Source organism: Danio aesculapii, chromosome 14 (assembly GCF_903798145.1).
Source record: "Danio aesculapii chromosome 14, fDanAes4.1, whole genome shotgun sequence".
In the NCBI taxonomy this organism is placed as follows: Eukaryota; Metazoa; Chordata; class Actinopteri; order Cypriniformes; family Danionidae; genus Danio; species Danio aesculapii.
The window spans coordinates 22,945,310-23,017,398 of NC_079448.1; the positions used below are offsets into that span (position 1 = coordinate 22,945,310).

Consider the following 72,089-nt stretch of genomic DNA (forward strand, 5'->3'; position numbering starts at 1 on the left):
AATCGGAAGTTCTAAAACGATCACAAAAACGAGCGCACTTCCACGTTGAAGAATATGTCAATTTGTCTTTTGCAGGTTGGAGTGGAGCAGAAGAAGACTCACAAGGGAAACAGTGGGGATATACTGGAAGACCAATAAAAGTACCAATAAGGTACTGCCTTAATTTTTAAGTTGAATCAAATTTACTTTATAAAACATTTAAAATGATATACTTTAATTTTTACAGACTAAGTGATGGTCAGGTATCTCTTTTAAGCATGTAGAGCTCTGTTAGTCATGTCTTTGTCTTTTACAGACTGCAGTGCAGCATGTGGAGACAAATAGGAATCACACACCTCAGCAATGACTGGACACTAGTAGTCAGGAATATCCTTCAAAGGCAGATGAATGTGTGCGTGGATGGATGTCCTTCCAAGAGGAAGGGAGTGGTGGTGGGCATAGATTGTTAGATAGATGTCTTGTCTGTTGCTGTTATTTACATTGTAGGCAATGGAACCACAACAGGCAGATGAGGGAGACTCAAAAGCGGAATGGTGAATATTTATCTGAAGAACATTGGAGAATTTTAGATTTTAGAGAATTGGAGATTTTAACCTAGGATTTCAGGAGTCTTTTAGGTATTCCCAAATTTGTCTCAGATGACAAAATCATGGCTGAAATATCACAGTGTGAGCAGGGTTTAAGTGATGGTCAGGTATTTCCTTCAGATAGACAGAGATAGATGGGGCGCCTTCCAAGCTACAGAAGTGGTGGTTGGTATAGATGGTTAATTAGGCCTTGTCTGTGTCAGGTTTTTCTTTTTTCAGATAATTGAGAGAGAACAGGCAGAAGAGGGAGACTCAGGGAGGGTTTTGTTGGGGCTGTCTTTGTCTATTGCAGATTGAAGTGGAGCAGTAGAGGGAGACTCACAAGGGAAACGGTGGAAATATACTGGAAGACCTGGAGCTGAGGAAGCAGGTAGAACTGCTTGAACAGACTGAACAATGGAGTTAGTTTACAAAGAAATGTATTAAGATTAATTAAAGACCTGATATCTTTCTCTTTGACAGATTGTTATGGAGCATGTGGAGAAACAGGGAAACACACATCAGTAATGACAAGTGCATCGTAATAAATTAGGTACACCCTTAACTTTTTAAGTTGAATCAAATTTACTTTATAAAACATTTAAAATGATATACTTTAATTTTTACAGATTAAGTGATGGTCGGGTATCTCCTTCAAGCATGTAGAGCTCTGTTAGTCATGTCTTTGTCTTTTACAGACTGCAGTGCAGCATGTGGAGAAAAATAGAAATCACACACCTCAGCAATGACTGGAAACTGAAGGTCAGGAATATCCTTTAAGGGCAGATGAATGTGTGCGTGGATGGATGTCCTTCCAAGAGGAAGGGGGTGGTGGTGGGCATAGATTGTTAGATAGATGTCTTGTCTGTGGCTGTAATTTACATTGTAGGTAATGGAACCACAACAGGCAGATGAGGGAGACTCACAAGCGGAATCTGAAGAACACTGGAGAACATTTGGTTTATTGCTGGAGATCAGTCAGCAAGTAGAGCTCTGTTAGTCGTGTTTTTGTCTTTTGCAGATGAGACTGGGGCATGTGGAGAAATGGGAATCACACCTCAGCAATGACTGCAAACTGATGGTCTGGTTAGGTATTTCTTGGATTGATGGATGGACGGATCACGGATGGATGGAGGGATGGATGGGTGGCTGGTCGGATTGTAAATAGATGTCCTTCTAAGAGGAAGGGGGTGGAGGTTGGCACAGACTGTTAGATAGATGTCTTCTTTTTGGCAGTTATTTAAATGGGCTATATGCACAGCTAGTGTTTTTCAGCCAATGATGAACTTCTGGTGAAAGCTTAATGTGACTATTTTCAATTTCAAAGGTTCCTTTTACAGCATCGGTGTTGTAATTTAATTCAAATATAATCAGCTAAATAGACTAAGCATCCATTTGGTTGTTAAAGCGTAAAAAGAGATAAAAGATTGCTTAAACGCAGGCACCGTCCCCTCAGCTGCAGGCGAGCACAGAAATTCCATTGAAAATACTGGGGTCAAATTAATGTCCATATTTTAAAGACATGGCACGGAAAAATTTTATTTATTGCAGTGCTTCTTGTTTGGTCTGATACCCACTTTATATCATATCTCAGCCAGGCAGTGAAGAATGCTGTTTATTAAAGAAATCAGATCTTAAACGTGGCGATTTTGTAGAGGATGACAATTAACCAGAAGCCCTGGGGCTGGCTGACTGAAATTAAAAGTCTGTGCATATACCCCATTGTAGTTAATGAACACACAACAGGCAGAAAAGGGAGACTCACAAGAGCAACAGGAGCAGGAGACTTACCAGGGGTGTCGCTAGACCCCATTTACGGGGGTACGTGCCCCAGTAAATTGGGCAATATAGTGAATAAAACAACATAGTGTAATCAAAAACAAACTGAAGCATGTGTGAAGAAAATCACTGCTGCTTGTGCTTCTGGTGTAAATCCCTTTTGTTTGACACGCACACTGAAAAAATTATGTGTCACTCATACATTGTGAAATCTGCATAACAACCTTTAATGCAGTGATGTCGGCAAAACTAATGTTTAAGTAAAATAATGATGATCATATTTTGACCAAACATCGCTCCTGTAAGATGATTTTTTGTATGAAGCACAAAGGAGAGATGATGAGACAGGGAAGTTAGACTTAACATTATTTCTCAGCCTCAGTCAGGTCTCAGACTAAAGATAATTCTTGACATTTTTGTTTTGTGTTTTCTAGAATTCTCATATGAAATTTAAATTCTAAAAAAAGATTTTTTATAAGATTTTATATCACTCCAGTTGTGTCTCTGAATACTTTTATAATAATAATACTAATAATAATAATACTTTGATTTATTTGTAATATAATTATAATTTTAATTTAGAATATTCATTCATTTATTTTCTTTTCGGCTTAGTCCCTTTATTAATCCGGGGTCGCAACAGCAAAATGAACCGCCAACTTATCCAGCACATTGTTTTACGCACCGGATGCCCTTCCATGCGCAACCCATCTCTGGGAAACATCCATACACATTCACTCACACTCATACACTACGGACAATTTAGCCTACCCAATTCACCTGTACCACATGTCCTTGGACTGTGGGGGAAACCTGAGCACCCGTAGGAAACCCACGTGAACACATGCAAACTCCACACAGAAAAGGCAGCTGACCCAGCCGAGGGCTCGAACCAGCGACCTTCTTGCTGTGAGGCAACAGCACTACCTACTGCGCCACTGCATCGCCATTTAGAATATTCATTATAGCTATTAATATATGGGTAAATACATTTTTTGGAGATGGGGAGGGGGATGGGGTGTGGTTGAGGTGGGCCCATGCCCCAGTAGAGCTTTATGTCTGGCAACAACCCTGAGACTCACAAGGGAAACAGTGGAGATACACTGGAAGACCTGGAGCTCAGCAAACAGGTAGGACTGCTTGAACAGACTGAACAATGGAGATAGTTTACAAAGAATTATTGTTATTATTAATTACTGTATTAAGATTAATTAAAGACCTGATATCTTTCTCTTTGACAGATTGGCATGGAGCATGTGGAGAAACAGGGAAACACACCTCAGTAATGACAAGTGCATCGTAATAAATTAGGTACTGCCTTAAATTTTTGGTGCTTCAAGTGGGTGGAGAACCTGGTCTTACTGTGACAGTAAAGGCCGGCTCACACTGTGCGATTTTTTATTTATTTATTTATTTTTTATAATCCTGAATGATTGTAGCTTGTCAGACTGCACCGCGAGACACTCCGTGTCTCAATAATAAAACCAGGAAAAAAAAACTGTTTTGACATTTCCCTACGATCATTTGAATTGTCGCATGGATTGCGTCATCAGATTCTGCGCTCCTATTGGTTCCTGGATTAACGTTCATCGCATCTGTTGTCACACTGCAGGAAAGTGTCTGTAATCATCTGACACTGCCAGAACTTCATCGGCGGGAAAATCTGATTGCAACAGGCTTTAAGCGGCTGTTAGCGATCAAAGACCACAGATTTTAGCCTAGGATTTCAGGAGTCTTTTAGGTATTCCCAAATTTGTCTCAAATGACAAAATCATGGCTGAAATATCACAGTGTGAGCAGGGTTTAAGTGATGGTCAGGTATTTCCTTCAGATAGACAGAGATAGATGGGGCGCCTTCCAAGCTACAGAAGTGGTGGTTGGTATAGATGGTTAATTAGGCCTTGCTGTGTCAGGTTTTTCTTTTTTCAGATAATAGAGAGAGAACAGGCAGAAGAGGGAGACTCACAAAAGCATCGGTGGAGAACAGCAGGCAGGGTTTTGTTGGGGCTGTCTTTGTCTTTTGCAGGTTGAAGTGGAGCAGTAGAGGGAGACTCACAAGGGAAACGGTGGAAATATACTGGAAGACCTGGAGCTGAGGGAGCAGGTAGAACTGCTTGAACTAACTGAACAATGGAGTTAGTTTACAAAGAAATGTATTAAGATTAATTAAAGACCTGATATCTTTCTCTTTGACAGATTGTTATGGAGCATGTGGAGAAACAGGGAAACACACATCAGTAATGACAAGTGCATTGTAATAAAATAGATACACCCTTAACTTTTTAAGTTGAATCAAATTTACTTTATAAAACATTTAAAATGATATACTTTAATTTTTACAGATTAAGTGATGGTCGGGTATCTCCTTCAAGCATGTAGAGCTCTGTTAGTCATGTCTTTGTCTTTTACAGACTGCAGTGCAGCATGTGGAGAAAAATAGGAATCACACACCTCAGCAATGACTGGAAACTGATGGTCAGGAATATCCTTTAAGGGCAGATGAATGTGTGCGTGGATGGATGTCCTTCCAAGAGGAAGGGGGTGGTGGTGGGCATAGATTGTTAGATAGATGTCTTGTCTGTGGCTGTAATTTACATTGTAGGTAATGGAACCACAACAGGCAGATGAGGGAGACTCACAAGCGGAATCCGAAGAACACTGGAGAACATTTGGTTTATTGCTGGAGATCAGTCAGCAAGTAGAGCTCTGTTAGTCGTGTTTTTGTCTTTTGCAGGTAAGACTGGGGCATGTGGAGAAATGGGAATCACACCTCAGCAATGACTGCAAACTGATGGTCTGGTTAGGTATTTCTTGAATGGATGGGTGGATGAACAAATGAAAAATAGATGTCCTTCCAAAAGGAAGGGGGTGGAGGTGGGCTTAGATAGTTAGCTAGATGTCTTGTCTGTGGCAGGTGTTTCTTTTTCAAGGACACACAACAGGCAGAAGAAGGAAACTCACAAGAGCTTCAGTGGAGATTTATCTGAAGAACACTGGAGAACAGCTTGTGCATTTCTGGAGTTCAGTAGGCATGTAGAGCTCTGTTAGTCGTGTCTTTGTCATTTACAGACTGCAGTGCAGCATGTGGAGACAAATAGGAATCACACACCTCAGCAATGACTGGACACTGATGGTTAGAGGTTAGGTATTTCCTGAATGGATGGATGGATGAATAATTAAATGAAAAATAGATGTCCTTCCAAAAGGAAGGAGGTGGAGGTGGGCATAGATTGTTAGATGACTTCTCTGTGGCGGTTATTTAAACTGTGCACTGTTAACCCTTGCATTAACCCTTGCTGTAGATTATGTGGAAAATAGCCCTATAATAGCCAGTGTTTTGCTGTAATAAATGGAAACAATATTTTACTGTAAAGCGAGTAGGATTTGTATGAAATTGTGTTGTGCAAAGAATAAATGACAGTAATTTACTTTATGTAGGCATTACAGGTAGTAACTGTGATAATAAATGGTCAATTACTGTTCAAACGTTACTGTCCCATCTACTCTGATGCTTTATGTGGCTATTTATAGAGACATGCGTTTATCTTAACACAGAAAACAATGGTTTAGGCAAACACACACATTCACAGGCTGTCTGTCTCATTCTAAACACAATTGTGTTGCCCTTAAAGGGAGCGAGGTGTTTGATTTGTTTACTTCTGAATGTGCTCCATTCTCAGTCTATCACTTCAGAGGCAGAGTCTGATATGTTTTAAGCCTTAAATAAGAATCTAAATTGAGGAAGTGTGTAAATGTGTTCAAAGACTTTTAAGGGTTTTTTAAAATATTATCTGTGTATTAAATCAAGTTGCTGTTATCTTGAACTGTGTACTTGAAAGCTACATTGTTAGCTAGTTAGCATCTCCTCAAAGCTTCTAACATCACTTTCATTTAAGTATATGTATTTATTGGACAACTAATCTTTATTGGCTTTACTATCATGTACAGATGTAAACAGTGTAATGTAGCTTTCTGGTAACTAAAGCAGTTTTTATACACATTAAAATCATTCAATTCCAATCTCCTCATTAAGGTAACTGCACAAAAATCCTAACAGGGAATCACAAAAGATGGTACATACTGTAGAGCCATCCACACGCAAACCTCCACTGTCAGGTCTCAGGTTGTAAATTTGTTGTTTTTCAGAGCTGTTTCCAACTGTGAATTCATATTAGGGACAATAGAAAAGTTTGTTGTCTTGAGCTTTTTTTAAGTAAATAAATAAATAAATAAAGATATTTGGATCCTTGCTGTTGTCTACTTTATTTTTGTTTTTGCATTTATATTAAGATTGATGTGTGCGCTTTTGTTTTCCATCTAGAGTATGGGTATGCTTTATATATATATGTATATATATAAATATATATATATATATATATATATATATATATATATATATATATATATACATACATACAGTTGAAGTCAGAATTATTAGCCCCCCGTTTAGTTTTAATAACTCATTTCTAATAACTGATTTATTTTATCTTTGCCATGATGACAGTAAATAATATTTCACTAGATATTTTTCAAGACACTTCTATACAGCTTAAAGTGACATTGAAAGACTTAACTAGGTTATTTAGGTTAACTAGGCAGGTTAGGGTAATTAGGCAAGTTATTGTATAACAATGTTTTTTTCTGTAGACTATCGAAAAAATATATAGCTAAAAGGGGCTAATAATTTTGACCTTAAAATGGATTTTAAAAAATTAAAAACTGCTTTTATTCTAGAAGAAGTAAAACAAATAAGACAAAATATTATCAGACATACTGTGAAAATTTCCTCACACCTCTCACAGACCTTTCTACAGGATGCTCTATATTAATATTTTTGTGGATATACGGTAGATTAGAGTATTAAAGACAAAACTGTAACTCATTCATTCATTTTCTTTTTGGCTTAGTCCTTTTATTAATCTGGGGTCACCACAGCGGAATGAACCGCCAACTTATCCAGCACATATTGTACGCAGCGGATGCCCTTTCAGCTGCAACTCATAACTGGGAAACACCCATACACTCTCATTCACACACGTACACTATGGACAATTTTAGCTTACCCAATTCACCTGTACCGCATGTCTTTGGACTTGTGGGGGAAACCGGAGCACCCGGAGGAAACCCACGGTAATGTGTGGATAACATGCAAACTCCACACAGAAACGCCAACTGACCCAGCCGAGGCTCAAACCAGTGACCTTCTTGCTGTGAGGCGACCTACTGATAACTATTCAAAACAAAAAAAATCTTAAGATCCCAGTTCCAAAATTAGTACTCCCAAATAGTACACGCCACTGCTACTTCACAGAATCACCCATAGTGGACAGGTCTCAGCTGAGATGCCCAACCAAGACAAACCACCTGATTTTGGACAGCTGAAGATTGGCCTGAAGTCCAGGCAGAAGATGTCACCTGAATGACCGGAAGAAACATTAAAATGACTGCTTATATGGAGTTACAGATTAACCAATGCAAGCTACTGTTAACTCTTCTCTGGAATAAATCTTGCAGACATTAAGAATGAAACATTTATAAATCAAATATTTATTAATTACCTAAAAAATATTTTAATTTAAAAAAACATTTTCAATGTCTATTGAAAGTCGACTGTCACTAAAGCACACTATTGAAATTGATGGATTATTTCATCAAACGTGTAATACTTACAGCCTCGGGTTAAATAAAAACCACTTAAAAGTTATTGGTCATCCTGAATTTAATTAATGCAAATTATTGAGAAAATTCCATGTTTAATGTTAGAAAATTGACTCAGAAGTATGAAAGATTTCAATTCATCATTGTGTTAAATGTGAAAAGAAGTAAGTAAACACTAAGAAAAATAACCTACGAGAAATTCATACAGATTTAAATGACACAAACGTGTGTAAATGACGACAGATTGATTTGGTGTGTAAGATATAACCGTTTATTTTAAAGAATAAAGTGTATTGTACTTTACTGCATTTTAAAATGAAAATAATCCTCGAAATAATAATCTAAAATTTCCAGTAGGTGGTAGTAAAGTCTAATGAGTGAGACGACTCATTCACACAACTGAAGCATTCAACAAAGTAAACCGCTGTCTGGACTGTTTGAAACGTGGATTCATTCAGAAAGCAGACACACACTAAAGATCTTTTGTGTGTTTAAAGGTAAAGTTTAATGCGATTTCCAGTGCTTTTTTCATCTTTAAATAAAAAAGAAAAATTTGACCTAATTTACAACATGTGCGTTCTCAAATCTCTGAGTGTCGATGACACGGACAGACCCCCTTCTTCATCCTCAATTTAAAGCGAAAGTTCTTCAAAAAATTTAAATTCTGTTATCATTTACACACCATTCAGTTGTTCCAAGCCTTTTTTTCCTCCGTTGAACACTAAAGAAGATATTTTGAAGAAAGCTGAAAACCTCTAACCAGTGACTTGCACAGTATTTGTATCTCATAGAAGTCAATGGTTATATGTTTTCAGCTTGCTTCAAAATATCTTCTTTTGTGTTCAGCAGATAAATGAAACTCAAACAGGCTTGAAACCACTTGAGGGCGACTCTGGGTGAGTAAATGATGACCCCTTTTTTATTTTGGGGTGAACTCTTCCTTTTGATAGCCTGTTGAAAAGTTAATTTGCCCAGATGGGAGAAAAACAAGAAAACACTGGGAAGTCTCCAACATATTTGATTGCAATTTAATTATTATTATTATTATATGCAATGTCCTTTTTTTATTCATATAATGTTGCTGAATAAAGCTGTGTCAAGTCTTTTGCAGCCCAAAACAATGGGTCTCATTTCCTAAATATATGTGTGATAAATTTAGTCTTTTCCATTAAGTACTATATTTATTCATCAGCTACAAGTCTTTATTTTTTATACTTCTTTAAAATATATAAATGGTTTATTGCATCCAACATATTCATTAGATAGTTGTTCTTTTTATTATACACTGGTACTTGGTTACTTATTATCTAATAAATAAGTTAAAATAGATATCTCAACAACATGTCTATATATAAGTCATATAAGAGGCACAAAAATATTTTTCGTAACAACAGAATTGCTCCTTTTTTTTTTTACAGTCTTGTAGTAGATACATTCACCGGTCACTTTATTAGGTGCACCTGTCCACTGCTCATTAACACAAATTTCTAATCAGCCAATCACTTGGCAGCAACTCAATTCATTTAGGCATGTAGACATGGTCAAGACGATCTACCACAGTTCAAACCGAGCATCAGAATGGGGGAGAAAGTTAATTTAAGTGACTTTGAACGTTGGCATGGTTGTTGGTGCCAGAAGGGCTGGTCTGAGTATTTCAGAAACTGCTGATCTACTGTGATTTTTACGCACAACCATCTCTAGGGTTTACAGAAAATGGTCTGAAAAAAGAAAATATCCAGTTAGCGGCAGTTCTGTGGGTGCAAGTGCCTTGTTGATGCTAGAGGTCAGAGGAAAATGGCCAGGCCAATGGGCCAGACTGGTTTTAGCTAAAAAGAAAGGCAACAGTAACTCAAATAACCACTCGTTACAACTGAGATATGCAGAAGAGCATTTCTGAATGCACAGCAGGTCCAACCTTGAGGCGTGTGAGCTACAGCAGCAGAAGACCAAACCGGGTGCCACTCCTGTCAGCTAAGAACAGGAAACTGAGGTTACACATCGCACAGGCTAACCAAATTTGGACAATAGGGTATATGCAGAGCTAGAGTTTCTTCCCATACTGATAAACTTCCGGTGATCGGTTAATGTGACTTTTTTCCAATTTTTGGCGGGGACAATGTAATTTAATGTAGTGCTTCTTGTACAATCTGAGACCCACTTTATATCAGATATCACTCAGCCAGTGGAGATCGCTGATTTTTAAAAAGAAAACAGACCTTAAATGCGCCGATTTTGTAATGGCATACAATTCACCGGAAGCGCTTAATCCAGGTTACTGACAAATTAAAAGTCCTTTCGCATATAAAGTTTTTTATTTTATTTTATGTTTTAAGTTTTTAGTTACTATACTCCTAAAACCATTCCACATAAATAAGTAGATTTTTATTTACAAAATTCTGTGCAGACATAGCAAAAAAAAAAGTCAACAGATTCTGTCTGGCCAATAAAATAGTCACTATAAAATAAGTGATGGTATTTCTATTCAAGTTAGAGAATTTATTTACTAGTATCTAATGAATAGCACGAAGTCTTTTCCAGCCCAAAATAATGGGTCTCATTTACTAAACATATGCATGCACAAATTTATGCATGAAATAATTTTTTTTGTGAGAAGTCCATGTGCGAAAAGAAAAAACGTACACAATTATGAATGAATGAGACCCAATGTTCTATCTCAAATATAAAACGCAGGAAAAAGAATCTGAGTGGAGACATTGGCTGTTTCTCAATTCCAAAAACGCAGAGAGCGGACATGCCAGGTCACCTGGCTCGGGAGCGAACTCGGAAGACCGCGTAAACAGAGAACGCATCCTGTGAGAAATGAGATGCTGCGTTCTTCCCTGGTTCTTGCTGATGGTCACATGACCTTCACATGTGTTTAACCAAAAATGATTTAAACATTACAGCATTCATACAGCGATTTATTGTTTTTTCACAATATATACTTTACATGAAGACTTTACAAATATAGGTTGCACAATACAAATAAAAAAGTTTATATGAATTTCAGCAAATAAACACCCTTAATGTGTTTATGCCTTTATTAAGATTTTCATGTTAATGTTTACTTTCACCGTGTCATTTAGGGAAACTCCTGAGATAAATAAGTGATATCTCTGAAAGTTATGAATAAATCTATGTAAAATGCTACGCTTCCCACCTCCAGTCGCAATGACTTCAGGGACTTCTCGAGCAAGTTTTGCACTCAAGTCTGCATCGGTGCATCCTTGATATCAAGACCACATACAGGAACTGTCCTCCGTTCTTGCAGTCTTGAGTTTTGGATCTGAATTTTGGCAGTTGATGATGACGTTACACGAGTATGCAGGATCGCTGTTGAACGCATATTGAGAAACAGCCATTTTGTCAGTTGCTCAGTAGTCAAGCATTTTTGCGCATCTATTTGGATAGTAAAGGTGCTCTATGTAACTTTTTGACTCTTCTAATGCATAAAACACCCTAATATGTTTGCAGATATTTAAGAAACATGCTAAGTGAACATACTTGTTTATCTGCAAAACAATGCTGAATTCAGATGTTCTGTTTTTCAAGCCGGAACTTTATATTTGTATTGGTTCTTTTAACCCACCCAATGCCAGTTTAGCCAATTATATTTCAGCACCCTGTGTTGCCTTGTTGGAAAACTGCGCATTTCATTCATACATTCATTCAGAAAGCATCTCAAAGCTTGTGTCCGTAACCGCAATGCGACCTCCGGTGGACAGTAGCAGACTCCAAATTGAGACACAGATTCAGAGTTCCACATTAGGATATTAATTAGCAAATAATAGAAATATTACAAACGTAAACATTAGGTGAGCAGGTTACATTGTAATCCCGAGTCCTACCAACAGGCTACTTGATGAGATACGCAGTGAGAAGCAATTTGACTGTTTGCACCAGACGAGACAGAAATTTAAATACAGCCATTCATAAGCACAGAATATGCACTCACTCATGAAATGGTAAGGTTTATAATCGAATTAATATATATTAAACCTCTTTAACATTATTAAATGTACATGCTGAGTTGGTTTGCTCTGAGTCACAGTTCCAAAGTTCAAATTCAAACGGTTTATTTTACTTTCAAGATCTGCTGCTGCTTTTAGTATGGCAATAAATGTCATGTAAAATGGCATTCAAACTCACATTATTAGCATTTAACACTGAATAAAGCACATGAGGTGTACCTGAGGTGATCATCGTTATCAGTTTGCTGCTGCAAGAAATAGAAGCCATTTCTAATATATCAATTCGAGGTGTTGGTTAGAACAACAAAAAAAAAAACTCCTGTTAATGTGGAAAACATTCCTTCGTGTGTCGTTGCTTTCATTTAGAACATGATTTAAATCAGCCTTGTTGGTCGTTTATCTGGCTACTTGCATTTGCGTTTGTTTTGATCCGGGAATGCAATACCTAGTTCAACCACTGGGAGTCAAACTTACATACTGCACCTTTAGTATAATACTCATAAATGTGCTGATCTTATTTGGGACATAGAAAATAGTTTTAGGGTAAGGGTTAGGTTTACAGTGTAAAAAAATGCTGGGTTACACAATCGATTTGTGTTGGGATAACATGAAGGAATTAAGTTAGCTTATTAGTTTTTACAAATTTAAGTGGACTGAACATAAAACAAGTACGTTATCCCCATTTTAAATAAGTAGTTTGAACAAACAGCAAACATCATTTTTTGAGTAGGAATTGTATATAGACTTTGAAAGGTATAAAAATCATTACATATATAAGGAAAATCCCCATAACACATGGAAACCCAACATGTGTGTGTGTGTGTGTGCTCTTTATCTATCAAAGGGTTGCATCACTGCAATTATGTGTGCCACGCTTTGTGCACGAACTACTATATGTGGACTCTGCCCTTGAGCATGCATTTGAGACTCTTGCCTTTGAATGCAGAGTTCATGTTGTGAAAGCCCATCTAAACCAATCTCTTGCTCTAAAGTATATCTGTGTATCATTGCACGTCTTTGACTTCATCACACAGCGAGCTTATCAATGGCCTCACTCCTCAAACCCTTTCAACAGACCTTGTTTGTCTGCCAAAATGATTTCGTCAATCGCAGTTGATGTAATTCTCCCAACCCTCACTTTCTTTGTTTGTGATTGATGTTTTAAAAGCAATCAGACAAGCTTGTTAACCGTTCTCCTACACAAGGACTGGTTATGGCATTTAGATTATTTTAGTCATTTACACAAAGTGCCAAATGAGGATACACCTCTTGAAATGTTTGTAGAAGCGTGTGACAAGTATGTGAAAACACAGCATGTGCTTTATAGCTTAAAAGCATGAAATGACTGCCGTATTTCATTCTGCACCTCTGCACATCCAAACACAGAGTTAATAGAACATCCTGTGTCAACCTGGTTTCACGTCATATGCCGGCTGGATCTATAATAGCATCTACTTTGGGGGTTTTTAGACATTGTGTTGACTATTTGACAAATACATGCCAACTAACTTTAATTATTGGTATTAATAGAGTATTAGTAGCAAGTTAGTAAAATAGGTTGATGCATTTTAGCTGGATTCATCTACTTATCAATACCTGTTTTCAAGACACTTTTTTTTCTGATTATCTTTTCCATTAAGTACAACTATTTATTCATTAAGTCTTTATTCTTACTTTTGTAAAATATATAAACGAGTTTATTGCATCCTACTTATTCATTAGATAGTAGTTATTTTTATTATACATTGGTACTTAGTTACTTACACTAAAAAAAAAATAACTGATTGGATGAACTCAATTTAATTGTAAAATGTATCCATCTGATACATGTTTATCACCAACTAAAAAAAACACAACTGTTTATGTTTATGTTTATATGAATGCAATTAAGTTGGTCAAACATGATTTTATCAAATAAATATTTGAATACATTTGTATTTTTATTTAACTTAAACTCAAAGGTATGATAATATTATGCATGTCTATTAATAATAATAATAATAATAATAATAATAATAATAATAATAATAATAATAATAATAATAACAATAATAATAATAATAATAGACTATTATGTGTCGAACATTTCAAAGTCTCTTAGTTTTATTTGAAGTTATCCTAAATGAACTAAAAGAGCCTTTTTAAGCATATTCCTTGAGTTACACATACAGTTGATTGAGACTGATCTCAGAACTCATTTTAGGACAGTTATTGCTCACTGAGCAAATCAACAAACTGCAGTTTTGCTAATTAAGCTGCCAACAGCCAAAGCATGGGTGCTTCTGCAAGGTGGTAATTTCAAAACTCAAAGCATCAAAAGCTTTAAACTAAGTGATGATTAAACTTTAACAAGTCTTTCTATTAACTTTAAACACCCATAATTATTTGTATTGTCAATATTTCACCCTCTTAATTTAATCCCAAGCAAGGCATGCTGGGAACTACAAAACCCAAGTAGTTAGACTAAAACAATTACTTCATGTTGTCCCAACAAAAAACTATTACATTAACTTAATGGTTTAAAAATTTAAGTGAACTGAGCATAAAACAAATAAACTACCCAAAGAAATGACATGAATTCTGTTGTTTCAGCTCATTTTAAACAGGTAGTTTGAACAAGCAGCAGAAATCATTTTTTGGGAGTATTATCTAATAAATAAGATAAACTAGAACATATACTCAATAACAGATCTGTATATAAGCCATACAAGAGGCACAAAAACATTTGTAACAGACCTTTTTACAGTCTTGTAGTAGATACAACATATGAGAGACTTGCATAGTTTACCAAACAATTGGATTTGCATCATAAACTTTAAATATATATTTTTTTATTTCATGTTTTAATTTACAGTATTCAATAATATCCCAAAGTCCTTTTGCATAAATTTACAGATTTAATTTTATTATTTATTTTATTATTATTATTTTATTTTATTTTTTTTTAGGGTTTTCACCTTTATTGGATAAGACAGAAGAGACTATTGACATAAAAGTTTGGGGAGCAGAGAAAGAGGGAAAGGATCAGCATAGGACCTCAATGCAAGAATCGAACTTGGGTCGCCATGAGCACCAGAATGCATGTGTTGACGCACTAAGCACCACACCATTGACATTGATAGATTAAAAAAAAAAACTTCTGCACAGAAATAGCAAAAAATATCAGCAGATTCTGTTTGGCCAATAAAAGAGTCGCTAATTAAAGTGCTGGTATCTCAATTCAACTTCTAGAATGTATTTACTTGTATCTAACGAAAAGCTGCAAGCAACTAATGAATTATTATGACTGGTATCAGTTAAATAAATACCAGTGGATAAGTGCTATTTAAAACAAAATACTGGCAACTTAAGTATAAGCACTAGTAGCTGATGAATAGGCTGAGTACGACTACATGGAAAAGATACTAGTATCTAAATGTAGGCAACTTCCAGAAAATAAAATAAGCCTACATTGTAAAAAAGAAAAATACTGGTTGCCTTACATTTTTAAGCTGAATCCAATAACCTTATAAGTCATTTGAACTTACATTACATTAAACTGACTTAAAACAGCTCATGTAACTTCTAAAATTAAGTTGGAGTATGATTAACTTAGTTTAATAAGCTACAATGTACTCAAAACATATGTTGTCATGACTAAGTGATCATAATTTTTTACAGTGTACTTGTGTGGCTTAAAAATTAATTGTTAACAAACTGTCTAGTCACTAATTACTAATAACCAGCGTTGGGGGTAACGCATTACAAGTAACGTTTAGACGTTTGTCTAAATCATCTGTCCTCATCTTGCTGGATTTATCAGCTGCTTTTGACACTGTAAACCACCAGATCCTGCTATCTACGCTTGAGTCACTGGGCGTCGCAGGCACTGTTATTCAATGGTTCAGTTCCTACCTCTCGGACAGGTCATTCAGGGTGTCGTGGAGGGAAGAAGTGTCCAACCTACAGCATCTAAACACTGGGGTACCTCAGGGCTCTGTTCTTGGGCCACTTCTCTTCTCTATCTACACGGCATCTTGAGGAACAGTCATCCAGAAACATGGTTTTTCCTACCACTGCTATGCTGATGACACCCAGCTATACCTCTCTTTTCACCCTGACGATCCCTCGGTTCCAGCTCGCATTTCAGCCTGCCTGTCAGACATTTCACACTGGATGAAAGATCATCATCTCCAGCTTAACCTCACGAAAACGGAAATGCTTGAAGTTTCTGCCAACCCGACTCTTCACCATAACTTTTCAATCCAGATGGACGGAGCAACCATCACTGCATCCAAAATGGTAAAAAGCCTTGGAGTAACAATTGATGACCAACTGAACTTCTCTGACCACATTTCTAGAACTGCTCGATCTTGCAGATTCGCACTCTACAACATCAGAAAGGTCCGACCCTTCCTATCTGAACATACAGCTCAACTTATTGTTCAAGCTCTTGTTCTCTCCAAACTGGACTATTGCAACTCTCTGCTAGCCGGGCTACCAGCTAGTTCTATCAAACCTCTTCAGCTGCTTCAGAACGCAGCAGCACGAGTGGTCTTTGATGAACCCAAAAGAGCACATGTCACTCCGCTACTCACCCGTTTGCACTGGCTGCCAGTTGCTGCCCGCATCAAATTCAAAGCTCTGATGTTTGCTTACAAAGTGACCGTTAGCTTGGCTCCTTCATATCTGCTCTCACTTCTGCAGATATATGTGCCCTCCAGAAACTTGCGTTAGGTGAATGAACGTCGCCTCGTTGTTCCATCCCAAAGAGGGAAGAAATCACTTTCCCGAACTCTCACATTCAATCTGTCCAGTTGGTGGAATGAACTCCCTAACTACATCAGAACAGTCACTTGCTGTCTTCAAGAAACGACTAAAAACGCAACTGTTTAGTCTCCACTTTTCTTCCTAATCTGCAACTGCCTCTCTGGCTATACCACGAACTGTGCCCTCTCTCTCTCTCCAAAAAAAAAAAAAAAAAAAAAAATTTTTTTACTAATGCTTTGCTTCTTAGACTTTACACACCTGAAACTTGTCTATAGCACTTGTTCACTGCTGCTCTTATAGTTGTGTAAATTGCTTCCTTGTCCTCATTTGTAAGTCGCTTTGGATAAAAGCGTCTGCTAAATGACTAAATGTAAATGTAAACGTGAGTTTATGTAATAACATTACTTTTTTAAGTTACGAGTAAAGTAACACATACTTTAAAAAGTAATTAAAAATATTTAAGTTACTTTTTTAAAAATGTAATTCGAATTACTTTTTAGATTAATTAATACGTTTTTAAAAATAGTTTGCTGAATTCAAATTTGTGTAATCAAGTTGAATCACGCTCAGTGAGAGAATGAGCTTCCCGCGTGAACAAACAGAAGCCAAAATGGCAGAGCCTTCTAATAGAGCCTTCAGAGTAATTCTAAACTACATTTCTGTGATGGAAGTGTTCTCGTTATTTTGAACACATGGAGGAAAAAGGGATTGTCTCAATGGACATTGATTTTACTGAACTAATAAGACAAAAATACAAAAGTAGCAAACACATTTTAACTTTCATTAATCTGTATATATGGCATCTATAGCATCAGGAAGTTCTCTGAAGGTAACATTATTCTTTTTTAATATATTATTTTAGGTAAATGAAGGTGTTGGTTACACAGTGTGTCGTAAATGCAGAGCTCCTTAAAGAAAAATATCCTGCAAGTTCTGAAAGAGATCAAGCCTCAGGCAGGTATGAAAAAGTAACTCGAAAGTAACTCAAAAGTAGTGTAACATCACTTTCCATAAAAAGTAACTATTTACTTTTTTGGGGAGTAACTCAATATTGTAATGTTTTATTGTCTAAAGTAACTTTCCCCAACACGGCTAATAACTAATTAATTGATTACTTAATACAGTCAGTCTGTTAGAGGACCAACTAAACGTGTTAGCACACAATTTATGATTATTTAATGTCGGCTAGCTGACAAGTATAGCAAAGGTACTTGCAGAATGCTAAAATGACCATCAAAATAAAGTGTCGGCTTAAATTAATGTGTGCTTTCTTATACTATGCACGACTTAGTCTATGCAACATTACACTGCAGTAAGGAACTGTTGTACTAGATGGATCAAAACAAAATGAAACTTCCACGCAATGTTTGCAACGTGAACATACTCGTGAAGCAAAACTAAACAAACCTGAAAGTCAACTGTTATCTCAGATCTCGTTTTCCAACTACCTCACAACTGAGACATTGTTTTTACACACAAAAAGAATAAGTGTGAAAGTTTTCAATATTTGCACTTCATTCAGGGATGGATTATGGAACTTCTGGAGTTAAAAAGCTACTTTCAAAGTCCACAAAGGCAGATTGTGTCTAACACCCGTTCACCGACCCAGCCAATGGCGTTACCGGAGGCTGATCACGCCCGTTCACATCACGTCTGTCCAGCCTCTCCTCTCAGCCCAAATAAATAGCGACTGTTCGAATCGTTCAGTCCCGATTCACTAAAATCCATCGGCGTCATTGAGGAGAGGCCACTGCATACATTTTTAATACCGTGTGCTACTCACCATCAAACCACTAAAGTAAGGATATTCAACTTTTAAACTATTCACATTTGTTTTATCATTGCGTATATTATATACATGTTAGTATTAATTCCATTTTGAAACGTGAACGTGCAAGTGAATTCAGCAAATGTGCAGATGTGTTGTGCAATGTAATATCGAAAACATTAAGGTGCTGCTTTTTAATGCATGCTTGAAATTCCAAAGGTTTATTTTATGTCAGGGCTGTCGGATTGTCTGTTTAATAGCGCAAAATTAGTCCAAAATGTAGGATGTTGTGCAATTAATCTACACCGCATTCGCATTTAGATGGAATGTGAAAAGGGAGGCAATTTACTTTCATAATCATTTGTACAGTCAGTGTGTAAAACCGTTTGTGTTAACATTGCACGGACGTGTGTGACTTTATGGGTAAAAAAATGCACAGAAAACTGCAAATCTGCAAGATGACTGAACCCTGGACTTGTTTGTTCAGTAGGAGGAGTCAGCGTGTTTCTCCGGACTAAAGTTCAGTAGATATGGCAAATATTTACAGGCAGGAGTGTATAACCCAGTGAGCTGAATAATTGAAGTTCTGTTAATGACATGTTTTGGTGTTTTTGCTGAAGTTTTGACTTTTTCCTCAGCATGACGCACCAGTTTCCAGCTCTCTCTGCGGAGCAGAAGAAGGAGCTTGCCACAATTGCCCAGCGCATTGTGGCTCCTGGAAAAGGCATCTTGGCTGCAGATGAATCCACAGGTAAATGTACTGCACTGGATAAGAGTATTAGTTTATGTCATAAGATCATTAATAATAGGGGCCGGGCTGTGACAAAAATGTCATATCACATAAGTTATCAATGCATATCCGGCTAATAATAGCCTATGTATAACAACATGACACCATTTCTGTAACCGAAATCAATTAAGGTATAGTTTAGATAGCATATATACTAAATGATCTATTATTGCATAGTTGAAATCAGATCTATTTTTTTTTTCTTTTTTTCTCTGCAATTTCTGCTTAACAGATTTTTTTTCCAACTCATTTCTAAACATGATAGTTTTAATGACTCATTTCTAATGACTGATTTATTTTATCTTTGCCATGATGACAGTAAATAATATTTCACTAGATATTTTTCAAGACACTTTTATACAGCTTAAAGTGACATTTAAAGACTTAACCGGGTTAATTAGGTTAACTAGGCAGGTTTGGGTAATTAGGCAAGTTATTGTATAACGATGGTTTGTTCTGTATAATTGAAAAAATTATATTGCTTAAAGGGGCTAATGATTTTGACCTTAAAATGGCTTATGAAAAATTTAAAACCGCTTTTATTCTAGCCAAAATAAAACAAATAAAACTTTCTCCAGAAGAAAAAATATTATCAGACATACTGTGAAAAATGTATTGCTCTGTTAAACATCATTTGGGAAATATTAAAAAAATAAAATAAAAAAATAAAATTCAAAGGGGGTCTAATAATTCTGACTTCAACTGTAAGTTATCATTCCATATAAACTAAATAATCTATTACCACATAAGTTATCATCGAATATCCTGATAATAATAGCCTATATATCATGATATGGTACTATTTCTGCAGATTTAGTCAATTAATGTATAGTTTAGATATATATTGACATGTAGGACTATTTCTTTTTTTACTTTTTAAGGTATACTCTCACAAATATACCCGTAAAAATAATAATATTTCTCATTTATTTATAACTTCAGGACAAATGTTTGATTAAAAATGTTAAAATATGAAATAAATATTAATAAAATACATTACTGCTTACAGGTCCAATATAAAAACAGAATTGCTAAATAAAATGCAAAATGTAAACATAGTACTTTAAAGACTGCAACTTTTCACGATGCTGTTATTCACCCAGTAATGGTGTGTAATATTGCGCTCATATGAATCATGACACCATAAAATAAACGATAGAGCATAACGTGAAACCATACAATTGTTTTGTCCATATCTCGCCATATTGCACAGCCCTATATGAAAGTGCCTAGATGAACACTTACATTACATGGTTACTATTAACACTAAAGTTATTCTTTCTTGATAAAGTGAGAATGAATTATATTTATGTTCTAGGTACCATGGCAAAGCGTTTCCAGAAGATAAATGTGGAGAACACTGAAGAGAATCGCCGTAGCTTTCGCGACCTCCTCTTCTCCGTAGATGATTCCATCTCTGAAAGCATTGGTGGGGTCATCTTTTTCCATGAAACACTGTACCAGAAATCAGACAAAGGAGTTCTCTTTCCAAAGGTCATCAAGGAAAAGGGCATCGTAGTTGGCATCAAGGTGAGGTTTCAATGCATTTATGTTCATGCATTTATATTTACTTCTAGTCCTAAAGATGGTTTAGTAAGCAATGGAGGAGTCGTGTTCTGTAGAAGCCTCCTATCTGTCTTTATACAAACATAAGCTCCTCTTTCTAGCTTTGGCAGGTAATGTTATTAATGAAAGTGTTTTCTTTGTCTTTGCATAAAGGTGGACAAAGGAACAGCAGGACTGGCTGGTACAGATGGAGAGACTACCACACAGGGTAACCTTTTTACTTAAACTGCATCTTAAGCTCAAAGTTTACTTCGTTTGCACAGTCAAAGTCCTTAAATGGACAAAAGTCATTAAAAGATTCATGTTTTTGGCTAAAAACATTGGCTTTTTACACTGTTTTACACACAAAAAAATGCTGGGTTGCATGCAATCGATTTGTGTTGGGGCAACATGAAAGAATTAAGTTAACTTATTAGTTTTTTATAGATTTAAGTGAATTGAACATTAAAAAATTAAGTTGTCCCCCCCAAAAAACCCAAAGAATTGTGTTGTTTAGGCTCATTTTACATAGTTTAAACAACTGTTTTTCAACATAGTTTTGAGTCCTCCACTGCCCTGCATAGCTTAGCTCCAACCAAAGTAGGACTTAGCTACAGCTACAACAGCTTAGCTACAACCAAAGTACCTTCATAGCTTAGCTTCCAACCAGTTTGGAAGTAACTAGTAGTTCTGAGGTGATTTTGGGGTCCTTGGGATGTTTGGATATGCTCTGACATATTTGTGCATATTTCTTCTACCCTTGGATAGCATGTCAATTTGTTTTATTCAGCTCAATGATGTACGGGGGAAAATGATGTGTGTTTGCGAGTTTTAGGAAAAAATGTCACAGAAACAAAGCCGTAAAACACAAACTAAATAGTTTTGAAAATATATATTTGAGATATTTGTCTTGCAGACTAGAATATTCACTACAAAATCACCTAAAAATCTCTAGGACTACTTATTCTTCAATAGTACAGTGATTTAAATGCTGTAAATCTGTTGTTTTGTGTCAGCACAGTGTATGCAGAGTATGTGATAATGACCATGAATATTAACTAGATTCAGACCAGGTGACACAAAAGAAGACACAAATGACCCATCGAGGAGAACATTCAGTTTTACTGTAAATGCTCTACATTTGTAAACATATGCTAATGATACCCCTGTCAGTAATCCTGTGTGTTTACTTAATCTGGGGAGGCATTGTCTATTTAGAGCTGAATATGAAATAAAAATAAAAGTTTCCTGTGTATGTATTTTAAGGAGAAAAAAAAAACTACCAGCAATGTCATCAACTAACCAAAAGGACTTTGCTTTATGTTATCACTTACAAATGTTCGTGGACATTTTCTTACTCTGTCTCTCATATATTGATAACGCTTATAATACTTTATACATTTGACCTCCATCATAATTAAAAATAGAAACTCAGCCGTGTTTGTGTCAGATATATTTACTTAATTACAGTTCTGTTTCTGACACATTTCAAGACAGACTTCACTGAGAGAATATTTAGCCAAATAAAATACGCATTCTCTCACTCGCAATATTTACACAAACATTTGTAAGTCTACTATGGGACGATAACCGTTTTCAAGGTACATCAAGGTTTTAAAACTACTATACAAGTTTTCTGCTATACCATTCTTATGGTATATGTAAGTTTTAACGTTGTGTTTTAAGATTTTTAGCAAAACAGTATCTCCAGCAGAAAAGATATCCAAAGATGTCGTTTTGAATTGTAAAGAAATCTGTGTTTTTGAAACTAATGAAGACAGCAGAAGTCAATGATTCATTTTAATTATTCAGCCTGAAATGAAATAAATTGTGTTCAAAGGGGAAAAAATTCAGTTTTTTACTCAGACATTTAATAAGAACTTATTTTAGAGCAGTAATCACAATACTGTGAAACCGTAATATTTTTATCCAAGAATATCATACCATTAGAATCATATACTGGCCCATGCCTAAAGTCTACTTGTAATATGCTCTCCCAAACTAGACAAAATACTGTTTGCAAAATTTGTAAAAGTATCAAATTATGACTAAAGAATTGTATAACACAAAATCACTCATCAGAAAACATCATTGGCCAGATCAATTCACTCCTAAAAAGGCACCTGTTCTTTGTCAAAGTTCTTCATTAGAGAGTTGAATAAAAGTGAGCGTGCCGTACACAGTGAGCATTCTGATGGTTGAAAGATTGTCTGTTTGCACACATCATGGGTGAGTTTATGTGAAAATCACTCAGACACAGTGATATACAACACGCCATAGGCCAAATAAAGGTATTTCGGTGACCTGTATATTTTAGATCGTTTTAAATATTTATTTGGGGGGTGGACACTTGAAGTGATTATTCATTTATACTTGAGTGTTTTTATGTTTATGTTTTATGTCCTATTGTTCATTTGTTGTTGTTACTGTGTGAGTTCCTTTGTGTGGCACTGTTGTAAGATGAGGACTTGACTGCAAACCAAATCTACCTTCGGGTATAAATAAAGTAACCTAACCTATACTTTGAATTCCTGCTGAATTATGAAGCAATGGCGTGAATTACCACGCCAAAAACATGGACAGAGGAAGACATTACTTTCATTGATTTCAGAGTCCCCCCTTTCTCTTTCTCATAAAGCTTAAAAGTGTTACGAATCACGTATGTTTGCTTAACAAACAGCTTCTTTTAGCAGCATGAATTAAAAATCCTTGTTTAAAGTAAACCATGCCTTTAGGGATGAAACTGAGTTGAATTGAGTATTGTTGTAGGCTTCTTACATGTTGTTTTTTTACTGCCATCTTGTGGACACGCTAATTAGTGCAAAGAAAGTTCAAAGAACAAATTTAGCATGACTCAGTGTACGTAGCTGAAATATCCTTTGAGCTTCAATTTGATAGAACTATATTCTGACTTTAATTTTCATTTGAAAGTAAACTAATGTTGATCTGTTTGACTCAGGACTGGACGGTCTGTCTGAACGCTGTGCACAGTACAAGAAGGACGGCTGTGACTTTGCTAAGTGGCGTTGTGTGCTTAAGATCTCTGACAGCTGCCCCTCCGCTCTTGGAATTGCTGAAAATGCCAATGTCCTTGCCCGATATGCCAGCATTTGCCAACAGGTGCGTCTAATAGAATGTTCTTGGTGCGTTGTTGTTGTTGTTTTGTCATTTAACAATCTAAAACACAATTTTTTCTGACAAACACTTCCTTGTTTCTTTAGAATGGCTTGGTGCCTATTGTAGAGCCTGAGATCCTCCCAGACGGAGATCATGATCTCAAAAGATGCCAGTACGCCACTGAGAAGGTAAGCTTATCATCAGAATAATCAAACGCGGAGCAGTGAATTATACAAAACTATCCATCAACAATAACTCCAAACCAATTGCATCCAAGGTCCTAGCGGCTGTGTACAAGGCTCTCTCTGATCACCACGTTTATCTGGAGGGAACTCTGCTCAAACCAAACATGGTGACCGCTGGACACTCCTGCACCAAGAAGTACACCCCTTCTGAGGTTGCCATGGCCACAGTCACTGCTCTCAGACGCACTGTGCCAGCTGCTGTACCAGGTAAGACAGTCCGCTGGTGGAATTAATTTGAATGTTCTTTTCCAGCCAGACACAGGAAAAGTTTCTTTCCTCAGGCTGTCTACCTTATGAACAGTTAAATAACAGTTAAACGCAATTTCGATTCTCTATATGTCTTGTACATGTGGCTGAATTGACAATAAAAGCTGACTTTGATAAATATGTGCAATACTTTCTCATACGCACTTGTACACAGCACCTTATATCAATATACAATGCAATACTCTCTACATTCGCACTTGTACACAGCACCTTATAACCTGTATATTTATAACAATCTGTACATACAACTCAACATCCAGGTTTCTTGACTAACCGCATCTGTTTAATGTTTATCATTTTTATTTTTTTTTCATATTTATTTTGTGTTGTCACTTTATGTACACTGGAAGCTTCTGTAGCCAAAACAAATTCCTTGTGTGTGTGAAGCACACTTGGCAATAAAACTGATTCTGATTCTCTCTTTTCTTTCTCAGGCATCTGCTTTCTCTCTGGGGGTCAGAGTGAGGAAGAGGCCTCTCTGAATCTGAATGCCATGAACCAGCTGCCCCTGCACAGACCCTGGAAGCTGAGCTTCTCTTATGGCCGTGCTCTCCAGGCATCGGCTCTTTCAGCCTGGAAGGGACAAGCAGCGAACAAGAAGGCTTCACAGGATGCCTTCGTTACACGTGCAAAGGTAACCAATAACTTAAAATACCTATATTGTGCTTCATTGTGTTGACAGTATATGAAGGCCCTGATATACTTCAAATGAAGTCAATGAACAAGCTAAAATGACATAATTTAGAACAAAATACGGCCAAAACGAAGTTCATTTGGAGCTAGTTTTGGCAGTTCGCAACAGCTCATCAAATCAAACTTTTTTGGGGGTTCGTTTTGGCTTCTAAATACCTTTGAGCTACCATTGGTCCATGGCGATTACGCAATTTGTTGTTATCAAACCTAGTTTGACAAGCTAGTACACTAGGTGTAAAGGCCAGTCTCTCTGGAGTGGAAATAGGGCTGGGCAATTCATCAAAAAAAGTAATCAAAACTGACATTCAGAACCTATAATCGATTAAAATTTCTCAGGTCAATTTTTTCCATGACTTTTCCTACCGTGTGTGGAGTCACGTGACCCCGCTTTGTTAAAGCTACTTTATACTTCTGTGTTGAATGTATGGCTATGGTCTGGCGCAGCCTTCATGCAGTCGCATACCCGTTAACCTCTCTAAAAATGACGCAAGTTTGCACTACATTGACGATAATTGTAAGCTGCGCCAGGAACGGCATATTTTCCATTACAATAAAATTATTTACGTTAAAATATTTGTTTGCAGAAGACTCAAGAAACGCACTGTTTAAAATATTATTTACAGGATATACAAGAGTTATTTTATTTAGAAGAGATACTGCTTATTTTCTACTTTTAATAATAAAAAATTTACATTGACTAATAAATTTTTTTTCAAAAGTGCAAGTTATTTATTTTCACTTTATATATATATATATATATATATATATATATATATATATATATATATATATATATATATATATATATATGTGTTCAACATTGATGTTCAATAAATAATTATAGATAGTAGATAGTGTGTGTTTCCTTCAATTATTTTAAAATCAAGTAATGCACCCTTCATTCAGAAATCTCACATTTGTAATATGAGCATATTTACTGTACAAAACTTGTCAAATAAATAAATAAAATAATCGTTCATTAATCATAATCGAGTTGATTTTAGGCCAAACTGCCCAGCCCTAAGTGGAAATTAGCGTCCTGTGCTTTTTTTGTTTTAATATGGCAATCGTCAGTGCACAGCACATTCTAAAGTATGAAAAAGTTGTTTTGCTATCTGTGCTCTGCATTTTCTGCATAAAAAGAGCAAACTCTGCATCATTTGTTCTGTTTTTGTTAATTGGACACACGTAGCATCTACATCACTTGATCTTATTCTGTGCTATTGAATAGATCAATGCTCCTGACAGATTTTTATGAAAGTTTTCCTCTCTCACAGCCACTATAATTGTGTTTAGGGGTACGCATGACACGTTTACAAGCTCACCTTCTGCAGGGTGGGCTGTTAGAATGCTTGTAAACATTATATTTATTTACTGATATATTCTTTGCTCTTAAATTAAGAATGAAAAATACATTTTTTAAGTATATCGGGGCCTTAAGTTTACTATGCTAAATTAATCTGCATATATTAATGTTTTATTGTTCTGTTTTTTCCTTCAGATTAATAGTCTTGCATCAAAAGGTGAATACAAACCCTCCGGTCAGGCTGGCCAAGCATCCACACAGTCTCTATATACTGCAAGCTATACCTACTAAACTCAACAACAAACAGCAACTTCTGCTGGACAATACAAAAAAATGACATGTGAAGAAGCCAAGATGAAGTTATTCAAGATGACTTTATGACACACTATTAATTGTACAAATATGTTCATGTATTACTGCCAAATCTGACTCAAATAGGCACCGTTTACCCTGGATAAGATTTCGTTTTCATGCATGTGCACCTACTGATGCTTTTCATTTTGAAATAAAAAATAAAATGCCCTCTTTATTTGAGCTGATCTCTTGTGTAAATGTTAGAGAGATAATTGAGTTTTGGCAAAAATAATAAATTAGTGTTTAACTGTTCTTAGGACTAATGCGTTTGCCATGGCATAAACCTTAAAGTGATGTTAAGTTACTTAAGTGGATTGAAGAGCAGCAAAATCTCATGCAGGTTTTTCATTCTTGCTTCATCTGCTGCTGTCTTTCCCCATATATTCTTGTGCTGACAAAGAAAAGAGAAATTATATGTTAAAGATTGCTAGTTATGACATTTGTATTGTCATTCAGAACAAAGGAAACCAGATTATGTTTTATTATGAATTATTAAACGGCTCTCAGGAATACTTGATTCTAAGGTGTTCACGACTACTAGACACTACTAGATCAGCTGTGTTTGATTAGGGTTGGAGCAAAACTGTGCAGACCTGCTGCCCTCCAGGAATTGAGATTGAGACCTATGCATAACTGTTTAATACATTTTTTAATACACCAAAAATAATTGGCTATATTCACTGAGAAACTGATAAAAATATTCATTTTCAAAAAGGCGTGTGTTTATTTATGCAAAGCACTACATGCTTATCCGTCACACCACTGTTCATGGCGGTTTGGCGCCATCTTGTGACTGAACAGTAATATTCGGATATTCTAAAATTATATATTAAAGACTGCTTTTTAGTGGCATTTTAAGCACTTTTTGTTGAGGGATTAGCTTGTCAGATGGTAATCATAACCATCACAATACATCAAAAATTGGATGTACCAAAAATTCCTATAGATTTAGAATAAAGAAATAAAAAGACACACATATATGTATATATATATATATATATATATATATATATATATATATATATATATGTATATATATATATATATATATATATATATATATGTATATTTATATATATATATATATATATATATATATATATATATATATATATATATGTATATTTATATATATATATATATATATATATATATATATATATATATATATATATATATATATATATATACACACATTTTTTACATCATGTTTCATTAGAAAAAAAAAGTAATTTGTTAAATTTTTAAATAAAAAACAATAACAAACTGACCAGCACATTCAACTTTCCTCAGTCAGAATTTGGCCCCTTGAACAATAATAAAAAACATATAATAAAAATAATGTAGACATTATGTTTGAAAATTCACGGATAACAACAATAGCCAAATTAGTATTCAAATTCATTTAAATATGGGCCACTTTTTGTGCTTCACATCTTTTAAATTTGATAGATTTAGAATAAAAATTTATTGTAAAATGTTTTCTATAACAACAATCCAGTAGGACAGTAGTGAAAGATGACTTCACTTAAGCCAGATTCCTAAGTTTTCTTGCGCAGGGGGATGTTGGACTCATGAAAAAGAATTGTTTGCATTGGACAAAACTGATTCGGCTTGGTCTTAAAGCCTTTTTGATGGGTTATTTTCACAATTTATGATGGTATAGGACAAATTTTAGACCTTTGTCAGTGAGGTGTGAGTTTTTCAAACCTTTAAGCCTTATTAGCAGCACATAAAGCACATTCAGGTTTTATTGGGTTATATTCTGCCACAACAACCAGCTTGATGTACTTTATCTCTTACTTAAATGATGTAAAAAAAAAACATGCTTTTTGTTATACCTCAGGAGAACCGCCATATTCAAGAAGTTTGGAAACCATGTGCTTGTCCCTCTTCTCCACAGCTACATGTAAAGCAGTTTGTCCATTGTAATCATCCTGGTTCATGTCTGCACCGGCTAAATACCACGCATGCAAAAGCTTACAGTCCTTAAGCCAAACTGCCCTGGATTAAAAAGCATAGTTCAATACAATGGCTACAAGTGAATACAAGTTCATCTGTAGTTTGGAAAGACTCACTTAATAAGTTCAATGCCAACTTGCACAGGCTTTAGAGTTATTGTTGCTCCTTCTCTGTTCAAAATCTTGATTACATCAATGTGTCTGGCAATGGGGTAGAAGATTGGTGCATAAATGTCACATTCTTTTGATTTGTGTTACAAAAAGGTCTTAAAGTTCCTGTGAAGTGCTTTGAATTATGCAGTTTTTATTCAATGTTTGAAGAAATACTAACACCCCCCCCCCTTTATTTTTTAAATAGCAATAGCGTTTTATTATTACAACAGCGTTGCCAGTGAGAGTGATTGAGATCAAACGCATCAAATGAAAAGCCATAGATATTTACATTAGAAGTCGCTACGCTGTTGTTGTCTATTGGAAGGAATGCGTCAATAGAGCCACCATTTTAGTACAGGGTAGCGCTCCTTTGAAATGAATGTGGGAACAAGGTACAGAGGAGAACTGGCCATGCAAAGCCATAGATATATGTATAAACATATATACATATATCTATGATCAGGAGTTTTCCCGTTGGTCAGTATGCAAATATATATATTTTTTTTAATAATGAGAATTATAATTTTATATCACTTTTCTACATTGATGAACGAGTGACCGCATGGGCATTGCTGACAAAGAGCATGTGTTTGTGTGCATGGAAATGTATTATCTGTCCTCCCTGTTAAATTTGATCTAATCCATGTCCTGAAACACACCAACTCTCCTGCTTTCACTTCTGATTTTAACGGAGGTAGCGATTCGTTTGTGAATGAATCTCCGTAATGAACAAATCGGTTGAATCATTGATATCCCTGCATCTCAATGTGCACATCCACCTTTCTGATCTAAATGGTATATAACATTTGAAAAATTGTATAATTTATGGTGTTATCAGACATAAGTTACTTCAAAAACTAGCCGTGACTTCACTTAGCAACAATAATACAAATGCTTATTTTATTCAACAAAACTAGCATAAGCCTAAAATTGTATATACTTTGCCTTATGGTGAATGCAGTAAGTGACTGCATTATCATCAATAACGTGACTTCTTTAGCACAAAAGTTCTTAACATACAAAATTACCTATGAAATGTTCTGCCTTTATGCTTTGTTTGCTCATTACTTCACCCGTCCGCAGCGCAAAAGTCCAGCATCTTTAGATTGGCTTTAGTCTTGATTAGCGCGGTTAAATGACTTTTGTCCTGGGAGCACTGTACAAATGAGGCGTATTGACACATGCTCAAGGCCAGTATGTGATATCTAGTGTATATATCTGATGAGCAAATGAGAACCATCTTGACGGGGGTGGGACATGTCAGATGCTAGAGAGCATTTAATTGGTCAGATGAACTGATTTAAAACTTCAACATGATGTGAATTAAAAAAATGTAAAAACTGCAGGCTTTGAAAGTTTCAACTTCTAAATGTGAATTTTGTCACTGTTTTGAAGCACATTCCATTAAAGATATCGTTATGACAACCATACTGATATTAACAAAAAAATAAAAAGTATTTTAATTTCACAGGACCTTTAAGTCTTTTACGCAAAAATCCATTTAGACCACAGATGCCCAAAGTAGGGCCCACAGGCCGAAGTTGGCCCACTGTAACCTTTGATTTTGCCCACCATCCCATTTGAGGAGAATGATGGGGGTTGGGGCAAATGCCTTTAAAAGAGATTGTCATTTCAAATTTGATGTAACTTTTTTGTTTGTTTTATTGCTGAGCTACAAAAAAAAGCAAGTTTCAATTAAATTTGATAAATGAATGATTTTTTAAACTGTAAATAAAGTCACTTGACAGATAGAGAACTATGCAGAAGTCATCGGCAAGCAAATCAAGACAAAAACTAGTGTAACTATTCTGTTATAAATTTGATTTCTTTTGTTTTTACTATAATAAGTTCATTATAAAATGTAAAAAAAAAATATGTGTGTTGTATTATTTCATTTAAAGCAATGTTTTCTAGTTATTTTTCAATACTATTAAATAAATTAAGAAATTACCCATGGTAACTATGTTTACCTTTGGCCCACTAGCCTCAATAAAGTTCAGTTTTTGGCCCTACATAAGAAAAGGTTTGGGCACCCCTAGTCTAGACTATACAGGTTCCATAGACAACACAAGTAAAGAAATTTCTAGTTTTTTTAACCACCTAAAATATTGATTAAAAAAGGTGATTATTACATTAAATTTTTAACATACAGACCCTTTAAATAACCTGTTCCTCAAAAAAACGTACTTGTTTTTTATGGCAAGATGCAGAGGTGTACAACCAGAACGGTTTACCCTATGGCATGATGCTCCAATAGACAATAAATGCTTTACTATATAAGTGATCCCCTTTTCACAAGCTCTGTGCATGACAGTGTTGCCATCATAATCTTCAGCGTCCACGTCCATCTGAAGAAACCATTTAAGAATTAACAATTGCATAACCTGCAATGTGAAAGAGCAGAACAGCCCAATGCATTACATTTTCTACATCTTGCACGCATTATTAATCTTACCATGTCTAGGATCTCCTGTAAACACACCAGGTCGTTGTTTTCTACACATTGGCAGGCAAAAGAGGGCAGCAGAAGTGACAGAATTGTTGTGACATCCTGAGTAAAAACATCTTATGTTACATTACATCACTTCAAGTCAATCTAATTTTTCACATTTACTGTATTAATTTATGGGTAAAGGGAACGTCCATAAGAAATTAGATTTAAACAGGCATGGGACGATAACTGTTCAAGGTATACCGCGGTTTGGAAAAATCAAGGTTTTAAAACCGCCAACATTTTCTGCTATACCATTCCTAAGGTATGTGTAATATTTTTTAATTACAGTTTTTTTTTAGTAATAAAACAGTAACTTCAGCAGAAAAAATATCCAAAGATGCCGTTTTAAATTGTAAAGAAATCTGTGTTTTTTAAACTAATAAAGACAGCAGAAGTCAATGATTCATTTTAATTATTCAGCCTGAAGTGTTTACTGCTCCAAAATAATTTAAATGTTTCTCAAAATAAAATATATTGTTCAAAATGGAAAAAGTTTTTTTCTCAGGGTGTCCACGGGGTCTTAAAAAGTCCTAAAATGTCTTAATATTTTTTAAGGGCTTAAATAAATTTTTTTGAAATTTAATTTAAAATATTAAATTCATTGAAATATGCTGTTGTGGGTCTTAAAAACTGTTAAACAGATCATAGTTTTCACTAATTATCTATGTAAAGCTAATCGGCCAATCAGTACAACCAACAAATCCAAAAATCTTTAAAAAAATTAACATTTATTAACTATTTAGCAATATGGTTCTTCCTTACATCCTTACAATAACATTTGTTTAAAATGTTTTTATGCATTATTTATGCTAATAAAATATATATGTATATAACTAGAGTTTACTTGAATTTTAACTTTAATGGGGCAAGTAAAAAAAATTCCACTGGTAATTACAGAAAATTATTAGCGTATTGCCCTATGGAAGTTTGAAATTTCATTCATAATGGTCTTAAAAAGGTCTTAAAAGTCTTAAATTTGACATGATGAAACCTGCAAAAACCCTGTTTTTACCTAGACATTTAAAAAATATATATATTTTAGAGCAGTAATCACAATAACGTCAAACCGTAAAATTTTTATCCAAGGTTATGATACCGTCAGAATCATATACCATATAACATATACAATTTCAAATAATAGGGTTATGCAACTAAGTCTTATCTGTCATTTTTTTGTCATGCTTTATTTGTATGGAGTTATTTTTGCTTATTTATTATTAAATCAAAAATATTTAGTTTTATGGAAAATTTAAGTACATAACAATTTAAAAAAGAATGCAAATAAAAAAAAAACTTTTAATTAAAAAACTTACCAATAATAAAATATTTTGCATTGCAAAAAATAAACAATTGTCTTGTTATGCAGTTACAATTTTCATTGCACACATTTTGCTCTCTGTTCTGCTGTAATTTATTTCACATCTAGATTCTTTGCTTGAGAGTTGAAATGTTTTGCTTTTGGGTTGATAAAGTTTTGAACCCATGTTTGTATCTCACTGGAAACGTATCAAATGCATGGTAGCATTTGCTTCACAAGAATTTCAAATTCTCCTCCCAGGCTGCTAGCTGTATTCAGTTTTAGGAGATAATTACTTTTTAAATTTAACATTAAGTATTCTACAGAAATATTTCTAATGCTGGGAAACACAAAAGCCTTATTCAGACTGTCCAAATCTGATCCATATACAATCTAATGACAAAATGTATTTGTGAAAAAAAAATTTAGAAAACATTTTATATATCCATCAGTTTTCCAGTTAATAACGGAACAACATTAAAAAAAAGACACTTTTTTTGTGTGACCACATTTCTAGAACTGCTCCATCTTGCAGATTCGCAATCTATAACATCCGAAAGGTCTGACCCTTCCTATCTGAACATGCAGCTCAACTCATTGCTCAAGCTCTTGCTCTCTCCAAACTGGATTATTGCAACTCTCTACTAGCCGGGCTTCCAGGTAATTCTATCAAACCTGTTCAGCTGCTTCAGAACGCAGCAGCACGAGTGGTCTTTGATGAACCCAAAAGAGCACGTCACTCCGCTACTCACCCATTTGCACTGGCTGCCAGTTGCTGCTCGCATCAAATTCAAAGCTCTGATGTTTGCTTACAAAGCGACCTCTGGCTTTGCTCCTTCTTATCTGCTCTCACTTCTGCAGATTTATGTGCCCTCCAGAAACTTGCGTTCGGTACATGAACGTCGCCTCATGGTTCCATTCCTAAGAGGGAAGAAATCACTTTCCCGAACTCTTGCATTCAATCTGCCCAGTTGGTGGAATGAACTCCCTAACTGCATCAGAACGGCAGAGTCACTTGCTGTCTTCAAGAAACGACTAAAAACTCAACTATTTAGTCTCCACTTTCCTTCCTAATCTTAACTGCCTCTCTGGCTATACCACTAACTGTACTCTCACAAAAACAAAAAAACAAAACAAAAAAAACATTACTATTGCTTTGCTTCTTAGACTTTACACACCTGACACTTGTCTATAGCACTTGTACACTGCTGCTCTTATAGTAGTTTAACTTGCTTCCTTGTCCTCATTTGTAAGTCGCTTTGGATAAAAGCGTCTGCTAAATGACTAAATGTAAATGTAAATATTTGTAAACATATGTTTGCTGCAAAAAGATTCGTTCATTTGCGATTTTGGAATTAATAAAGAACTGCCAATAGCAGCTAGCTAATTTATCAATCTTTTACATTTGAATTTGATGTTAGATAAGGAGAACATTGCGCATCTTGATTATTATTATTATCATTACTAGAAACATTAGATTACATTAAGTTTAAAAAGTAATTATCACCTAAAACTGAATACAGCTAGCAACCTGGGAAGAGAATTTGATATTCTTGTGATGCAAATGCTACCATGCAATTTACAGGTAGATACAAACAGATTCAAAACTTTTAAACACGCAAGCAAAACATTTCAACTGCCAAAATTGAGTTAAGACTTCAATAGTAGTAACAGTTACAACTAATGAATTCCTAAAGCAATGTTTAAAGTGTATTGGCGGTTGCTGACTGTGTCCGTTTAATGGGAAATTAACATTACTTCCATAATTCAATCTAAGAATCACGGGGCATAGCATAGGGAATAACTTTGGTGTATAAAAGAATACACCTAAAAGAAACTGATGGTAACAAATTTGTAAACTCACTTCAAGAGTCCTGTAATTCAGCCAGTCGAGTTTGAGCATTTTGCCGACGATGTAGAGGAACCGTCGGTCGCGTGGTTTAGCGACAAATTCCGTTAACGGTAGAAAAAACGGATCGTGTAGATCCTCCTCTTTTAATTAGAAATTATATGAAACAAAGTATTATAATTTACATTAATAACGCCACGTTGTTTTTTAAAAAGCTTCAAAAACAATGTATGTATAAAGCTTTACTTACCCTTCATGCCGTCAAGAAGTAATAGGCTATTTACCTCAGTCAGGAAATGAAATGGCACCTTTACTGCGCATGCGCCATTTGAAATTATTACATGACTGCGAATATTATCTTGCTGTACTACACCAAAGAGCTTAGAATCATATCAGTCTATGCTCTTTGATTACACTGAAAGGCACGGCACGAAGCACTCATAAAACGGTTGTGCTAGCTAACGTTACCACAAAAAACTAATATAACAAAAAATAAATGTAAAAAGTTAAGAGCAGGAGTTACAGAAACTCTTATTTATTTCTATTTTTAGTTTAATTATTTATAGTTTTAACCAATTAGTTAATCAGACAGACAGACAGAATGATATAATCAAATCAATCTTTATTGGCAATTTGACACGAACAACCCATCTATCCTACTAAAATACACATGCATGCGCTGTATCTAAGCAAGTCTTTCCACAATTACAGTTAAACACATACTTGGAGAATCACTTCCAACAGGTGATTGTTGGTTTACATTAAGGTGAAACTAAAAGACCGAAGTGCCTTTCATAGGCCTCCCTCCTTAGTTCTCTCTGCTGTTGATCCTGTGAAACCTGAGACTCTGAGATTGTGTCCATGGGGAACATCATGAAAAAATACTTTTAACAATATCCGGCCTTGAAATTGTGCTCAAAATGACCATTGGCAACTTGCTACAAATTTAAAACTAGTCATTTTGTAAACAAAAGAACCCAAACGCATTACATTACAATTTAAGGGTTTCAAAGATGACACACTTTGATGAGAGAGGAAAAAAAAAAAAAAGGAAATTCCATCTAAGTAAACTATGCAAGATTTGAATCTACCAAACACTGCTTAATGTTTACAACCAAACCTTTAGTCACAAAAGAGCACTAAATGCAGCATGACAACATGACATTGTTTTGTATAACACAGCATACCATAGAAAGAAGGAGAGAGAGAAAAAAAGATTTCTCCAAATGTACGCACATCTATCAATTCTTTTTTTTTGCACACGTCCTCCAAGGACTTTGGTCACACATATATTGTCTTATTTAAATAATGTGGATGATGATGATGATATAAGAAACTGTAAACTAATGTGATGTTTACCCTCAACTTAACACCAGAGAACACGGTCTTTCTAGTCTGTATATCCACCATTTTCTGATAAAAACCAATATTGCTATAAATGCTACAACATTTTTTTTAAACGTTTCCTCATGAACTGAGGACGTCAGCAAAAAAACCCCCAAAAACATCACATTAACAAATGCATGTTGTCACAGATTTCACAGGTGCAAAAGCAAGGCATCAGAGAGTGTTCTCTATAACTAACTACCTACTCCCTATCTAAAAATAATGACCTAAATGGGTGCCCTTGTTCAAAAAACCAACAATGAATAATTCATTTTGTTAACACACTACAAGGCAGAAGCTCCTTTGAGATAAACTGATATGGAGTCATGTTGGTTTGTTTTACACTACTGAAAAGAAACCAGTTAAATAAATGCCAAACTATCAACCTTTTAAAAAAAACACTCCCTTGTCACAACTGTCCATTTAGAGCAGGACGATCCAGTGTGATTCTGAACCATCAGTTCAATGAAGGTCTTGTAGACCTGTTGAGGGCAGGGGCATCTCGTCAATGATTTTCGCTTGAATGGAACAAGGGCTGAAAGACTGACATCCTTCGACAATTGGTGCCCAGCCTACGATGTCGACGCAAGTTAACGTTCCAGAACCAATGTGGCGCTTCCATCACATAATATAAACCTTTTCAGCCTGGGAAAAGGTGAAAACCTCTTTGGTCCTGGGGCATATCACCTTATCATCTTGACGAATGGACAGGAGTGACTGAAAAGCAGAGGTAAGGGAACGTTAATCATTATATATACACTACCTGACAAAGGTCTTTTAGCCTATCCAAGTTTTAGGAACAACAAACAATACCTTGACTTCTAGTTGTTCATTTGGTATCAAAAGTGGTTTATATGAAAGGCAAAGCATAAAAAATTATGCTTATTTTAGCAAAATAAAATATCATGCCTTGATTTTTAATCATTTAATAAGGACAGTAAAGTCTGACTTTGCTGAGACAAAAGTCCTGTCACATAACAGAAATAATATACAGTATAGAATATAAATCTATACCTTCTGCCACTTTTCCAAATAATCAACTAGAAGTTATTATTTGTTGCTCTTACAACTGGGATAGACGACAATACTTTTGTCAGCATTAAAATAGCATCATATGTATACAGAAGAAAAAAAAATGACATGCAGAATGCAAAACTGGCATTGAAACTCACATTGTATCCATACACATAGCCATTAGGCAGCATCATGGGAGGATTGTTCTCATTCATGACCTCGCCAGAGATTTTGCACACCAGCCTCGAGTTTGCACAGTGAGCCATGGGAAGAGGTTGCGCCAATTTGTTTAGCGACTTACTGCAGACGGGACAGTCTGGGTTTTTGGAAGTGCCATCTTCTTTATAACACTGCCTGTAAATGCGGAATTAAGGTCAACAACTGTTCAGTTAAAGTGTCAAGGGCGCTGTTCAACTGTTGCCTCAGTGTCAATATAGGGCATACATTTACAAGAGTGCTGTGTCTTGCTTGTTGTGATTCTGACTGATGCACCTATTGTATGTTTAAAACAAAGGAAGTGACACATCATGGTTTAGGCTATATTCATTCTTCCATGGCAGGGCGCCACACCAAATTTCATTCCCACCACGGCTACATTACAGTTTCTCATTCAAAACTTTCAGTCATTGTCATTTTATTTTAAATTGCGTGTTATGATAGCACCAAAACGTTTTAAATGTAAGTGAATTATAATAGAGCAAACTTTTCTGTAATTGTAGTAGTTCTGTGCGTTATCTGTTTAACCCTTTAAGGTTAAGGTTAAACCCATTAAGGCTGACTGACTGACTGATTGACAGGGCTGCACGATGCGTGAGGTCAGAAAACACCACGTAGCTTTCAGTTATGATGAACACAGTTTCCATAATTATACTTTACTTATAGATAAAGATCTATGGTTCTGTACACAATAACTTTATTTTGCTGGAGTTTCTGGCCGCTTCACTTTACTTTAGGATGCATTAATGCCATTCTGTAGGTCTAGTGGAGACATTCATAAATATTCCTAGCATATCTAATAAATGTTGGAGACATACTTATTACATAAACGCACTAAATTGCGTTAATTTGAGAGCACACAAGAAAATCTGCAATTGAGCAGTGTATATTTGAGGGCGTGCAAGAAGTTGTGCATTAACAGAGGAAATCTGCGCACAAGCAAAGAGATTCGCATGCTTGTATTACATGGATGTACAGTAATTGAAATAATGCCACAGGTAGTTGGAAGATCTGTGTAAAAGGCCAGCCACTACAGCTGGAAAAAATCCTAGAGGAAACACTACAAATGATCAGTGCATGTGAATGCGAGCCATATACTGACACAGAGTATATTTATTTTTTTACAAAGTATTCTCCTAGCTTGATATGGTATAAATAGCATATCTGGTTGGTTTTGAGGATGTTTTTCGTATTTTGCTGTCTATAGTGGATCAGGGAGCTTTTGAATATAATATATCTTATATTTGAGTTCTGAAGACAAATAAAGGTCTTATGCTTTTTTTATTAACATAATTTTCAATTTGGGCTAAACGAACACTAAGCTAATAAATCGCCATTTAATACACTGACCCTTTTTTATTTTAATTACTTAAAATACTTGGTTCACTAAAATATCAGCAGGATATTCAATTGGTAAACTCTATACGGCATATGTATTTGAAATGAAACCAAGAATTAACGGGTTTTATGTCATTTCAAATAAAATCAGGCCAAATCGAAGTTCATTTCAGGGGTTCGAAACGACTTTCCAAAGCAAACTTTACAGAAAATATCACTTTGGCTGGTAAACAGCTTCAAACTACCATTGTGTGTGCACCTGACAAAGTGCATTTTCTCTCAAGACGGGCTTATTGTTGACAGAATAAAGAACTAACTTTAGCTCAGCTGTGTTTATATGCTTGTTTTCTCAACTAGAACATGTGAAACAACATAAGAACGTCAACCTAATGGCGACTTGTGTACATGTATGTTCTGTATCATAATTGGGTCTGCTTTAATTTTTTTTTTATTCACTCTGCACTTTTATGTTTGTTTTTGCCTTAATTGTTGGTTTTAATCAAACAAAATATAGCCAAACTTAAGCATGTTTGCAAATACTGTCAAAAAAGTTTGAATAATCAGGCATGTGATCAGCCGAGGACAAAAAAAAGAAGACGAGAGCAACTCCCCAAAAAATGTGTGTGCTTAAATAATAATAGAACTAATATTTGAAAAAATAAATAAATAATATTTTCTATATAAATATCTGGTATTGGCCACATAAAATTAAGTTTCATTTTTGTTTTATCAGTTTAAATGTTAAGCAGTTTAATGGTCACCCAAGTAATATTTAATAGGTTTATACTAACTCAGTTTAGTGCTCTTGTGTTCACAGAATTTAAATTTTCCTGAAATTTAGTAGACTCTTTATTCTACGTCATAAATAAACTACTAGTCAGTCAACAATTCAAACTGTAAAAATATTATTCCAGATGAATTGAGCAGTGTAATATGCTTTAACATTCCACCCTGAGAAAAATATACATCACTAAAAAGATTATCACTTTCACTTTCCTTTAGCATAGTCCCTGCTTTTTAGTAGTTTATTTAATTATAAAGTATATTTTTATAAATTTGTAATATCATCTAAACTTATGAAACTTTCAGGTATCATATTTCTGGTGCTAGGCTGTAGCACTGAATAATTGCAAACATAACAGATGACTTGTAGAGAATAATAACAAATGTGCATCCTGGCTTTATTTATAATGTAGGCTAAAGAGCGCACGTGGTCGTGTTGTGCAAAAGTGAGAGCGGAAATAGTCTGCACAGCCACGCATGCATTCAAAGCGTTTTCATAATCTAGCATATTGTCAGCAGCTTCATCATATTCGCACATTGTAGGAATACACAATATTATTATGTTGTATACGCAGTAGCCTAGATAGCTCTACAATTACATCCCTGAATGACGTCCAGAATGAAGCAGTTACTGCTCCTTCTTGCGCACGATGATAACCAATAAAGGCGCAAACCATCAGGTTGTTTGCTTGCTTGACGATGAACCTCACTGAGACCCCTTACAACCCCCCGTTCCATCTCAAAAAAAATTGGATTTACGCAAATTACAGGAGTCCCTCCAATGAACTCGGAAAACACAGTAATCTGTATGTATATGGAAGAATCACATCTTTGATTATTAATACTGTAATTCTTAATATACTTTACGACAAATATTATATTACATATATTATTATTAATATTTCTGAAAAATGCCCATCGCTAATCGGAACATCCTGAATATATTCATTTCAAAACAAAGACGCAGAGAGGATACGGGGTTTTGATGGCAGACAGCCCTGCCTGCAGGGTAATGGTAAACACGGAGTTGTTCCCCAGCTGGTGTAATCTGTAGTTGTCATATCTGAACTGCTGAATCAACATTTTCCATCGAGCTGGATCCAAGAGATCCTGGGAAAAAAGAAATGATGTCGACCATTAAATTTGTACCTGCTATAAAAGCATATTCAGAAACAACTGGCCAACAATAGTAAAGCACATCCTTTGAGTGGAACATTAATTTAAGAATATATAGAAAGACATAATTTACCTTATATGGTGAGATATGCGTGTCTGAGGGAAACGCCAGCATGCCCATCACCTGCCGTACCTCATCCAACTGCCCTCCTTCTGCTTGGCTGAAGTGTTTGCGTGCATGTCTAAAAGAGATTAATTTAGCCTTAATAACAACCAACAATGATTGAACTTGAAATGTCCTACCATAAAGTCCTAGTATTAAAAAAATCATACCTTACTGCATCCATCCGTTTGTTTTGTCGAATGAGTTCAATAAATTCTTGGATCCTTAAACTGAACTCCAAACAGCTCTGGGAACAAGGACATATTTCAACACAACTTAATAAACCTTACCTTTAAAATCAAATTAGCTTTCAACTCTGAAATGTAAGCAAATTAAATCTCAGATTGCAAGGAATACAACCACAATAGGGGTGTGTGATATTGACAAAGAATTACATTGTTCAGATTTTTTTTTTCAAAAATGATAACTGAACTTTTTTTGTGCTATATCTTGGCTGGTTTGGCACCCATGGAAAAAAAAGACACTAAAACTGTCAATCATTAGCAGTAAGTCTTTCGCCCAATTCACACGGGGCTTCAGCGTCAACGCCTGACAGAGGGCGTGTCTGAAGTTGGGGCTGCCGTGATCGTCATAGCAGCCAATGAAATTAGTCAGCAATCGGCTGCTGTCTGAGCTGGTGTATTTGCATACAGCGATCTGATTGGCTGACGCTTCCGTCGGCACTTGAAAAGTTGAGAAAGTCCCAATTTCTGCAGCAAGCACTCTGAAGTGGCGCCGATGGATCCACAATGCAGCTCGGCAACGCCTGACATCACCCATTCAAAGTGAATGGGAAGTGTTGAAGCTGACGCCCCGTGTGAATGGGGCGTTAATGAGTGAATTATTCAGGGTATATGTATACAGGAATCGGAGAATAAAATTCAATACGCTTCAAGACCTTATTTTAAGACACTTTCCATACATTTTAAGTCAGAACCGGTAACATTGGCAACATTTTATATATTATTAACTAAACAGTGGAGGATTTAGGCATGGGCAATATGGGCGATCGCCCAGGGCGGCATCTTGCTGGGGGCGTCTTGGGGAGATGCAAAAAAAGTGCCCCAGTAAAAGCTTTGAGATAAGATTTACTTTATGCAAGTGTATTAATTTAGAGTGGTTATCCCAGAATAAAGATGTTAGGGGACATTCACTTTTGGCGTCTTTGGCACATGCAAGTTTGTTATTTTTTTATGTGCAACGTGCAACCGAAACAACTCTGGTAAAAACAAATTGACTCATGTGCGCAGAAAGCCATTCCAGTGCGCCTCACACGCGCTGCTCCTGATCCCAGTTGTTTACTGTACAAGCACACCGATATGCGTCAACATGCAAGTTGACAAAACTAAAGTTTATTTCATATGATGATGATGATGTTACTTTGACTAAGCATGGCTATGAAGAAGAAAGGAGGTATAATCCGTCAGGGAGGTAACTAAAACTTTATAACATTAATTCTCGGCCATGAGTCGGGTCTAAGACAACAGATAATTCTAAAAAACATATTTTTTTTGTACTTTATAGAACTGTCCTAACTAATTAATATTTATGCAACATAATTTCCAATATTCTTAGAATATTACTCCAGTTGTGTCTTTACATTGCTTTTCAGTTCTATTTAGGATTGATTTCTGTTATTTATAATAATAATAATAATAATAATAATAATAATAATAATAATAATAATAATAATAATAATAATAATAATAATAATAAACAAATTGTAATATATCTTGAAAATAAATTAATATATTTAAATGTATTTATAATTATTATTTTAAATGTATATATTTAAAATATATATTTAAATATTTAAAATATAGTTAAAAGTCAACCACATAGTGTCTTTATTTCTTGGGGGATGGGGAGGGGGTATGTTTGGGGTGGTTTCGCCATTTAAACTAGAAGCGCCGCTGTTACTAAATACTGATTGTAAGAAATGAATCCTGAACTAAAACATTATTCATATACTTCATAAAAACGTTCATCCAAAGGTGCCACCTATAAAAAAAGGAGAAAAAATGGTACTGCCTTTGTTACTGCAGCAAACAAAGCAGTGTGACATCAAATATAGAAGGATTTTATCAATTTCATAAACTACACAGCATCCGAACATTTCAAACTTTAGCATACAACTATAAATATACAACTGTATAATCAAAAATGGTGCAAAAATTAATACCTTGTAACAGCATTTAAGACTTTTTAGGGACCTTAAAATTCTCTAAATTGATTTATCAATTTAAATACTTTAAGACCTCGCGGACACCCTGTTATTGAATAATTCAAAGGATGTTTGTTTTTTTTTATGAATGAATCACTGAACCATTTTTTTTCAAATGAAACAAGGTTGCCCTGAAATGCACAAATGTTTTGCTTTTGGCTATGTCTGAATTATATTTTCACTGGCAAAAAGCAGACAATGGGCTATATGCACAGCTAGTGTTTTTCAGTCAATGATGAACTTCCGGTGAAACCTTTATGTGACTATTTTCAATTCAAATATAATCAGTTAAATAGACTTAAGCATCCATTTGGTTGTTAAAGCATAAAAAGAGATGAAAATCTGTGTAACCGCTAGCGCCGTCATCAGGTGCAGGTTAAATTCCATTGAAAATTCTGGGGTAAAATTAATATCCATATTTTAAAGACATGGTGTGGAAAAACATAATTTAATGCAGTGCTTCTGATACCTACTTTATATCGTATCTCAGCCAGGCAGTGAAGATTGCTGTTTTTAAAGAAATCAGATCTTAAACGTTGCGATTTTGTATAGGTTGACAATTAACCAGAAGCCCTGGTGCTGGCAGGCTGAAATTAAAAGTCTGTGTGCATATACAGTACCCCATTCAGTAGCTGTACTCAATATATTTTGTGGTTACACTGATATTCAAAAAACCCTCTTGTTCATGTGATTACTTAACTACATCATATACTATGAAGATCAAAACAAAGCCATAAAAGTTGTTTATTCTGATTTGATGACTGGAATTCAAAGGGAAATCTAAACTTATTACGCTGTGAATTCTGTAGGAATTAGGCATGAGACGACAACCGGTTTCAAGATTTACCTCGGTTTGGAAAAGTCACAGTTTTAAAACTGCTTATACAGTTTCTGTGATATATATGTTTGTTTGTTTTTTTACGTGGTGTCAAAAACTTTAGGGCATCAATGGCTACTAGTCAGCATGATTCAGCAAACACTGGAAAAAATAAAAATAAATAATTACATGGCTTATGCACCAACATCTAAGCATGCTCTGGATCGAAACAGTGCAAAGAGAAGAAAGATATCCAAAGACGCCTTTTTAAGTTGTAAAAAAAATTAGGTTTTTTAATAATGACGATAGCAGAAGTCAACAATTTATTTGAATTATTTAGCCTGGCATATTTACTGTTGCAAAATATTTTAATTGTTTCTTAAAATAAAATATATAGTGTTCAATAGGGAAAAAAGGTTGTTTTTTTACCCAGATATTTAAAAAGAACATATGTTATAGCAGTAATCACAATGCTGTGATATTTTTTTCCAAGTTTACTATACCATTAGAATCTTATACCGGCCTAGTAGCCTAGCAGGAATCTCAAGACATGTTTGTTTTTTGCAAAGTGAGTGACATACTTGTAACAGAGGCAGGGAACGATGAGCAGTAGATCCACATGCAGTTTAAACATTTATCAATAAAGAAAAACCACCAAGAAGAAAGAGGCCATTTACATGACAACATTTCAGCCCAAAACAGAAAACTTTTTATGCATCTTGCCTGTTCGTTTACACAACAGCATTTTGGGAACTAAAACGCATACATTTGAGCACGGGTTTCAAAGAGGACATTTTTGAAATAGTGACCTCATGCACATGCGTAGTATGTGTTAGGGATGTGGCAAAGACAAAAGACATTAGTTATTTGTTATTTGACATTAGTTATTTGAAATGAGTTATTGAAACTATGTTGTCATGTAAACGTAGCCTCAGTCTTAACAACACCAGGAACTCAAGAAACCATAACCATATACAACAAATAAAAATAAAAAAACGTAGGGGCTAACAGGATAAAAAGGGGTGTAGACAATCAAAAACCATAGTAACAACGGATGGGGCATGCCACAGGTAACAAAGGAAGGTGAACAAAGCAAAAACACATGTGAATCATGGTAATAAGTATCACACATCCCTAAACCACAACTTGCAGTCGCTCCATGGCTCGTATTAATGATGCAAAAACGCAACTATATGTTTGCATTAGGGCTGAACTATATATCATTTGAGCATTGATATTGCAATGTGTGTATGTGCAATAGTCACATCGCAGGATTAGATTATTTATTAAAATTTAAGATAAATATATTCTTAAATATAATTATTTTTATATTATTTATACAATGATGACCATGTTATTTTACATTCCATTGTTCAATTTCAACTTGAATAAGGTTATGCTCGCCAGAAAACCACAAAGCACTGTTTATTTATATATTTTTTCTATAATTTATTTTAACGTATGCAGATGCATACATCAAGAAAGAGACTTGATCATCCCTGTCGATCTAAATGAATGAAATCTTTCCAAATATCGCCAAATATCAAAAGTAAAAATGGAATTCGATGCGGTAGAAGAAGCTGCGTCAATATTTTCTTTATTTAATAAGACGACGATGCCGACACACAATGAACGTGTGGTGGTGATTGAAGGCATCAGACACGGAGCACAGACGCTCTTGACAATTCAATGGAGGTAATTAATAATATAATAACACTAATACTTAAACGATTAACGCGTTTTAGAATAACCAAAACAACATTTCAGAAGTTTTACAGTGTGCTTAGCCTGCTGGTTTGTCCATTCACACACATTTTTATCGTCATATGATCTCTTCTAACAAAATCACATGACTTTTTTAATGCACATACTGGAATTTGTTTGGTAAAAGTGTTTCCATAGTAGTTCATGCGCATCTTTTCTTATCGAATAAAAAGTTTATCCTACTTAGTTATCCACATATGTTTTTAATGTGCATTTTTTAAAAACTTGCGCATCTTGGCTTTCCATCAACATTCCATTAATGTTTTTTTGGATATGCGCATAAAAATAGGTGGATGGAAACGTAGCTAGTGTCAAATTTTTCCAATATGGTGCAACCCCTAGTTTGAATATGTCTTACTTTCATTTTCCGCAAGCGAGACTTGTTATCATGGCACCATGCCAGACAGGTAGCAGTTTCCTGACGTTCGAGAGATTCTTCGACTTCTTTTGCAGTAAGAAACATTTCTATGTTGACCAGATCCTATAAAAACAAATGAAGGCATATAAGAGGCAGCACTAGTATTTAACCCACATTGCAGAGAAAGGAAACAAACCTCAATTCCGCTTTGCCTGGCTAGCTTGACAGCAGTGTTGTAATAGCCGCAGCGTAGTAAGTGCTCCACCATCATGCGGTCCATGCGCTTCTTTTTCCAAACATTAACGCTGGCTGGCTGATCACTGCTGTGCTCCTTCAGGTGCTCTATGCGTCGCTTGCATAACTTGGCGCTTTCATCTTCTGCTTGGATGGACTCAGCTGCCTATCAGATACGAAACTCTGTCATTAAAATCTGTATAAATATAGTTAAACATAAAAAAAACGTATATGATGCTTCAGCATACCTTTCTCTTGAGGGCGCTGAGCTTTTCAACCACGCCGTCCAAAAGAGAGACTACAGTATCCACCACTGGAAAGCTACTGAGTGTTTTCTCCAGCTCTGCCACCACCATGGTCACGTGACTGGTCTCTCGGTCAATGTTCTTTTGGGCTGCTCGGAAGCGCTTGTTCAAGGTTTCATAAGGAACCTGTTGAGGTAAATAAAGAGCAGCATTTCAGTACTAGGGATAATATTGATAATCAATATTGATAACACCATTCCCATGTGCCTGTCAGAGTGTGCCTTAATCTCTGCCTCGGCTGTATCAGATATACAGCACAGTGACAGACATGAAGGAAGCAGACCTCATATAATGTTTGTGAGAAATAGTATAGTAAGAATTTTCCCAATGATTATTTGATGTATTTGTTGTGGAGTCGCAACAATGACTCACACACAATGTCGTTACAAAGTTTACGCACGCACACACACCGTGTGCATTTAACTTTGCACTGTTTTTGCACACAAATGTGACAGGATGCACATTAATATCCACTGTTGTATGGATATCCATTATGTCAATGTACAAAATAAACCTGATTTAACGTCCACAAACCAGGATTGAATAGTCTTCTTTTATAATTGTACTGACACTTGGCTGTGGTAATAAAGTTGGTAAAATCGCTATAATTCATCACAAACATGCACTGTTTTAAAAACATTTTAAACTTGTAAAACTCATTCTTGATGACATTTAATGATCACAGAGAGCTGAACAGATCTTTAAATCCCAGTTGCTTTGCGCACGTCCTGTCTTGTTAATATGATTATATGCCTCACTACGGAGACATGTTAATACACGGCTGTCAATAAATTCAGTAGGAAGGGAAACTGCACTCCTACATCATGTTGTGGTCGGCCTCGGCCACAATTTTAATGTCGGGAAATAAAATAAAAAATAGACTTAGTCTTTATATTAACCCAATATAACTGTGGACGCACTATACCTGCACACAGTTCTGTCCAAACCACTCCCAAATAATGATTTTCATCATAGCTTCCCTTTAAGCCAAAAAAATTTTTGTACATGTTTTTAGATGATTAATTAATCATCCTAGTATGTGTATGGTATGTTTATGTATGTGCGCGACTACATTTTTTCTGAAAATGCATACAGTGTGGGTTAATATTTGTATAAAGGCCATGACACACAAAACTGATGGTCAGCCGTTGGGCTGTGTCGGACTAGCTAGTTGTTTTGGTGTATTCCACACCTCTGCTCCCATTGAGTTAACATTGGATTGTGTTGTTCAGAATCAGTGTGTAAAATTGGCATTGGTTCATGAGCTGAAGGGAGCAATCAGTCTGTTTTTTCGGCAACAAATCAGAGAGCAAGTGAAACGTAGTGAAATGTCGTAGCAAGCAAACAATTCAAGTCAAGAAGAAACACAACAAGGCAGGCTGTAATTTCACTACATTTCTCAAATATTTGCAAACGATATGGATAATCAGATTATAAGACATATTTGCACAAGCACAAGCAAATATGTGGTGACAATTACTATGATAATGGTAAAATGCAGTTTTGTTTACGCTTTGTGATCATCGGAACTTCCCTTTGTGAAATGAGAAAGCAGATACTGCCCCCTATGGTGCTGAAAGACACGTCCTTTTGCACAGCCTCAGAATATGGCTCTCGTTTCAGTGAGCCTTTGTTCGTTTGGTGTGTTCACACACAGCTTTTTAGACCAGACAGGATCAGACGCAAGTCAACAATAGTTGTGTTTCATTAGTGCTAGTTGTTTTGCGTCAGCTTGGTGTGTCCCACCTTAAAATAAACCCAATGTAGATTTCACTTTTTACATGTACACAAGGGTTGTGTGTGACATGAATTTCATCATCAGAACAAATATAGTTTACATCAGATTCTGTAATACGCTGTACACATTATGTCTTATTTTTGCATTTAATATTTTGTCCAGTATTTACTCATTAAGTGGGTTCACCAATTGACAAGGTATTTTAAGAAAAATTAATAAACAGGACACACAGGAATGTGTGCAAGCTACAGCAAAAATAGATGTCTATGTAAATCAGATACTGTGCAAAGAGGATTTGAAAGTACAGTCAGGTGTACAGCTCTATCATGAAAGAATGCAAAGACGTTTATAAGGGACAGAAGCCCGTAGGCCAATAAAGGTGCTGAAAGATGTTGCAATGCTGATTTGGTTTGTCAGAAAGAAAAAAAACAGAAAGAACAAACCAACCATTTACTAAAGACAGCAAAAACAATAGATGCCCATGTTAACAAGTCTGTGTGTAAAAGGAATAAAGGATATCTACAACTAGGATTTCTTTAAAGTGTACTAAAGAGTACAAAGTCATTATTATCTCATAATGTTCGGTGTTAATGCACATTATCAAATGTAGAGTATACTCTGAAGTTGTGAGTTTGACGGTCATTGTACCATAACAAACGCTAAGGCTTTATAATCTCGTCTTAATAAACAATTGGTTTACCCACAAAGAGAATTACTGCCTACTGTCATTCAAAAGCCATACATTTATGTTCATCCAAAATTGATGCTCCAAAAAATGAAAGATTTTAAAAAATCTATGCACATGCATAAGGACCATCACATATGGAAAACGGAAATGTGTTTATGCGTGTGCTTGATCTGTTTGTTCATGTGTGTCAAGAACGCATAGTTGAGCTGCTGTCGACCGTGTGCTTAATGAATCTACGATAATAAGAGTTCATAAATAAAATCCTACATCAAAAAAGTCCACCACATAAACTGATTTGAGTTTCTTCAGAAAGACATAAACAGGGTTAAAAGACTTAAAATTTAAGACCATTCTTATTATTAAATGAAATTATTATTAAATTTCAGAAATACAGGCTAAACGCTAAGGATTTTTTCTAATGGCCCAATTAAAGCATAAAAAATATGTTAAAAACAAAAGTTATTATAAGGAAGATAATTAAACCATATTAGTAAATAGAGATAATAAACTTTTGTTAAAACATTTATAGAGACTTTTTTTTATTGGAATGTTAGTGATGGGTGTTGGCTTTATTGGTAGCTTTTAGATGCTCAAAATAACCAATTAACCATTAACCGAAAGGCAGCGTTTTTAACCGATTAATGGTATCAGTTAAATTATTCAAAAATATTATGTTATATATTTTTAAAGTTTAGCTGCATAAGGGGCCAATCACAGTGAACAGGCTTTTTGCATTAAGAGGGGCATCTTTTAAATGGTTTACCAACAGCCGGGAGTGTTTTGTGCCCTGCTCATTAGCCCTGGGAGCCTCGCGTTTTTGCAGTTGCGCAATGTGTGCGTAATTGAAATAAGTCACCCCTGACCCAGTCAACCCAGTGGTCACTGTTTCAAATTATCCAGAGCTGTATAATGTTACAAATCTTGAATATCACAATATTATTAAATATTACAAATTTTAAAAACATCGACAGCAATGCTCACGCACAATACGCAGCTAGTTCAGTCGTTTCTAGTGACATAAAAAAAAAAGAGCACCACGCTTCTTTTTTCTTGTGAACAAAAAGGCAGTGTGGTGCACCTCATGTTTTTGAAACGTAAACACTGCAGGTTCTGTTGTTCTATAAGCTGTTGTCCGCATGTTAAAATAAATCTGTATTTTAAAATGCAATATTTAATGTCACACAAAATAGACACGTAAATTTTTTTTTTAAATGAATAATAATTTAATATTAATCTGACCAGTTAACCGTTAATATTCGGTTAACGGGCGGCGGTTGTCAGTTGGCAAAATTAACCGAAATGAGCATCCCTAGTAGCTTTACGTGGACACAGGAAAATTAGGACCTGTTAAAAATGATTTATGACCAACAACACAATATTTCAGTAAATTTAAGACTTTTTAATGCCTAAAATTTTTATTTTGAAATGTAAAACATTTTAAGACTTTAAGGCCCTGCAGATACTCTGGGAGATTAAAGAGTACATTTAAATGAATTCGTTTAAAAATACTTTATTCATTTATGTTCTGAAATGCCAAAATCCAATTAAGTGAAATATCCTTTTTGAGTATTCAAGCATAAATGAAAAATGAAAAACGGAACGCCATCGACTTTAAAGCTAAGCCATTGCTGCTGATGCTGCCCTTTTGTTTGTTCACCTTTCTATCTGACAGCGCATTGATGTATTTCTCATAAATACTTTATTATTTATTACTGTTTACTTACTCGGTTTGGAATACTGCCACGTCCTGTGATACAGGCATTTATATGTGGAGCCTCAGTAAGCTATAAGCAAATGCTCTTGACTAAAAAGCTACATTTTGAAGATCACGGACTTCATTCAGCTATGCATTTGAGAGAAAAGGTCATAAAGGTGAACATGATCATTAGGCCAAGATAAGCAGATGTACCGCAGCTGTAGGAAAAAAGCAGAGATGCATAAACCTTCAATCTTATCTCTCAGGATCCGCCAGTTTATTTTGATCAGGTTATCTATCACCTTACAAACAGGACAGATAAGTAGTATCAACATTTGCAGTGCTCTTTTCATGTACAGATGTTTCAGAGTAGATAAACCCCCCTGCATCAGTCAATGCTATTATTGAAGATTTAACCTTTGTTGCATTACAAGGCACAACCTGATTTAGGCAGTGAGAAGTGAAAAAGCCTAAATTTAGACAGAATTTATGCAAACTACTGAAGAAGAACTGATGCACAAATCAAAACACTACTCAGCTAAACACAAAAATCACACAGTATCAAATATTACATTCCGGTTAACATTTATAAATAGATGGTTCATCCAAACATGTAAATTCAGTCATCTTGCTAGGCCTCATCCATTTTATTGTTGTGAATAGCGAGTGTTAAGTGTTAAGTTTTTACTATCCAAGAAAGATGGTGTGCAACATGTGTCATATATTTCAACTATTCTGGAGGTATTCAGCATGTTTTGATATAAAAAATAGAGCTAAATTTAAAGTATTTAATAGAATTCTATTAAATAATAAAAATCCTGGCCTTGACAGTTTGCCTTTGTCTATGACTGAATGAGGGTCCATTTAAGCTGCTGTTCACTCTGGGTCAACTACGAAAAACAAATAAGTGCTCCATTTTTATAAATCAAGACTAATAAAAACAAAGCAAAATAAGACCAGAACTCGGACTGTTAAATAAAAGTCAGACTGACAGTTGACAGATGAATTTGATGAATGCAACAAATTTAATTACATCAGAAAACGGTAAATGGGTTGTTCTTTGTATGCCATTTCCATTTATCTTAATTTCTCACAAGCTGTGTGCTTTCTGGTCAGGTCAAGAAAGTGAACCCGGAAGTTGCTGAGACTTTTATCACCACAAGTTGATGTACTTCAAACAAATAAATATTGAGTAGGGGGCGGGGATTTCTTTCTGTGAATCACTCCCTTGTAGCAAAATAATAATGGTTAAAAATATTGTGGGTGAAGACATCAAATTGACTTCAACAGAGGGCCAAAAGCAAATGGTCATACTTTGATTGAAGACTTGGTTGATAAACTTGCACGGATTATTTGTTCACTTAAAGAATAACCATGTATGCTAGCAAAATAAACACTGTACATTTTTATTTCATAAGAGCCATAAAACAATACATTAAATTTTGCTTTATTTTACACCAAACCGTATTGTATATGCCAAATTAGGGCTGCACGATACTGAATAAATTTAACATTGTGATATTTTGTTATTCTGAGATATATATTGTGATATATATACAATTTCCCAAGATGACTTGTATATTTGTATTTGCGAACAATTCATAATTTTAGGACGAGATGACTCTGTAGGGGAATGCATCTGCATATAATCTAATAAACAAATTAAAAGCATAGATAAATACAATAAAGAAAAGCTACAATTGAAACAAAGAGTGTTTTATCGTTTTACAAGTCTAACAGTATTCAAGTACTGTAAATGAATAATACAATTTTAAATAATTCAATAAAATTAATCGTTATTAAAAGTTACAAAATTTACAATTTACCTTCCCTGAATGCTTTTAAAATCACATGCAAATTATATATTATAATACAAACTTAGCATCGCAAATCCTGCGATGTGACTATTACAAATGATAACATTGTGATATCGATAGTAAACCGATATATTGTGCAGCCCTACACCAAATACATTATATATGTACAATGGGACCATTCTTTGAACCCTTTGTATCTTTTCTAAAAGTTTAAATGGTTAGTTAACCCAATAATGAACATTCTGTAATTAATTACTCACCCTTATGTCGTTACAATGCCGGAGATGTTTGTTTATCTTCGGACCACAAATCAATTCCTCATTTTCACTGAGTAGTATGGTTCAGTACCGTATGATACGATACGATACGATACAATACGGTTTGGGTCGCCACTACCAAATGGTAGGCATGATTCACGATAGAAACCTGTGGTCGACATCATTCTCGCTCAAAGAACAGTAAAAATATGGCCAAAAAATGCTTTATATAGATAAACACTTGTGTAGAAAAGTTAATTACTAACCTTTCAATGAACACGATTTTATAAATGCTGCAGCTCAGGGCTAAAGCGAATTCCTAAATGTCTGTAATTATATAGTCTAGCCTATATATATAAAAATAAAATAAAACAAAGCCTATATGAAAACATACAGACCTTACTGTCATCGAAATGTTACCTATTACATAAAAATTACTTAAAATACATATCGAGGCCTTATTTGTATGTGTTCAAAAACAATGATTACCATCAGTTCAAACCTCTCATTATCTTTATTCTTCACCAGCACCTGTAACGTTAGTAACCACTTGTTAGAAAGTAATTCCGTCATTCTGAACTCATAATAATCGAAGCTAATAATTAAAAACTGCAGTTTATCTGGGTTTTAGGTTGCTAAAAGAATCATTTTCTTGTCTGTTAGTTTTTTTCGTTTCACTCTCGTGTTTGTCAATTTCTAAACAGACGTGAGAAGCACTTCAATAAATCACACGCAAGTTATCATCATGAGCTCTAATTCAATATTTCAAATATAGATGCACAGCAAGAGAAAACAAATCTGCCGGCGCTTTTCTACGCATTTTTAGATGGGCTCATAAACGACAATAGCATATATGCAGCAGATTCTGTTCATACTTCTTGGCATGTGCCTGTTTGTCACAAGACGATGACAAGGTTTGTTTGAGCTCAGGTCGACCATGGCTCAGTACGGTATCACGTCTCGACTGTGTATTTAAAATGGTGTTGTCATTTTCCTGATTTGTGGCACACTCTGGTGACATTTCGCTGTTAACCAATAGCATTCAGCTGTGTGTCTAGTGCCACCCCTTTTTGTACCATTCTGCTGTACCCAAAAAGTGATATGGTACGGTCTGCTATTTTGGTTCCTGAGACAGTGAAATGGGAAAAAAAAAACATACGGTACTCTACCACACCATACTATACTAGGATTGTCACGATACTGGAATTCAGTACCAATTGGTACTAAAATTTTTAAAAATCCATTTCCTGCAAACATTTGAACGCTGTTGAACATGTTCTTAAACACTGCCGACTAGCCATTGTATTCACATGCTCAACAGAAATTACTGTGATTGGCCGTGAAGGTCATTAGTTCACTGAACTCGTCGCTGTTTACGAAGTGTAATCACAGTTATTTCTGTTGAGAATTTAAACACAATGGCAAATCAGCGGTGTTTAAGAAGGTGTTCAACATCGATCAAATGTTTGTGGGCAATGAACGTTTTAAAAATTTCAGTTTTGATTGGTACCAAATTCCAGTATCATGACAACCCTATACTACAGCTGCACCATTCCGGCTAAAATGAGAATCACGATTTTTTGCTTAAAATAAAGATCACGATTTTCTTACGATTCGGTAGATGTAAAATAAAGGTATGGTAAAACAAACATATGGTAAAACATTAATAATAATAATATGTGTAGGTCTATTGGTTTCTATAAATGATTCCATTCTTCTATTCATTGAAATTCTATTTAAATGAAGTGTACGCTTTCAGTTTCATCCTTCGCTCGCAGCACTCAAACGATCGCTCTGTGCCACAAACTTATTATTATTTACAACTTTATTCTCTGTTATTCACAACCTATGCAGGTTCTGTTCACTAAAGTAGACGCGCACGTGTCAGCTCACGTCACGTGTGATTTCCCGGCTGCGAATACATCATTATATGAAGACAAAAATGACATTTTTGGGGTGAATTGTACCTTATAAATACAGTATTTGACTCTTTCAACATAATTTGAAGGTGTCCATGTCGCTGAGCAACGCATGTGAAACAATGAAAAGACTCGTGCGGCCGCCTTTTCTTCTCTCCTGAACTTATGATTGGCAGAATCGTAGAAATGCTGGATTAAGATCGTCTAGGGGGTCGAATCGAGATAGCGATCTTTTTTCGATTAATTGTGCAGCTCTACCCTATACCATATCACTCAGTGGAAACAGACCTTAAAATATTTATAACAAAATCTGAGAGCTCCCTCATCCTCTACAGACAGCAACAGTCCAGAGACATTCAAGTTCAGAAAAGGAACCAAATCATTTTAAAAACATTCCATCTAACTTCAGTCAGAATGCAAATGGTGCTGTCTATGGAGGATGAGGGAGCTCTCAAATATCCTCTAAAAAATCTTAATTTGTGTTCCGATGGCAAAATAAAGGTCTCGAGGGATTGTAAATGACATAATGGTGAGAAATTAAAAGCAAAATTGTAATTTTAGAGTGAACTAAGCCTTTAATGCTGGTTGCTATTCACTGCCAATTACTTTTTATAAAGTAGAGCATACGATATCAGGGTTAGACATATCCATAGTTAGTTCATATTTAGGTGAACTCTTTAAGGATGTTGATTTATTTCATTATCAGACAGCATAATATAAATCACCATTCATTCGTGACATACAAGGGTCAAAATTAAAATGGCATAATGTATTCCTTTTCAATTGTACACCATTTTATAATTTGTTTATATGAACACATATCAATTGTAGTGATTTATCTCCCTCTAAAGCATCACACCAACCAGTCCCTTTTATATAAGAGCTACTCCACATATTTTCATTACACTTCCTCAACCAATGTGGCTTCTGGTTCTGCACCAAAATAGCGACTGATATATATGGTTAGATCATGATGCAATGATCAAGAATGTACTGGAAATCATTCCCAATGCTGCAAGACAAGCTCAGATGCAACATGCCCTTGACACAGCAGTGAAGACCATATATTATTGACATTCAGTGTGCGTTTACATAAACAGGCGTCAAATTACATGAGATCCGTGAACTAATCACGTCACAAAGCATTCAATGCATCATCAATCAGTCAAAGGAACCGGTTAACGTGAGGATTCATCCATAACGACGCAATCAATCGTGAAAAAACCTGTGACGCAGAGAACAAAGGTGCTGTATCCCACCCATTAACGTAAATAATAAGCTCCTCGTTGACAATCCACACCTGGGTGTTAAGCCTGCAAACAACCAACACAATATGATGCAATGTGATCCTAATGTGGTGCATAAATCGCATGCATACCGAACTCTGGTCACCATTGGCATGTGTATATCCCTCCAGCATTTATCTAAAGCCACGGAAAAAAATCATAGCTTCAGATGACAGCGTCCAAATAGCAATCAAACGCTCACATGAGATTGACCAGCAGTCGATTATGATGCATCTGTACATCCGATGCTATTCGTGTCACCCACTATCCAACCTCGCTAATGATTCTCGTCAAAATCTGCCTTGAACTGCATTGCTCGCTGGTTACACTAGTGGACAAACCTGTGATGGGATAAAACAGCGTCTATTAACACAACACTGTCGGAACGCAAGAATGACATGGGCCAGACTGACATTAATCGACTTATTTCTCCTTTTAACACAACTGTCGACGTCATTTACAACTGTACATGCGATGTCACTGCTCGACTATTTGCTACCACTCCGGTTAGATCGGCTTGTGTGGGACTTGTTTTGCTAAGTTATCTAGCCCCAGAGCTAACCAGTTAACTGTCTAAATGCAGACACAGTTTTAATTTGATGGATAATCTCCGTTTGAAGCCCTGTTATTGAGGTCAAACAACGCAGACGGAATCTGTTTAGATGCGTGTTTAGATTGTGGAGAGGAAACGCTTGACAGACCTTTAAAGTTGGGTATTCTTGCACCTTTAGGGCCATAGAGAGTTGAGCTGCTGTCTCTTGCACCGCCATCTTGCTTTGGGGAAACTGTGGAGCGTTTGTTCGTCTTCTTCCCGGATTTGGTCTTCGCTGCGGCACCGAGGTTAGAACGGATCGTTACCGCCTCCTAGTGTGGCGGTGAATACTAGTGTTTTGAGTATCAAAAAGAAAGTTCACCCAAAAATAAAAACGTACTCATCATTTGAGGCACAAGTGTCAAACTCAGTTCCTGGAGGGCCGCAGCTCTGCACAGATTAGTTTCATCCTCAATGGACCCTTTTCACAAGACGTTTAACAGTCATCGTTTAACGAGTTTAACGGTTGTCATATTCTTAAATCCCTGAAAGTTTTTAATATTAAGATTTTTTTTTAATTAATGAACATTTATATGCATTTATGTATGTATAATATAATCTTTACGTCAAATTACATAAAAACAAATTACAGTTAAAGCGAGGTGTTTTTAATGCACCGTCTGTAGGGCTGAAAGTAAATTTGACGTTGTTCTCCCCTCTGGCTGCCGTCATCAGTCTCACATTTTTTTTCCTTTTTCTGAAATCTTGATAACACCATTGTGGAGTTTTTCTTGTATTATTTCGGCAAAAAGGATTGTAAAAAAATTTTTGTTGTACTCGCCCATTCACTGCGTTCTACACAACCTGCCTTCCACTACTGAGAAACCCAGAAATGTAAAAATGGTCTATTAAACACACCTGATCAAGCTAATTGAGTCCTTCAGGCTTGTTTGAAACCTACAGGTAAGTATGTTGGAGTTGGGTTGGACCAGTGGTGTAGTCGGAGCTATACGCACGTAAAGTCTGTATGCTTACTTTTTTCCACTAGCTGTTTGAGTATTACTACTTTTGAGGATCAATAATTGCGGATTATTCGGTATACTCACTTATTTTGGTGATTAAATTTCCCTTATTTATGTGTATTCGCGTCCCCTTTAACTGTATACCAAATGTTTTTCGCATCTTAATGTGTTACAATTGGTGCATTTTTAACTTGCACCATTCCCCACCCCCTGACACTGCATTTTTCTCCCAATAGACTTCCATTCATACGCATGCGAATGCGTCAGACCGGAAACATGAACTCGTGCAACAACTTTCGCAGTTTGCTGCGTTGGAAAGTTCAAGCTTGGTGAACTCTGACCTGCGAAATCGCATCACATGATTGCGTGAGACCAATCGAAGGTCAAAACATGACCTCTATGGACAGAAATTTAAAACATAGACCAATAGTCTAATTATCTTGTTTATATTCCGCTCCTTTTTGCAGTGCACAGAATTTCGCATGCACAAACCCTAGTGTGACCGCAGCATTTTTCGAAGACGCCGACAAGTCAACTGAATGATGTCTCGATGAAACTTTTAAAATTTTAAAACAGAGTGTCACTTTAGACCCCCCCCCCCCCCCACACATTTCTATTTAGCCCCCTAAAAGTTTTGCGATTAGCTTATGAACTGTACTATTAAATTATCGCCTCAGTACCCTTTACTTTTAATATGAAAACGGTGACCAACTTCTGCCGCTCCGTTTTCAATTTGTTTTATATTTAATCAGCAAACCACAGCTGAGCAGAAGGTGTGTGTTTGTTGATAGCCTACTATATGGAATTTTAAATGAGCAAACAGTGGGTGTGGCTTGTTTTTCTGAATGAATGTAGTAAAATAGTCATTTCATTCAGAAAGATCAGGAAAGGGGTTTTAGAAGCGTTATTACAAGCAAACACCTCTTGCTTACCATTTCTGTTTGTTGTCAAAACTAACAGTTGCAGTATGTTAGCCACGCCCATTACCTCAAAATCACGTAATCTGAGAATTTAACTGAAAACAAACAGGAAGTGCATTTTCAGATTTTAATTAAAGATTAGAATACCAAACTTTTTTTAACAACACGCACAGATTAATTGTTCACCACAAAACTGACAATGAAAGCTAACAAAATCATGATTGGTTTTGATTTCTTGGGGACTTTAAGATAATTTAGGTGATGAGAGCTCCTTCATCTTCCATAGACAACAAGTTTCCAAACTCATTTAAATTCCAGAAAAATACAAAAAAAAAAAAAAAACACCCTCAAAATAGACCACATACCTTTAGTGATTCAATTGGTATGTATATTAACAATAGTAATATGTTTGTGCGCACAAATATTGATTTTAAACAATATTTGTTGTCAGCTGTGGGGCGCATTCACAGCTCTGATATTACATACATGTGTTTTTGTCAATGAACATGACCCATAAATGCACACCCATAATAATTTTGAGGAGAAGAGTCGTTATTTTTGATTTAGGTGTGCAATGTTGTAGCTTGATGATATTCTGATCAAACCACGGAGGGTATATCGTCTGTTTTGAGGATTCTTTTTTTATTTTTTAACAATGAAAACAATGCTGTCTATGGAGGGTGAAGGAGTGCTTGTATTTCACCTAAAATATCTTTATTTGTGCTCTTATTACAAACAAAGGTTTCACAGGTTTGGAACAAACCCAGCAAACAATTTTGTGTTTGATAGACGTCTAACAGACATCATAACGTAGACAGCTTGGCTGAAACAAGGCTAAACTTGGGCTGTCAGTAAAAATCTAAGAAAAGCCCAAAACTAGACTAGTCATCAAATAGACAGACTTCATTTATGTGTAGTCATTCATTTCTGTTTATTTGATGGCTAGTTTTGGCCTATTCTTAGATGTCTTTTAGATTTTCATGGACAGCCCAAATTTAGCCTTGTTTTAGCCAAGACGACTATGTTTAGACGTCTATTAGACATCTATTAGACATCTTTTAATAACAAAAAATGCTCGCTGTTATTAAAGGGAAGATATTTTAAAGAAAGCTTAAAGATAATTAATTATTGAGTTCCATATTTGTTTTTCCAACTATGAATGTATGGATTTGTGTTTACCAGAGAAAAGAAACTCATAAAGGTTTAAGGGTTGAAGGTGAATAGTGATTATATTTTCATTTTTGAGTGAACTAAACTAACTCTTTAAGGACCCTCAACTGTTTCCAAACTCTTTTTGAGAGTTGTTTTCTGTTGAATACAAAAAAGATGGAAACCGGTAGCTATTGATGTATAAATTTAAAAACAACAAGCTACTATGAAGTCAATGACTAACAGTTTCCAATATTATTTAATTTTTCACATTTTAAACTGAAGAAATGAACTTGAACGATTTTGAAACGGTCCAAATAGTGACAGAATTTTCATGTTTGGTTTTCTGTTTTTTCAATTTTCAATTTTGGTTTTCTGTTTTTTCAATTTTCATGATTGGTTTTTTGGTTTCTGTTAACCAGACATCCACAACAAAATGACAATTCTCTCACCCTTTTACACTGTTTTTATTATAACTTTTTAAACTACAAGCTTACGTCAGAGTACAGAAGTAGTGGTGCTCTGAGCTTCCTTGTGCATTTCCTGCATGTGTTTTACAGTGCATTAATGCTTTTATGTGGCTGAAATTGCATACTTCCCTATGCAGCAAGAGAAAAACAGTAAATGCAGATTGTTTAAATTCATAATGTATTTCTATAATCTACTTGAGCTGAGATTTTTAAGTGCACATTCAGTGGACACTTTACTATCCCATGAGACTACAGGAGAGAATTTATGAATAGAAGTGAAGCAACACAACCCAAGCAGACATGCACATTCCATTTTTCATATTTAAACTATGGAAAATGTATTTTTTTGATTCATTATGAACTGATGACTGTTTTTTTCTATAGGATTTTTAAAGCAGTTTTTGATAAAGTGTTAGAAGCAATGAACCAAACCAGAGGAATATATAAAAGGAACAGCTGGGAAATAACTACAATATCACCATGCTTTGCATTTGTGTCACAAATAAATTAAAAACAACAGAGAAATATAAACCTACAACTAATGTATCCATACAAACAATGCATTTAACATTTATTGAGTTTTGTGCTCACATTCCACTATTAAACAAAATTGCTTTGAAATTAAGTTTAATTATGTGTTCAACTTTTGATCTTATAGCAGGCCTGTCTTTAAAGCTTTATCAATTATTGTTTAAAATCAATTTCCTTATGAAGAAAATGAATGGAATTTTAACATAATGTTAATTTAGTCTTCTGTGTGTTTTTATTCATAAACTGTTGAATTTTGGTATGTGTGTGTTGAACTTTATTCATACAGTAACCTATGGAAATTTAGACGATTAAATTGATTTTTTATACTTAGTATATCATGGATTTTATTACTTGAGGCGATTCTTAATTGCAATAAATGCATTACTTTAACAATTTAGCTCGTTAACCATCCCCCTTCACCCTCCACCCTCACTTTCACCCCACATCGCGCTCACATTTCTTTTTCCTGCACGAGCACGCGAGTAAACCCTCCCCCACCCTCTGAGTCCGCTGGAGCAACGAACCTTAATATGATTGGCTCCCGTCCAAGCGCAGCTCGTCCTTATTGGCTACTACATCGGTCACACGGCCCTGATTGGCCACAATTTCATTGCACGTTTTACCCGATTCCCGGGGCACATCAGGGACTTTAGCCTTCAAAGCGGGTGATGCAAGGTTTGTGATTGTTTTGCTTTTCTCTTTGAGCTGGATGTGTGCTTGTCACAAAGGAAAAGAGGCCAACCCGCGCCGGTATAGCTCTGCTTTCATTAGCTCTTTTATTCCTGTCAGGGAGATGAAGGCGGCTGTGGTCTGCTTTTAAAGAGGCTGGCTCTCTTAGCTAACATACTTGCAATTTGAGGGCACTTAGTGTGGCACAATTCGGGTTACTTTGAGTAAGTGGGATCACAACTTGACGTTAATGAATCATTATTCCTTCAATGGCGGTATCAAGTGAGACACTGACTAAAGCTGGGATGAGTACATTTTTGGACATGGTAAATAGGCACAATAGTATCTGTAAAAGTTTAGGGTATTAATATGGTATTTTGTGAAAGGGATGTAGAATATGCGGGAAGGCAGCCATGCGTTAAATAAATTACGTGGATTGAATTAATGTACGTATAATCCTACAACTGATGCTTTCTAAATCTTTATTAACTTGAAAGGATTCAATATTATCTTAAAGTCAATATATCAAATCAAATTGGGCTCCCAGCGAGCAGAGATTTACATTCCTTAATGTAGCTGCTGCTTATTTGTTTGCATTATTTAAAAGCATACTAGTTAGCATACTAGTTACACCTTAGGTAGTTTCATTAAATTAATTACGACATCATTTAATAACTCCCCAGCAAGCATTTTATTTTGTTTTAAAAAGATGTCTAATAGATGCCTAATAGATGTCTAAACATAGTGGTCTTGGCTAAAACAAGGCTAAATTTGGGCTGTCAGTAAAAAATCTAATAGATGTCTAAGAATATGCCAAAATTAACGTAAGACCAGTCATCAAATAAACAGAAATAAATGACTACACATATAAAGTCTGTCTAATGTGTCTATTTGACGACTAGTCTAGTTTTGGGCTATTCTTCGGATCAGCCAAAAATGTATTTTGACAGATGTATTTTGCTTTCCATTTATTACAAAAACAATACTGCAAGATACTCTTGGTTTTAACGAACAAAGCCTAGAACCTGTAATTTTATTGAAAAAAAAAAAAAAAAAGAAATAATCAGCAGAATAAAAATAAATTGTAAATTATTCAGTGTGAAAAATTCACTGTTACTACTATTGTTGCTGATGTATAACTAAATGTATAAATGTAACATTTTAATTTGTACAAACCATGTTCATTTTTAGTCTCGTTTTCAATAAATGATTTAGTTATTCACTCATAAAACTTTGTGTGTCATTGCCAAGCGGCAACCTCCTGCTCTCTCTCGGGAAGCCAATACGGAAGTAACTGAAACTGCAATTCATCAAAATTCCGCTAGTCCTGGCTCCATAATAGAGCAAGTGGCAATTGAGCCCACTGTTAGAATGGCCAACTTTACAACAGAAAAAAAGGTGTTTACAGCCTGGTACAAAGAACGATTTTGGTTCATATAGCTATTATTACCCTCCATGACAACTGTGAGGGGGGTGAATTTTTTTATAACTCATCCGTTTCCTTTATTTTAGGTTATATTAAGTTTGCATAATTAAGGGCGTGGCCACTTGAGTGACAGCTAGGTCTCGCTGGTCGCCGTCACTTCACCTCAGCTGAATCCGGCAGATTAGCCACTGATCTCGGCGTATTCATCGTATTTTTGTGTTGTTTTATGTGGCTTTACACAGCCAGCTGCCTTTTGGACTTATTTCTTACAATTATCAGATGATATGGGATGCTGTGTGCACTTAATTGTGCTCACAAACCATTCATGTGGCCTCCGTTTCCCATGTGAGTAAAGTTATATACTTGTATACCATCTCTATAAATGTATTTGTTTTATTTAAGATCATTTATCATTAATATATTTCTTTAGACCCGTAAAGCACTCCAGAATGTGACAGATTGATTAGCTGTAGGCTCTAGAACAGTCATCTGAAGCGTTATCATACAGTGTTATGCTGGAGTTCATCAATAGTCCTGCATTTACTAACACACACTAGATTTGAAGTGTTTGGAAGTAATTTGCGTTTTCCTCCTGTAGAAAAACGTCATAAGAACACTGCTTAGTGGCTCAATGTATTACTACAGTGTTTTTAAAAGTCTAAACACTTTATTGATATAGTGTACAGCCAAGCACATGTGCTCAGAACACAAACGAGTCGCAGGTAATAGAGTTTAAGCGTTTCTCCCAAAGTAAAGTCTGTCTGCCAGGTCTAAGCAAACTGGCAGCAGGCGTCTGTAGCTCCGCCCACTCTCCGCCTCTTTGCCCTAGTTTGGTATCCCGCCGTGGGTGCGATGACGCGCGAACAAAATGGCGACGGTTGGCCGCGCCTACTTGTGGCTTCTTTTGCAGTGTTCAGAAACCTATGGGTGACGTCACGGATGCTCCGTCCATATATTTTACAGTCTATGGTCATTGCTAGATGTGTCATTTTTAAAGAATCATTCAGTGACATATTTTTGATGGCTGGTTGTCGCTACCTATTGGTTAAATAATGTAATTGGTGCCCACAACTTTCATTTTTGAGCATGATGGTGATTTTAATCTTTACCATAAACATAAGTGGTTTTATCTAAACTCTTATCTCAGTAATTCTGTGTTATTTGACTGTTTGTAACTTCATAACTGACTCAAAAGACTAAAGACTCGATCTCTTTCTTGAATTTAGTGTTTTTCAAACACAGATTTGAATGCAGTGATTTGAAGTATTAATAAACATTTGCAAATCACCATCAATTATAATTTATGTAGCGTGGGTGTTGAGATCCCGATCTTGTAATGATTAATCGTGCAGCTTACACTGAATGCATTAATGCAGGCTAAACAAGTAGCGACAGAAAACACCTTTAATAACCTAAAAAAATCACCACACGCCGAATAACCTACCACAACTTGTTCTATCATCAATAAATTTACAGGAAAGCCTAAATGCTTTCATACATGTGATTTAAATGATGCGAGAAGCGATCTCTCCGCGAATGTTACAAATTTAGGATTAATCTACCAGTAAAAAATGTATTGATCCGCAGGTCACGTGTGTTCCGAACTCTGAGCTGTGATCCAAATGAATCACGGATCAACGGTGATTAATTACAGCCCTAATAGAATGCCAATTTTCCTTCACTGTTTTAGGACATTTTTTTAGGATTACTGATATTTTAATTCTGAATAATTTTAGTTAAAATTATATGCAAGGGTAAGAGAAGTGTAATTTAGCGGTTTTTTATTATTCACTCCAGTATTAATCAGTCCTGGAGTGTCTGGTGTGACATGATGAGTTTATAAAAAATGACAAATATTTTTGTTGTCTCAACCCATATATGTCAATGGAAATGCATCAATAAAATCTATAAGATATAGTTTTAAAGTAAAATAGTTTTTAACAATAGATTTAAAAGAAAATTAGCATGTAGCACCATAGGACAGGGTGACATCTAGAAGTGTTATAAATAATTTAAATGATATAAATAATTTTAGCAACAAACATTGGACAGGTGACGTTCCACAAAGGATGAAATATCACGCTTCCTTCACTTGGTGGGCTAATTTGATTGTTTGTCATCGTTTCTAATTTGATTTGATCTATGTGTTTTATTTTGCTGAGTCCTTGTGATGTGTGCAGTCTTCTTTGGACATATTTTAGTGTGTATTTGCAGATGAGTGCAGAACATCCAGTGCTTTCATAGCATCCTATAGAATTTTGTCTGTTGTCGAGAACATGGTTGACTGGAATCACAGCACGAGCTGCGCCAAGACTTGGAGACAGAAAATAATCTCAATCGAATCACTGCCTGTTCTCTGGCATTCACCATGTAGATATTCCTTAGATACAATCTGTTAATGGACTTTGATCTAATGATGGACTGTTAGGTCTCAGTGGGTGTTTTAATGAAATTTTCTTGCTTCACTCCCAGTTTGCAGCCAAGTTTAATAGGATGCCTTCAGTCACAGTGAATTTATTTAGGGAAATGTTATCCATGCACCCTCTTGCCTTGAAGATAGGCGATGTGAGGGAGTTTACCCATTCGCCACGCTGCAGTGTGTGATGTGTGTGTGTGTGTGTGTGTGCTGGCAGGGAGGCGGCAGTAACAGTGTGTGTCTGAGGCAGGGTAATCTTTCTCTGGGGCATCTTTCTTATGCTGTTTGTCTCTCCCCACTTCTATTTTTCCCTCTTTCATTGTCTTTTTCAATGGGCTTTTTGAGGTTTTCAGCGGATCCAGTTGCAATATTCCTCATTCATCATAGATTGTGTCCTCTGACAGGTTCTTTTCCCAGCTGTCCTCTTACCGTGGCTCAGAATTGATTTGACTGTGGTGGATGTGCGGTTTGGTGTGAGATGGTTTTCACCTTGTTATGCCCTTGTGCTGTTTTATAAGCAGGGAATATGGCCAGTTGGGTTTAATCAAAATATTTTTTATTGAAAAAATGTTTAATAAATATTTATTAATAAAAATATGCTTCCTTTTACATTACAAACACTTAATGTATTGCTTTATAGTATATACATTGTATATTATATGCATTTATTGTATGTGCGATATATATTGCAATATGAATATAGAAATAAATCCTAATTTTATATTGATTGGAATGATTGGTAGGGGAGTACATCTGCATAAAATAAACAAAATTATACAAAATAAAACAAATTAAAGCATAGGTGAAAACAACAGAACAAAGATAAAAATGAAACAATAAACAACACTTTATGTTATATATATTATATATATATATATATATATATATATATATATATATATATATATATATATATATATATATATATATATATATATATATATATATATTATAAATAATTATTTTTAGGGGTTTTCACCTTTATTGTATAGGACAGTAGAGAGTATTGACAGGAAAGCAGAGAGAGGGGAAGGATCAGCATAGGACCACGAGGCAGGAATCAAACTCAGGTCACCGTGAGCACCGGAGTGCATGTGTCGACGCACTAACCACTAAACCACTGGCGCCGACACAACACTTTATGTTTTTTGGTTGAGTCGAACAGTGCTGAAGTATAGAAATTCAATATGTAAAATGTTAAATAACACTGCAAATTTGATAATTTCTTGTGCCCAAATGGTTTTAATTTATTTGAAATCTTACAGTCACATGTCTTAAAAAACACATTCAAATAAAAGTCTGTCATATTATTAGATTAAAGTTATACTTTGTATGTTCTGAATTGTGTTTTCTGGTTAATGGACTCTTTTCACAAGGGTTTAACGGTCATCATAACCTTAAATCCTTGAAAGTATGATATAACAGTGGAGCATTAATTAATTGCACATTTTCAATGGAGCGATCATTTTAAGGTAGCCTGCTATTTTGATTCAACGGAAGAAAAAAACATATGATGGAAAAAAACAGGCTTTGCTGGTTCTTAAAAAGGAATCAGTCAGTGTTTTCGTTTTGTAATCTTTCGTAAAACATGCAGGATTATTTTAGTTTATTCTTTTTTTTCGATGCTGCTGGTGCATGAAGATGTAGTTATGTTCTGTTGTTAATAAGTTCTCATGTTGAAATGAATCCGTATTTGAAAATACAATATTTAATGTGTCAAACACAAAATAGACAAAAAATTATAATAATTAAATATTAATCTGACCAGTTAACGGTTAATATTTGGTTAATGAGCGCCGGTTGTTGCTTGGCAAAATTAACCGAAATGAGCATCCTTAGTCCAAAGTTACTTTTTAGCGATGAAAGCAAGTTAAGTTATGAAGCATTGTGTCTGTGAAGTTACTGAAATATGGAGGTGAAGTGTCATAGTTTGGGGCTAATTTCGGCAGCAGAAGTTGAGCCTCTAATTAACCGATAAGTGGTAGAGTGAAGAAAAATGTTCTCAATTAGAATTTCCTTTGGCAACTAAAAAAAATTTATTCTAACAAGTGTACAGCAATTACATCTGTCTGTGTTACCTCTTGGTTTTGTTTATCTTTTGTTGGGGAATTACAAACTATTGGTTGGTGTGAATGACCAATTTTATGGCATATTCATCTTATTCTCCGCGTACGAGCAGGCGCAGCCATTTGAATCTTTTTGGCTCGAAACATCCTGTCTCATTCACATCCATTCATTTTTAGAGGTTAAAAACAGCTCGTAATGCTGCTTTATGTTGCAAAATGATCTTTTCTTATTCTACTTTTTATGTATAGTCATGCAAACACTTGTTTGTAGACCGAGTAGTTTGACCGTTTTCTGCCGTTTATTATTTCTAGTGATTTCTCCCATAGGCAACTGAATCGGAAGTCCTAAAACAATCACAAAAATGAGCGCACTTCCGCATTGTAGAATAAGGTCAATAGCGGCAAAAGTTTCTTTTCAAATCCTTCGCATTTTAAGAGTTTACTAGGATTTTGCATTCGGAATATTGACTTGCTCTTTATGAGGATTAGATCAAGATATTTGCCTTCATTCACATTACCAATCTTTTTAAGAGCAAGTACAACAAGTTTGTTTGCTGTCACAGTTATTCTTACAGATTTGAGGGTGTGTTATAACTCGTTAGATAGCATTTTAAGCTGTCTAGTGTCTGGAATGTTATATTCTCTAAAAAAGCTAGTTTCTTTAGGTTTAATGGTTGCGTGAATGCAAGTTAAACCTGACATTTCCTCAACAAATGATGGATTTTCCATAAATCTTTCTACTGGATCAATGCGTGAGCTGTCGTTTTGTGGCACAGGCGTGATTAGCCAGCTTGTTCAATGTGGCCGCAGCGCTCGGATCACATACGTGACGCATACTTTGTGCTTCACTTGCCAAAACCAATGGTCCCCTGAGGTCCTGACCAGCGCTAATGAATTCACAAAGAATGGAGCTCTTCTGCTTGAGTGCCAATTCGTCTGACTTCTCCACCGGAGCGCACACTCGCAAGATACAGTATGTCTGTGTTCCCAGACTGACTTGTTATTCATGTACTGTAGTAGAGGCCTAGCAAATAGCAGAAATGTAGTACAGTACATGTGGCATGACATACAGTAAGTAGCCTTTAGCTTTTAGATGTAGTGTGTTGACTAGGGCTGTGCACTATGACCATATGGACAGTATAAAACATTGTTTTATATTCTGCTCTATTGTGTATTTTTGTGTCATAAAATATATTGTTTTTACGATAATACACTGTAAAAATGCTGGGTTCCACACAAACGATTCGTGTTGCAGCAACATGAAGTAATCAAGTTAGCTTATTTGTTTTTACAAATTTGATTGGTTTCAACATAAAACAATTAAAGAGCACCTATGATAAAAATCAACTTTTCTAAGCTGTTCAGACAGCACTGTGTGTAGGTATAGTGTGTCCACTGTCATATTGGAGTGATATAAACCCAATAAGTCTCTTTTAAAAATTTCTTGACGTTAAAATAGGACCCAAATCCCAGTGATTTTAAGGCCCACCACAACATGATGTAGGAGTGCGATTTTTCCCCAGCCACCGAATTGATAGACATGTGCCACGTTTCTATAATAACATGAATACACATGTCCACAGAACATTTTCTTTGCAATTAAACTGGGATTAAACTATTCGATTCAACTCTCTGTGATGTTTATAAGTTTAAAACGTTTTTAAAACAGAGCATGTTTGTAACAAATACATTAAAATCGCTATGTAATTCTTAACCGTTATAACCACCATGGCCAAATGGTGTCAGTAAACGCTAATTTGTGTGTGTGTACCGTAAACAATATTTGTGTGAGACTTATCATTTCAGAAAGGCTTGAATAAACTCCACCACATATACATCAAATAAACTTACTTGGTATTTTTGACTTATGAGCTGTATTTCAGCCTCATCCAAGTCTGTCTCTGTCATTGTGCTGTTTATCTGAAGTAACACACGATGAGGAGCAGACACGCATTTGGGAACGGTGGATGGGGAGAAGCAGCTTATTTGCATTTAAAGCCACAGGCTACAAAAACAGCTACACCGTACTCAGACACCAAAATGTGCAGATTCTGGAGGCTATAATAAACTATCTGATGGGTATTTTGAGCTGAAACTTTACAGACACATTCTGGAGATACCAAAGGCTCATCTTACATCTTGTGGTAAAATAGGTGCCCTTTAAGTTGTCTCCAAAAACATTGAATTGTGTTATTTTAGTTCATTTTAAATAAGTAGTTTGAATGAAGAGCAAATGTCATTTTTTAAGTGTACTTTTTCATGATTTATATGTGCAAAATATTGAAAGAGGGCGTCATGGTGGCGCAGTGGGTAGCACAATCGCCTCACAGCAAGAAGGTCGCTGATTCGAGCCTCGGGTGGGTCAGTTGGTATGCTGTGTGGATTTTGCATGTTCTCCTTGTGTTTGTGTGGGTTTCCTCTGGGTGCTCCGGTTTCCCCCACAAGTCCAAAGACGTGGTATAGGTGAATTGGGTAAGCTAAGTTTTCTGTAGTGTATGTGTGTGAATAAGTGTGTATGGATGTTTCCCAGTGATGGATCGCAGCTGGAAGGGCATCCGCTGCATAAAACATGTGCTGGATAAGTTGGTGGTTCATTCCGCTGTGGTGACCTCAGATTGATAAAGGGACTAAGCCAAAAAGAAAATGAATGAATGAAATATTACAAGCAGCATTATGGTGATGCAGACGGAAATGTGAGGAACAGCAACGAAGTTGCAATCTTGAAAGTACAGTGTTTATATTTAGCATTTTAGTTAGTTATATTTTATATTTTTTATACCTGTAAGCATTAGATTTTAAAAAGTGTTTTATATTTTATTAATATTTTTGCTATATTTCAACAGTTTTAATTAAAAATTTGCCCTGAAGATCTAAATAAAATGAGAAATATGATCACGGATGAGTAAATTTCTGAATATATATACACTGAAAAAAAAGGGTTTATTGCAAATTGTTGCAAGCAATTTATATAAGCAGAATTGAAACAAATTAAGTTAAATTAAGTAAAATTCAGCCCATATAAATTGTTTGCAACCACTTAAGTTAAAAAAAAAAGATTTAATCCAATGAATCATTTTATTTTAGTGTACTTTAAAATGTAAAATATATAAATAAATATTTAAAAATATTCCTTGTTTGGTTAATGAATATAAACTATTAATTGATTGAATTTACAGAAATGGTTCTAAATCATATTATATATATATATATATATATATATATATATATATATATATATATATATATATATATATATATATAAGATGACTTCTTGTATCGTGGTATTAGATTTTTTGTCATATTGACCGTTCCTTTTGTTAACTATCAAATACTCTATCAAATCATTCATTCATTCATTCATTTTCTTTTCGGCTTAGTCCCTTTATTAATCTGGGGTCGCCACAGCAGAATGAACCGCCAACTCATCCAGCACATGTTTTACGCAGCGGATGCCCTTCCAGTCGCAACCCATCTCTGGGAAACATCCATACACACTCACTCACTCACACTCATACACTATGGACAATTTAGCCTTCCCAATTCACCTGTACCACAAGGCTTTGGACTGTGGGGGAAACCGGAGCACCCGGACGAAACCTCCGCGAAGGCAGGGAGAACATGCAAACTCCACACAGAAACGCCTACTGACCCAGCCGAGGCTCAAACCAGCAACCTTCTTGCTGTGATGCGACAGCACTACCTACTGCGCCACTGCCTCGCCCTATCAAATCATATACACATCAAATTCATCAGAGTTCAATTCTCAGTGTTAAAGCATTTCAGATTAAAGTGTTGACATTTTAGAGTTAGATGTTGATAAATGAATCTAATTAGAGTTAGAAGCTGATTTGATCCAGTACAATCTATAGATTTTTGTATTAATGCTTATTGAACAGTGAACTTATCACATGAATCAGTTATTAAATGAACTGGACTCGCTTAACAAACATAAAAATACATTTGATTTGCAGCAAATGTGATTATTACGGAAAATGATTTGACAAACTCTTTAGAGGAACGCATTGCAGTGGAAGTCTTTGGGGCAAGGCATTGATCTGGGATTGACATTCAAATAAATCCTGTTTGAAACGAATGTATAGTCACTCCCTAGGGATAGATTATATAGCGGTATACTTCAATAACCAGTAGGGATTTAACGGTGTTTATTCTGTGCTTTATGAGAGGTGTAATTAATACATTCCCAAGTGGAGTGGAAAACTATAATCTACTTAGCGAAAGCAGGTGGCTGTTTTGAATAGTGGCAGTTTATTTATTTTTAATGAGAGCTGTGTAGTTTTTAGGAGTTGAGTCTCACACATAATCATGTAATGGTTGTTTACGCTGAACTACTCTCCAACATGTGTTAAAAAAAAACAGATGCGCGGTTCAGAATAAAAGATCAAGGAACTTTTTTGAGTAAAAAACAGACTTTTAATTAGGGCTGCACGATATTGGGAAAAAATGGACATTGCGATATTTTGTTTTTCTGCGATATACATTGCAATATGAATATAATTTCACAAAAGATGACCTAAATAACTAAATAAAATAAGAATTCACATCTGCAAAAAACACAATTGAACAATACAATAGAGTGGAGAGAATTTGTTAAAATTTTTTTGTGTTTTATGGTTTTTCTGTGGAGTCTAAGAACAAAAATTCAACATAAATTCAATTCAATTCACCTTTATTTGTATAGTGCTTTTACAATGTAGATTGTGTCAAAGCAGCTTCACATAAAAGGTCATAGTAAATTGAAAATTAATTAGTAAATAGTAAATTAATCAAACAACATTGTATAAATAATTAAATACAATTTCATTTTTGTTAAATCTCTAAACTTTAAAACAAAAATTTCTTGGTTTATATTCGCTTGATCTTTGTCACTGTTCCTTAAAACACAAATGAAAATCTTTCTCTCTATTAAGGTTCCAATTTGCGATGACTCCACAAATCATGTTCTGAAATGTGATTCCTGGTCATTGTAAGCACAACTCAACATTGCAGATCCTGCGATGTGACTATTGCATATTCGCACATTGGGATATGGATGCTAAAACGAAATATTGTGCAGCCCTACGTTTAATACACTATTATAGTTAATCAACACAACAGGGAAAGATGTTAAGCTAATTAGAAACAGAAACAGCAGGCAATGAATTAATTAAGGCAGACGAAACAGGGAACACGCCGATACTGAAAGTATG

The 72,089-nt window shown here is 35.4% G+C and overlaps 4 protein-coding genes across 4 annotated transcripts in view; 2 read left to right on the forward strand and 2 right to left on the reverse strand.

Moving 5' to 3' along the window:
• The first annotated feature begins 18,410 nt into the window (after positions 1-18,410).
• On the forward strand, positions 18,411-26,988 carry aldob (aldolase b, fructose-bisphosphate). Its single transcript, XM_056471990.1, has 9 exons — positions 18,411-18,521; positions 19,130-19,242; positions 20,600-20,811; positions 21,001-21,055; positions 23,786-23,946; positions 24,048-24,131; positions 24,221-24,395; positions 24,890-25,089; positions 26,650-26,988. Exons 2-9 carry the CDS (start codon positions 19,131-19,133, stop codon positions 26,743-26,745), a joined length of 1,095 nt encoding a protein of 364 aa, XP_056327965.1. The 5' UTR covers positions 18,411-18,521; position 19,130; the 3' UTR covers positions 26,746-26,988.
• A 1,653-nt stretch (positions 26,989-28,641) lies between these two features.
• si:dkey-74k8.4 (L-asparaginase) lies at positions 28,642-34,858 on the reverse strand. The gene is made up of 6 exons (XM_056472765.1): positions 34,813-34,858; positions 34,578-34,705; positions 31,378-31,473; positions 31,110-31,270; positions 28,887-28,970; positions 28,642-28,812 (listed from the first exon to the last, which is right to left on the reverse strand). The coding sequence occupies exons 1-6, from the start codon at positions 34,817-34,819 to the stop codon at positions 28,644-28,646; spliced, it is 645 nt and encodes a 214-aa protein (XP_056328740.1). The 5' UTR covers positions 34,820-34,858; the 3' UTR covers positions 28,642-28,643.
• A 309-nt stretch (positions 34,859-35,167) lies between these two features.
• maea (macrophage erythroblast attacher, E3 ubiquitin ligase) lies at positions 35,168-56,462 on the reverse strand. The gene is made up of 9 exons (XM_056472250.1): positions 56,383-56,462; positions 46,224-46,406; positions 45,938-46,141; positions 45,742-45,864; positions 40,749-40,825; positions 40,549-40,657; positions 40,276-40,409; positions 37,121-37,316; positions 35,168-36,665 (listed from the first exon to the last, which is right to left on the reverse strand). Exons 1-9 carry the CDS (start codon positions 56,449-56,451, stop codon positions 36,570-36,572), a joined length of 1,191 nt encoding a protein of 396 aa, XP_056328225.1. The 5' UTR covers positions 56,452-56,462; the 3' UTR covers positions 35,168-36,569.
• A 4,454-nt stretch (positions 56,463-60,916) lies between these two features.
• Positions 60,917-72,089, forward strand: part of LOC130240325 (C-terminal binding protein 1) — a 61,526-nt gene continuing 50,353 nt past the window's right edge. The window contains exon 1 of the mRNA XM_056471795.1: positions 60,917-60,980. Within this exon, the coding sequence (XP_056327770.1) occupies positions 60,974-60,980 (7 nt within the window). The 5' untranslated portion in view covers positions 60,917-60,973. The remainder of the gene's footprint in view (positions 60,981-72,089) is intronic.

Excerpts from the sequence above, each read along its gene's own strand:
- aldob (XM_056471990.1), top strand. The coding sequence starts at position 19,131 with ATGACGCACCAGTTTCCAGCTCTCTCTGCGGAGCAGAAGAAGGAGCTT. Across the intron at positions 19,243-20,599 it reads GGCTGCAGATGAATCCACAG|GTACCATGGCAAAGCGTTTC; the intron begins GTAAATGTACTG and ends TTTATGTTCTAG. Across the intron at positions 23,947-24,047 it reads ATGCCAGCATTTGCCAACAG|AATGGCTTGGTGCCTATTGT; the intron begins GTGCGTCTAATA and ends TTGTTTCTTTAG.
- si:dkey-74k8.4 (XM_056472765.1), bottom strand. Across the intron at positions 31,474-34,577 it reads TGAATTACAGGACTCTTGAA|GATGTCACAACAATTCTGTC; the intron begins GTGAGTTTACAA and ends GTTTTTACTCAG. Across the intron at positions 28,813-28,886 it reads GTTGGCATTGAACTTATTAA|GGCAGTTTGGCTTAAGGACT; the intron begins GTGAGTCTTTCC and ends TTTTTAATCCAG.
- maea (XM_056472250.1), bottom strand. The coding sequence starts at position 56,451 with ATGGCGGTGCAAGAGACAGCAGCTCAACTCTCTATGGCCCTAAAGGTG. Across the intron at positions 40,658-40,748 it reads AAACGGATGGATGCAGTAAG|ACATGCACGCAAACACTTCA; the intron begins GTATGATTTTTT and ends AATCTCTTTTAG. Across the intron at positions 37,317-40,275 it reads CTGTCTGCCATCAAAACCCC|GCAGTGTTATAAAGAAGATG; the intron begins GTATCCTCTCTG and ends CCGCATTTACAG.